At 38.1% G+C, this 60,948-nt stretch overlaps 1 long non-coding RNA gene across 1 annotated transcript; it reads left to right on the top strand.

Moving 5' to 3' along the window:
• Positions 1–15,931: 15,931 nt before the first annotated feature.
• On the top strand, positions 15,932–23,611 carry LOC127470174 (uncharacterized). The gene is made up of 3 exons (XR_007904193.1): positions 15,932–16,054; positions 22,070–22,183; positions 23,553–23,611. It is a non-coding gene; the product is annotated as an uncharacterized LOC127470174 (long non-coding RNA).
• Positions 23,612–60,948: the final 37,337 nt, after the last annotated feature.

Genomic DNA, 60,948 nt, shown 5'->3' with positions numbered 1-60,948 from the left:
TTCTAGACAGTAAAACCTTTATTTTAAATTTTCTGAATATTCAGTGTAAGAACATACTGTAACTGAAGTCTTAAGCTTTTTAATCTTTAATATCTTTTGAGGATCTTGGAGTGAAATTGGCTATATGACTTTTGCTTTTTATGATTGTTTAGATTTATATTTTTTCTGCTATGTTCATATCTCTTTAATAATATTTCTTTTCACAGTTTGCTTTAGTATCTATTGATTGAGAGACAAATAAATTTATTTATTAAATATTTGTTTAGAATTCATAAGTTTCTGAAACTTTTTCCCCTTGCTCTGAAACACACTGTGATTAGATACCACCTAAAGGAAAATAATTATTCTGAACATTAGAAATAAATCCCAACCTCATTTCCTTTTTGTTTTCCTTTCATTTCAGACAATGGGAAGTGAAAAAGTGCTCCATAGGTCAAAAATATACAATTTTAATCTCTGTTATTCCAAGAAGCAAGATAAATTGTTGCATTTTGAACTGTTGCCTTTGTGAGGACCACATACTTGTATAGTTTGATCAGAAGTTATCACAAATATCTCAAGCAGTTGCCTAAGCTCTTCCTATGCATGCTTGATGAGTCTCTGCCAAAATATTTCAGGCAGCAAATGAAATTGCTTCTCCTCTGAGAGCTCCTATTGCCTTTTTGCCTTGCTCAGCCTGAGAGCCCCAAAGGAATGGTTTGAATGGGGAGATTATAAATATCTCAGCCAAACAGACATAAAACCTACAGTGAAAAGGTAGTGGTAGAAGGAAGGAGGGAGATTGGAAGTTTTTTTGGGGAACCTGGTTTTTTTTATCTCCATAGGGAGTTTCCTGTTAGCAGGTGCCCTACTGGTCCCAGTTCACCTTAACTAAGGTTTCCATCTAGATTTCTTTTTCTAATCCACTTCATGTAAACTTCATCATCAATTTTACCTGACTCATAGTTCAAAATACTTTCAGCACTATAAAGATATTTTCTTTTAGTGACATGAAAATTGATTTCTGGTCAAACCAGATATTCTGAAATGCCCATCCAAAGCCCCTAAATGGAGAAGCCAATATTGTATCAGTAAAAGCTGGCAAATGTAGGGAAAAAAGATTTATTCATTCTGCTACCAGAACTATGTAAACAAAAACAAAACAATCTTTCAGGAGAGAACATGAAGAACTGGCAAGGAAACAAAAGTGTAATGGAGAAGATTTCTAGGCCACCCAACTGCCTAATTGCTGGCAGCATCTCTGGATTTTTACAGCATGCCTCTCTAACATAGTCCTTTGGAAAACAAATGTCATATAATGCAAACAGTTACAAATCTGAAGCATTTTGTATCCTGTAGACTTCAGCTTTTACCTACAGTGGGGTTTTTAAGACTCTTGTACTGCATGTTGAGCTAAATAGAGCAGTCTATCTTTTCATGACATATTAAAATTTAATGATGAGTGAACTGCAAGTCTAGTTTCATTTTCCAACTTGATCCAGAGGGCAGTGGTGGCATTATTTCCAGATTTCTAGGGACAATAATGAAATCCCTGGATTAATACCGCCTCGTACTTGCAGTGTCTATACCGTGCTGTTGTTGCTAAATAGATTTAACCATTCTCATGAGTATTGGGATCCCATCAGCAATGTCAGATATCTGATTCTTTAACAGTATTATTATGACTTGATCGGGTGGAACTAGGTTATTTTTGAGCGCTGCTAGCAATGTGTATTAAGATGAAATACAAGAATTAAAAAAGAAAGCAACAAAAAAACCCCCTCAAACCTGCAGGGACAATAAATAGGTTTTAGTCAGCTCCCTGAAGCTGTGGCCTCCTTACAGCTGGAAAAGACCTTTAGTTGTTCTAATACTGCATTTCCTATCGTAAACATACGTATAAAATATGTAGGTAGCCAAATGCCTCGTCATCTAGCTAGTGACGCGGATGAATGGATGAATGAGATTCCCACTGTCCACACCTACTCTCTGGCGAAACCACAGCCAAGGGAACGGACATGGCGGAATCAGCTGGGAAAGAAGATCCTATTGAGCTTGACTCTCGTCTGATGCTGTGTAGAATAAGTGGGAGGCCAGGCGCTGGCTTGGCGATGCAGGGCGATCAGCCTGCCAACGTCCCGGCCATCAGTGAAATGCCACTACTCTGATTGTTTTTTCACTTACCTGCTGATGTGGGGGGTGAGCCCCGAGGGGGGCTCTTGCTTCTGGCACCAAGTGCCCAGCTTGCCAGGCGGGACCCACTCCAGGGACAGCGGCAGGTGGGGAGTTTGACTGGGGCGGTGCACCTGTCCAAGCATAACACAGGCGTCCTAAAGTGAGCTCAGGGAAGACGGAAACCTCCTACAGAGCAGAAGGGCAAAAGCTTGCTTGATCTTGATTTTCAGTACGAATACAGGCCATGAAAGCGGGGCCTCATGATCCTTCTGGCTTTTTGGGTTTTAAGCAGGAGATGTCAGAAAAGTTACCACAGGGATAACTGGCTTGTGGCGGCCAAGTGTTCATAGCAATGTCTCTTTTTGGTGCGACAAAATGTGTACAAAATAGTACAGATGTATGTAGTTATGAGAGTATTTAAGGTTTATTTATGTTTCCTTGTTTTGAATCTTTGCAGTCTTTCTGGGTTTAGAAAAGCATGTTGAAAGTACATTTCTTTATTAGGAAAAGTCTTTTCTTTCCAGATCTGAAAAAAGCATTACTCGATTTTTCCTTTAATCACTACTCTTCCATGATGCATTGTTGATGCTGTTAATAGTTTTTCTCCGTATTAAACTTTGTTATCACAGTATTACTGGGGGAGTAATTGCAATCCATTTAGCACAAGCAAAAAAAAAAAAAATTAGGTGAGTTACTGCTGTCTCCAGTGACTAGTGTTAATTAACTCTGGCTTCATCTGCACTATAAAAATGAGCACTTTTTAAATGGTTGTGAAATAATCTTCTGACTCAACTATATTTATAAAATGTATTTCCATTTTTAATCCAAGAAACTATCCAACAGTTTGAACATTTTACAGATCATACCAGTTAAGAAAAAAAATGTATTAGTCAAATATGTTACATGTAATTCTGTTTACAAGAAAATATCAAAATTTTGTTTCATGGACACAGGAAGATCAAATGACTTCAGATTTTTTAGGGGGTTTAGTTTGTCTTCTTTTACTTGTATCTTTAAGCCTGTCCCAGATAACAGCCTTTGCTCCATATGGGCTTTTCCACTGAGCCTCACTGCAATCCTAATTCTGTCACTAACAGAATTTGTCCCCAGTGCCTCTAAGGGTGTTTCTTTTTAGCTCATCCTCGTCCATTCCTACACACAGAGATCAGTAAAACTTTGGCATCCATGTAAGTTAGATTCCTGAGGGGATTTGCATATTTCTGTATTTTGCATTAGAAAGCTGTGTCAGTCATTACCTGTTTGCCCAAGTATGTTTCTTGCCTTTTCCCAAACATCTGACCATCAGGTCAGTAGCTACATAAGCCATAACAATGTTTAATCCAAACTGTAATGATATATTATTGTTTTCTCTGTTCATTGACAGGTAAGACCACATTTATTGGAGCTTATAAAAGCATATATAAATCTTTTTAGATGTCTAGTTTCTGTGCATAGCATATGTAGGTCTGAGTTTGCAAAATTATTGTCATCTAGTCCCCATCCAGTGCCAAGTAGTTCAGCACAGGAAAAAAAAATCTCTTGTAATGAAGGAAAAAAGAAAGTAGTAAAGTTAATGCAGACTGCTCTACCACAGAGTGTATCCTGCTAGTGTGAACTGACTTGTATAACACTTTTAGATAGAAGACACAAAACCAAACAACTAGCAATGGACAATCTGTGGTGAACATCCCAATATATTGACAGGCTGAGCTCTGGCAGATTCCATGATCTCCAGAGTATCAAAGAGATTTTAGGGCACAAGCTAAGTCCAGAAGGAGGAAAGTTTGGTACTTTGGCTGATGGTACTGTCTATATTTTCCTGTGCCTGATTGTCTAATCACATTATTCACTCAAGGTCATGGCATGGTAATCAGTGCGTGTTTCAGAGAAGGAACTCTGAACTCACTGTCTCAGGTGACTAAAATTGTCATTTCACTCTGTCCACACATATTGATTAGTTATTCTCACCAACGTCAATTACGAATAGTACTGCTGTGGTCGTTGCCAGATAAAAATATCCTAGGGTATCCTCAGCCTTTAGCCTATTAATCCAAGGCCTTACCCAGTTCAGATACAACATGGTTGCCCAGACGTCTCATGTGTATATTCAATTAGATCAAATGTGTATCAGTGGATGGTGACATGCACCAAACCTGTGAACTGCACTGCTATGTGTGTTGCTCATTCCTTTGTGATGCTGCAGTGGTACCCTTTAGTGATTTTAAACCTTTAGAATGCAAGGGAGAAAAAAGGCTTGCAGTAAGTACTGTTGATTTGCCAATTGCTACTCATTGTGCTAAATTTTTAGCATCTGTGGGTAGCTTGCATAGAGTGGGTAGCTGTGTTCTGTCTCATTCAAAAACAGAAACCAGAAAATATTACACTGCTACCGTTCAGTACTTGTATAATCTTGGATTGCTATGACATTGCCACACATAATACAGCACAATGGCAACAGAAAGCAAGAAGCATTCTGGCCTGTGAGAGTGTTGGTGTAAATACGTAATGAAGCTTTCTGTTGTGTACAATGATAATAGCATAGCAATGGAAAGAGATCTTTATGCAATAGCAGTTTTGATTTATTTACTGGGATTTATATAAGGCATTCTTCATTATTCTCTCCTCCTGCACAAATAATTACATACAAATTCCTCATGCTAATATATCAGAGCCGTTATCTATTGTAAGACCTTTTGTACTTGTCCAAACCATTTAGCCACTGAATAGGATAAAGCTTTTTTAACTGAAAAACTCCTTGTGATCCCAAACTTTTTGAGTTGCTGACTTTTGGACCCTTTTTAGTCAGACAAGGGGATAATTTCATTCAGACTTTTTGCATGAGAAGTACTGTCTTTTCATGTGAAAACTACTGGTGGGTATCCTGGAAGTTGCATATCTTGTGGTGGACTTGCTGCAGCAGGAAAGAGATATTTTCCTTTGGTACTGAAGTTTGGGCCAATGTGAGAATAATTTTAGCCACACCACCCAAACCAGCAGCAATCCAGTGAGCAAACATCACTTGCAGCATAAATGTCGTACTGAAGGCTCCATGGATGACCTGAACATGCTGAGAGACAGATGCAGTTTTTTCCTGCAGGATGTTGAGAACTGACCTGATTCTCTGGGCTCAGACATGCCGGAGCAGTACCACAAGTCCTCCTTCCTGACTTCTGGCAGCTCTGCATCTGTTGCCTCTCTCTGCTATCCATAAGTCAGTGACATGCAGACTGATTCCTATGAGGTTCTTATGGCATGAAAGAACCACAGTTATACTTCAAGGTTACCTTTGAGAGTTCAGAATTGCAATGTGGACAAGTTTGGTGAAGACTATAGGACATGGTATAGATGGAGTTCGCTGTTAAGGGACCTGTAAGGTTAAAACTATATATTGGAATAGAAACCATCTAAGTTTTCCATCAGCTGAAGATAGAGGGGCTTGAGAGCATGTTAAGTCTCCACAGGGAGTAAAAAGGTTGAAATAATTTGAATTGGGAGCTCTCCCCCTCCCTAACCAGTTACAATCTTAAGCAATTTAAGGCTCAATAGAGCAATAGAAATGCTTTGCATTGGCCTCCAAAACAAACTGTAAGCTGGTGCAACTTGAGAAGCTCTGCTGTGAGTATATTCCCTGGTTGCTGCAGCAAATGATTATATGAGTACTTTGGTCCCAGAATGGGAGTTTCAAATTCAGTAAGAGTCCTTTCCATACCCAGACCACCAAAAATCTGTGAGTGATAAAGTCAATAAGACAAGGAGAAAAACTGCGCAACGCACTCCCACCTCCATTCTAAAATTATTTTTCCCCTGAACATCCCTTTCTCCTTTGGTCATTTTGATCACTGAACTGAAAATTCATTATTTGCTAATATGATTTAATGATTTGATAAAATTCTGTTTAACAGCAAGGAGAAAGTTGTCATATCAGCTGTCTTATGCATGGGACTTCAGGGGTGCTATGATACTGGGGAATGGCTTATTTATCTCTGTTGCAGACAGACTATATCTTTACAGAAACAATTCTTATGTTAGACTGAGAAAAGAAACTGATGCTTTAAGATATCTTCTTGATTCATTCAACATAAGTTATCCAAAAAAATAAACTTACTCAGAAGCATGGTACAAAAAGGGAGAAAAAGAAGGTAATGACTGGTGATAAAGATACTCCGCAGCCAAAGCTTTTGGAAACATCTGGCTGGACTTTTGTGGTGGCCTGGAATTCTCTGAAGAGCTCTGAACCTCATAGGTCTGAACCTCTGGTCTCTTGAACCGCAAAGGAGAAAACTGCATGGTTTCAACAGGAGCTGTTATGACAATTTCACTCCATCACTCTTTGTGAGTCTTTAGATAGATAGCCTAATAAAAAAATGCAGATAGCAAAAGACATTAGAAAGAATTGTCCCTTAAAAGCTGTAAAATGCTAATATATATATTTTCAGCCTCCATAAGCAGTCTGTATATTATGCAATTTAGTATGTATCTTTGAGTGATATTAAAAATAGAATTGTGATCATATGACAAACCAGTTGCTATAGTAACTACATTTTTGCTGTAGAACAGGAAAGTAATAATGTGTAAAATGTGTAAATTACCAATGTGCAAGAGCAACTGATGTGTCTTCGCTCTGCTATTCTGCTTTAAAATGAATCTTTCTATGAATATCTCATTCATGTATTCTCATGACACTCCTGTTGCTGGCTCCATCTCTTACATTGGCCACCCTTGTCGAACTTAAGCGAGATGTGACATTTTAGCCAAAAGAAAAAGAAGCAGAAGAAACACACATAATGGACTTGATCCAAAGGAAAAAGGGTTATACTGATTTCAATAGACTTTGCCTTGGGCCTTATGCAAACAAAGGTGATTTATGAGGGATAGCAGAAAAAGGCAGAGTTCACTCATTTCTTTGTGGCTGTTACCAACCAACCAAATTCTACTGCTGAAATCTGAAGAGATGTTGCACACTGGGGAGAGGTAGGATCAAGCACTAACATGTTGGAGATTCCCATAGCAGGCTGAGAATATCTCAGCTAATGTGGAACCAGTTTTTGAGACCTCCTTCTCCTTCACCCCAGATTCCAAGCTTCTAGATTTACATGCATGTCAGATGTTGTTTTGCCATTTAAATTTCTTAGGATAGATAAGATAAGTGTTACTAAAATTTAAGAGCAGGTGAAACACTTGAATTAAAGTCTTGGCTTAGCTGAAGTCAATGGCAAAACTCTCATTGACAGTATTTCACCTTTTCTGTTTAGTGTCACACTGAAGAGGGCAGTGACCTACTGCCCTGCAGGAGGTTACAACCCCCCCAAAATGCAACAGAGATATTTATTTTGGACTCCAGAGAAAGTAACAGTGTTTGTAGCAGCGCTGGCTACAGATCAGATGTATTCCCATCCAGGGGGAATTATACAGTTAACCAGTAAATCTTTTGGATCACTCGCTTTAATTATACTAGGTGACAGTGATACTTTATTTTATTGAGCTTTCTAGTTTTGCTGTAGTACACATTTTAAAGTTACTTGAACCTGAAGTCATTCTAATTTTAAGGTTTCAAGGCACTGTGTTTTTTTCTTGTTGCAACCACAGTGTACATGTAATTATAATCTGCCTTGTAACAGCACCTGCCTAGGTGGAGCAGTTAGTTATTTACTAACACTCCAAGAGGAACTCCAGATTGAAGGAGATCACCTGTGTTTCTGAGCTTATGGGTAGCCCACTACTAAAATATGCCTCCAGATTTACTGTGTCTGAGCTTCATGATACAGCCCACCTCCTGTTCTGTACAACAAGACAAAGGCTTTTTTTCTAATGAGACAAGACCCATTTTTTATGCAAATGCATGATCAAAAATAGAAAGTGTTAGTTTAAAATCAGAAATTATTTTTTATCTTAAGTCGTCAGCAGGAGTTTCTACCTTTCCCTTGGAATATTTGACAAGCAGAGCTACTTCTGTCTTAAATTCTGCTGTAAAATTATATTATGGGACTCCAACCAAGAATGCTTGTATTGTAGCCTTTAGGAAAAAGCTTTTTATAAAGTAGTGCTCTGAAATCTATATATGGAAAACAACAGACTTTGTACCAGACTTGTATTTGTGAAATATTGTTTTTAATAGTTTTATGTGACACCAAACTGACATTTTCCTTTTTTTATGTCATTGCTGCAGTATCAGCTCTGTCATTTAGTGTCAGATTTTTGTATCTATACCAATAAATTGTGAAACAAGAATTTTACTGGAGATTCCTTTTCTTTGGAGTGGAGACTTTCAACTTTTGGCATATATCAGAAATTGTCAGTTGGAAATGATATCTTGGTATCTACAATGCTGTTCTTGCTTTTATGGACTTGGTGCTCACACGGACTCTTACAACACACTGTAGAGGTAGCCAGAACTATCTGAAGTGGCCCAGGCTCCAGAAAAAATGTATGACTCTATTCTGTACATGATAATACGCTGTAAAGCTTCATTTAGTCCTACATTAATCTTGCTTGGGTATTTCTATGCTATCCCACAATATATTCTTGCTTTTTTATCTGTAGCGTGGTGGAGGCAAATGTGGTGATAGAGAATCCAGCCCAAATAAGAGTGGTAGAGTGAGGTGTCTGACTACAGTACCTAAAATGTGTTGCAGTGGTATTTCCAAAGAGAAAACCACTGAATCATTTTCCTTAAAAATGCCTCTGAGTAGAGTATTTGTGTTCAAACATTTATTTGGAATGCTTTTTCTTTGAAACTTGAGATCTTCGGGTGCAGATTTGGGGTTTTCTAAACAAAGGAAAATCATTCATTTTCTCTTGTTTTTGTTTAAACAACCACAAAAGAGATTGACCTAAAGGAATTATTTTATGAGAAGAAATGAAAGGAAAATATACATCAGTGATTAACAAAATAAACATTTTATTAATTATTTGTAGTAGGAAATAGTTAGGAAATTTAAGTTCTCCAAAATGGTGGTCAGATTCGTTATTGTTTGTATTCCCACATTATTGTCATTTCCTCAAAGACTTCTTTTCCACTAACAATAAAAGATTCAGCAATACATTCCTTTGCCTTTTTTAAGGAGCATGGTAAAGTGTTTTCTGGTATATGTCTTCCTACACTTCCTTGGTATTGAAGTTATAGCTTCTATTAGTGAATCACCTTTAACTTGATGAGATCTTGTGGAGTCAGAATTGAGTCATTTAAACCTGTTGTCCTTCCAGCGCTATGATCATTACTGATGGTTATGAAATAAGTCTCATAATTAAGAACTGCTCAGGAATTCACTGACAAAATAATTTTGCCAGGAAAAGATTCATTGACCTTGAAATTATAAAGGTATGAACTGGTTTCTTCAGAAAAGATTTCTTGGGTTCAGTTCTGGGATTCCTGAGCAAAACAAAGACCTTGTTGGCTACTCTTAAGTGGTTTGCTTCCCTCCTGGAGTTGTGTCCTCTTTTGTATGAGGGACCACGATTTTCCTCAGCGGTTAGGGTATGCCTTTTTAATCCCTGGACTGTTGTAAGTACATTCGGATTTTTCTTTTAGTCCTCTTTACCATTCCTTCCTCAAAACCACTGATTTTGCACTATCATGAATTCATATGAACATGGAAGGAAGGAGATGCCAATGGAGAAAATTTTTCTAAGATTGGAAGAGGAGTCCAAAACTTTTTGATCTCAAGGTTCAATCAACTGCATTAGGCTTGCAGGTATGAGACACTATTTTTCAAACGGGGAATAGAAAGCCCGCAGATGAACCCATTTTGTTATAAAACCCTTCACATGTAGCTTACATATGGTAACTTAAGTTATGCAAAGCTTTAGAAATCTATAGGAATATTCAGGGAATAGTTCACAACTGAATGGAGATAAAGACAGCAGAATCTAGCATTCAATTGGCAAATATTCTGAACAGAAGCCAGAAGTCCATTTACATATAAATATATAATTTATAATGTGGAAGTGCTTCAAGGCCTTGCATGCAAATGCTTTGGATTTTTCTGTGGGAAAAAAAAGGAAAAAAATTCTTTTCATCCCCTTGTCTTTTGTTTCAATTAAATGGTGTTTCATTGTTGCATGCATTAAAATAAATTAAGAGGGCAACCTTTTCTCTCTTTGAATACAACTGGCATATAAATGACACTTCCTGCATGACATAAAAACCTCAGATAATTGTTTTATAATTAATTTAACTAAATTAATTTAACAGATAAAAAATTGCATGATTTTATTATAAATGTGTCCAATTCATTTAGAGAAAATAAACATAGCATAGTTTTTAACTCCAACCTCTTTCTTCAAAATACTGTTCCTCTTGAACAGAGTAAATGTTGGGTTTTTTTAGCTACTACTGTATTTTTTTCTCCTTACTGTTTCTGAGTGTCAGTGCATTCTGGATGTTGGGTGAATCAAAAGAGATAAACATAAAAATATCAGATCTGAGAAAATGCTTTTGAAAATATTTTCAGTATTTTTAATTTTGTAACTAGAAATTCATTTCTTGTTTATGTTCAGCTGTTCTTTAGTGTATTTATTTTGCTGGTAATAATAATGACAAAAAATTTGTCTGAGGAAAACAAATTCCATCTTTGGAGCAAGAGCTTCTGATCACAGGAATTTGTTTTTCAGACTATGGAAATGAGTAACAAATGTGGAGACATTTTACAATAAATTGTGTTGCAGTCATTTATTGAAAAACAAAAGTCATTCAGCAAATATTTTGACGAATGATTACACAAGAAAACCGTTTTGCTGATGGATCAATCCCAACAGCTTCCTGCCATTTCTACAATTCAAAAATAAAAGTTCTTCTTATGCATATAGGTCTCTTGAATGCATAGATAAAGAAATAGCAGATTTTAGAAGAATGGACACTAAGAAGAAGAAGAGTATTTATGCAGATTAAGTAGCTGGGGGGCTATAAGGTATTTTCTGTTTTACTAGAAAATGTGCCTTTTATGATAACTGTTTGACAGTAAATGTAGGTATCTAGGCAGGAACCTCGAGAAATACGTTTTCCTGATACAGATTGTGAAAGCTGACAATACTGAGATAAATGGAACCTAGAATCATAGAATCATAGAACATCCTAAATTAGAAGGGACCCATCAGGATTATGAAGTCCAACTCCTGACCCTGTGCAGGAACCCCAAGAGTCACACCATATGCCTCAGAGCATTGTCCAAATGCTTCTTGAACTCTATCAGGCTTGGTGCTGTGATCACACCCCTGGGGAGCCTGTTCCAGTGCTCAACCACTCTCTGGGTGAATATCCTTTTCCTGATATCCAACCTAAACCTCCCTTGCCTCAGCTTCATGCCATTTCCTTGAATCCTGTCACTGGTCACGAGAGTGAAGAGATTAGTACCTGCCCCTCCACTTCCCTTCATAAGGACATTGAAGACTAAAATGAGATTTCCCCTCAGTCTCCTCTTCTCCAGGCTGCACAGATCAAGTGACCTCAGTCACTCCATACGGCTTCCCTTCCAGACCCCTCACCATCCTCATGGCCTTCCTTTGGATGCTCTGTAATACCTTAGTGTCCTTTTTATATCATGGTGCCCAAAACTGCACATAATACTCAAGGTGAGACATTCACCTCCTTTGACCAGCTGGAAATACTGTGCCTGATGCACCCCAGAACAGGGTTGGCCCTCCTGGCTGCCAGGGCACACTGTTGATTCACCTGAAAATGTGAAACCTGAACCTGAAATCTGAAACTTTTGACCTGAAACATGGTTAGAGTGAACTTGGGCTTGGAGTGTGGCAATCCATAGGAGTGGATGGAAAATTGCTCAAGGAAAATTAAAAAATAAAATAAAAAATAATGGTAGGGCAAGGCTCTAAATGCTAACAATGTGATAATCTGTTCAGAAAGAATAGAGCTCACAAAATAGCACATTTGGAATAAATATGTCTTTGAGAATGTTAATAAACACCTTATTTTTCATGTGGAATAATAGTAAAGGTGGTAATCAGCACACTTAGATTCAGAATGGATAAACAACTTATTGAATAGAGGGAGTGTTGCCAGTAACCTTAGGGTTATGCCATTAAAGGAGACTTCAGCCACAGCTGAAGGATCTGGACTAACATGAGTGGTTTGCCTGAGGCAGCTCTTTCTGGACATGGTAGCTGCCCTAATGCCACAAAATCACTGGGCCAACAAGAAGTTCTGAATTAGTGTGAGTAAGGAGAGCTCTACAAAAATTATGGTCTCAGACAGTAATATTCTATCCTAATCAGCAGTGATTTCTTTTTAAATTGAATGAAATCTAAATAAAAATAGGTGCTTAAGTAAAGTTAGTTTACTGTTTGAGACATTTAAGAACCCAGTTAGTGGATTCACCTGGATTTAAAGGTTTTTGAATAGGTGTCTTGAATATGAATGAGCTCTGGGATATTTGAAGGAGAGGAATGTAGAAAATATATCAGGTCCAAATACATTGAAAGCAAAAGAGGCTCAAAACAAGACAGACTGAGAGAGTTGGGGTTGTTCAGCCTGGAGAAGTCTCTATGGAGACCTTACAGCAGCCTTCCAGTACCTGAAGGGGGCTACAGGAAACCTGTAGAGGGACTTTTTTCAAGGGCATATAGTGAGAGGATAAGGAAGAATGGCTTGAAACTGAGAGAGAGTAGGTTTAGAATAGATATTAGGAAGAAATTCTTTAGTGTGAAGGTGGTGAGGCACTGGCACAGGTTGCCCAGAGTTGTGAATGCCCCATCACTGGAAGTGTTCAAGATCAGGTTAGATGGGGCTCTGAGCAACCTGGTCTAGTAAAGATGTCCCTACCCATGGCAGGGGAGTTGGAACAAGATTTGAGGCTCCTTCCAACCCAGACCATTCTATGTTTCTATGATTCTACTCCTGCAGAGATTTTGGATAGACACAAGAGGAAAATATTTCAGAACGAGAACAATCAACCATTGGAATAATCTCCCCAGGGAAGTGGTGGGTTCCCCAACACTGGACACTTTGATATTCAGATGGACACGGTGCTGGGCCATGTGGTCTAAGTTATGTGTTTGCCAAGAAAGTTTGGACCAGCTGATTCTTGAGGTCCTTTCAAACCTAATATTCTATGATTCTATGAAATAGCAGGAAGTTATTGGCAGTAAAGCTAACAAAAGAGCAATAGAAGAAGCCATACTTCTGTGCAGGGGTAGAGGTTAAGATTTAACTGTGGATCACAATCAAAATGATTTTATTTTTTTTAAAGTTTTTGCCAAGGGCAAAGATATTGAATAATGATTCAATAATAAGTAATTATTGAATCATTATTCAATAATAACTAATATTTCAAGTTTCAAGATTCAATAAGAATTAATCAAGATATCCAAGAAAAAAGAAGATAATCTGAAATCTCCACATCTGAGATAGAATCAAAGTCTGAGAAGTTTAGTTTCATCAAGTGTCAGGAGGAAACATGCACTTAATCATCAATGTCCCATGAAACAAAAATAGTTTGATAGCTCTTACTTTCATAAATTATTTTAAAAGGTAGAGACCATGAATGAAGAATAGGAAGTGTAAACCTATATTAAGAAAGGAGAAAAAGTGATCTGGGCAATTACATATTCATTAGTTTTACCTGAACAGTGCATAAGTTTTACCTGAACAGTGCATATAATTTGGAATAAATTTGGGAAGAAAGTATAAACAAAGATATGAAGCTAATTGTTCCAAAATGCAACTTTTGTTTCCAGAACTAACTTGATATTATTCAGTAAAATAAGTGGCTAACTTCACTAGGAAGTAAGGTAGGTCAAATCTCCTTGGACTTCAGTAGGGCAACTAATGTAGTGTTTCACTGGAATTTACTAATTGCTCTAGGGAGAGTGGGGATTAGCAGGGAACTTGCAAAACAGGTAAAGAGCTGAATGAGGGCAAGATAGCCATGCAATGGCTTGTGCTTAAAGGGAATCGTCAGTCTGGAAGGAGGTACTCTGAAGTCTTGAGGGGATCATTAGGGACTGATTAAGGACACCAAATCAATTTTCATGACTATCATGGGCAAGAGTGTGAGTTTAGAGCTAAAGCACAGTAGCTATTTCTCTCAACACACTTGTTCCTCAATAGCCCCTGATAAATAGGAGACAGCTCCTCTCTTTCACTAAAGGTAGGAGGATGCATGTGGGCAGTTGCTGTACAGTAAATGATGTGTTCTGGTTTTCCCTTTGGTAACTAGTTCATCTGCTCATGTCTTTCCTTAATAGCTTTAGTAATGACAAGGGCATAAAAAGTGGCAGTGTGGTAATGAGACAAAATTGGAGGTTTTGTCAATATGGAGAGGATCGAAGCATAATGCAGGAAGATGTGTTACCTAGAGGACTGAAATAGTAGAAAAGAACTGTAATTTATTAGCAAAATGTGCAAGTGCAACCACTCATAGGGGCAACTGGAAAGAACTCTGATAAGCTCAATGGTAGGAAATGGGAGAGGAGTAGAGGGACAAAGGTATTCTCATCAGTTTCAGGATATATCTAAGACATCCAAGGGATGCTTCCAAGAAGGTGGAAGGCCCTGCCTTTAGATATGTCACCTGAGCCTCATGTCTCAGCCTAAAGACATAATATGACCATACAGAGACGGATTTGCAGTTCTGATCCCCTATATTAAGGCAGGTGAATTCAAACTGGAATAATGGTTGTTGGGGGAAAGGAAGGATTGCTTTTACAAGAAGAAATTTGAAGACTTAGGTGTGTTTGCCTCATAGGGTAAAAGAACTGGGAAGGAACATGTTACTGTCCAGATGGGGAATGAAAAAACAGGGGAAAGGTCTGTTTGGGAATATAACAAAACTGGATAAAGGCAATACTTATGAGCAGATCAGGCCATACATGAAGGTAGAACTGGCAATGAAAAGTTACCAGATAATTGCAGAATAAAGTCTTGAAATTTCATGGCACATGAGTCCTCATGTAAATATAGGAATAAAACAAAAATTTTAAGAAGTTTTACTTTTAAAAGGTTGTTCAATTATTTTAATTTTTTTAGAGATTTAAAAATCACTTTATACAGTGTAGTTCTCAGTCTTAGAAGTTGGTAAGACCTGACAAGTCAGTAAGACGCCTTAAAGACTTGCAGAGGGTTTTTTAGCACTGACTAAATGAAAAGGAGAGAATGGTTTGGGTTGGTAATCCCAAAGTCTTGAGCAGAGTGAGTATCTGAGGATCTTTTTTGTTGTTGTGTTACGTCCAATCTCAGCCCTGATGTCCATTTTTGTTACTGAAACACTTGGCAATGACCTGTAGTTGGTTGTGTGCTAAAGTGCTGTGCTTAGGGTGGAAGGGCTAAAGGACATGCTGAAGCAGTTTCCAGAATTAAGACCGCAGAGATGTCTGGGCTGCTATTTTAGTTTCGCTTAACTAATTTTGTGATAATTTTGTTCTGTTCTATCATTTTAAAATGCATAGCAGAATATTTTAATGCTGTATTTTTATACGGTGCATTTGAAATGACTTTTTGTTGTTCTTTGCAGAATTCAGAATAAAAGTCAGGAAGATATAAGCCCATAAATTCCCTAAGACTATAGCTCTTTTCAATTGCTGGCAGCACTAGTAAATCTATTCTCTTAATTATGAGCAGATTAAGTATGTCAGACCTCTATCTTCAAGTGATATTATACATACATACATACATATATATATATATATATATATATATATATAAAATTGCTGTGCAATTAGTGTTGGTAAACCTTTGTCCACTTCAGGTGTATTGTTTAATGGAAGTTATTGTTCTGAATTTTTAATGCTTCTAGCCTTACAACTAGTGAAAGCCACATGGACTCCCAGCCATAGCCAGAAGTAAAAATCTCAGTAACTGAAGTGATATAGGAGTAGATCCACAGTCTACTGAAACAGATCAGTAACTTGTTATCTTTAGTGTTTGGAAATACGCTTCTTTCATCTCAAGGTTAGTGCCAAAAAATCCTTGATGATTTCATCTGAAATTTACACAACTGCAATGAGAAATTAAAACTGAGATTTTACGAAAAACAAGAATGCAATGCATTTCATGGTTACTAACCATGAAATACCAATGTGATCTCATGGACACTTCAAGACTTCAGTGGGAGTCACCTGTGCTGAAAGGCAGGTGCAGTGGAGAAGAGTGCATGTAGATAAATAGTTGGAGACTTCAAGGTGTCTCAATGCACCATAGAATGCAATAATAAGTTTCAGAAACTGGAACACTGACATATGAAGATTTAAAAAACCCAAACCATCTGAAACACTGGAAAGTACATGTAAACAAAAAGTCACATTGCATAGGGGTTGAAAATGTGGCTTTCCGCAGAAAGAAACAATAAGATTAAAACATGCAGTGGTCCCTGGGTAAAAGTATATAGTGACCTTACATACGAATCAGTGTGAAGGTGGAAAACTGCCTCAGCATCTTAGGGAAGTGTGGCATAGACCAAGAGGTTATGGGACAGCGGGAACTGCAAGAGAAACACAATTTACAGTAAGTCATTTGACAGAATAAAATATTTGTAAGTGATAGGTTGAATTCGGTTTGTGATGTAGGAAATTGTTTATTTGGAAAGATCCTTTAGCTGGAACATGTTGCTTGTCAGTGAAAACTGAAGTTAAAAATGTGCAGTTGTAAAATTTCAGGGGGTTTCTCTAACTGATTTCTTTTTCAGATGTCTAAGTTGGCATTGAGGGTATTGAATTTAGTTATCAAAATTGTGCCTAAATTTTCAATGGCACATAGAGCACCACTTCTGGAATAAACACCTAAACTACTACTAAATTACAGCTACTCAGGGCAGTAAGGATGCAGTGGACATCAGAAAAGACACCAAACAGAAAGAAGGTGGGTGCCTTTCAAAGTCACTAGAGAAATCTTCCAGGCCTGTCACATCAAGAGGGGCCCTTGGAGGATAGCTGAGCTGAAGAGCTTTTGGAACAAGAAAAGGTGGGAGGTGACAAGCAGCAGATCTTGGCTTGGTGTGAAGCCATATAGAGCAGGACAGAAATTGCAGCAGGCTGGGCAAGGAGCTCTGGAGTAGCACGAGTGCATTGCAAAGATACCAGGCACTGCAGAGGACTGTTTTCCCCTACCCTTTGAACAAAGACTCCCATCTCCCAGGCCCCCTAAACCTCTGCTCACACTGTGTAGAAATAGGGTAGCTGTGCTGTCATCCCTCTGCAAGAAGCACTGCACTGAGCAGCCTATGGGGATGCTTACCAGCTAGAAGTGGGTGAAATTTAACGACCCCAAGTTTTTCTGACAGAGAGAGTATTTACATTCATTGCCTTTAACACATGCAACTATTTTAAGCTTCAATGTGAATAAAGCTATTTTTTACTAAGTGCCATTGTTTGCCATTGTTCTGTGTACCTCATCCCATGTAGTGCGTAAAAATGCTCTCAGTGGAAATACCTGGATCAAAACCAATGAGGAAGCTACATGCATACTCCAAACACCTGCATATCACAAAAATTTAACAGTGCCAGAACCAAATAGTTCTGGTTTATCTCAGAAGAATGTTTGCAGCTAATCCTCTCTTGTGGACATAGATAAACATACTGCAGCTAATACATACTTATCATAATTCAGCGGAGACATTTCAGAGTGCACCACTTAACTGCTTTTCAATTTCTTTTCCTGTTTTGTCATTACCATTGTTGAGAGTTTTTTTGTTTGGGTTTTGTTGTTGTTGTTTTTTGTTTTGTTTTGTTGCGGGTTTTTTTTTCAAATAATTTTGAAAGAAATATGAGGATTGTTTGGTCCTGTCTTGGAACTACACCACAGTGTACTTCAACTTTCTCTTCTTCTCACTGCTACTTCTCTTTGCATACAAATCTACAGAGCTGTGGGAGAAGTTCACACAGAGCACCTAGCAGTATTGCAGGTTTTTTAGACCCTGTGGCAGTGCTAGAGTCACTTTGAGGGTTGAAATTGAAATTGCAGGTATATGATCTATATTTATTCTTCTGTGGAACAGCTGGGTTTTTTATTCAGATTTCAATTCTCATTTCCTAAGTATTAGGCTTTCATTCAAATCAATTAAATATTATTTGTTCTTTGCTTTTCTTTTAGATATAATATCAAGTTCAAATCCAGAGTTGGTATAGATCAAGGTATATTTACCAATGGACCAGTACTTTCTTGTCTTTGTGTTCCTGCTGTAACTTCAAACATGCTTTTCTTCAATTCTCCCCCTTAAGATGGTATTCTTCTCCTGCATGTCTCTCCTGAATTTCTGCTCTACAGACTTCAGCTTATCCTATATTGTTTGACTCTCTCCTCATGCATCTTGTGTCCCAGACTTTTCACTTGATCAGTCATATGGTTGTACTGTCTCTGATGTGAAGATTTTGCTGTGAGCAACAGATATTTTATCTCCTGCATCTTCCTCATAAGCATATCGTGAGAGGGTTAATACCAACCTCCACGTAGGGAAGTAGGACAGAAGGCTGAATTTTGATGCCATTCTCCTAATGGGCCAAGTAGTTCAATTGTAGAAGTGGATAAAAGAGAATGTGTTTGCCAACAGGTTTAGCCTACTTGAGTTTCCTCATCATCTGGAGACTTCTCTGAGACATCATCGTCCTCTTATGATTCCACGGTGTCTCTACCCCGTCATTGAACAAGCTGTTACATGCAGTACAGAGGCTTTTCCTTGTCTGTGTTTTCTTTGAGACTATGCTGAAGTTGCAAATTTGGGAAAGACAAAAGCAATTAAAAAAGGGCATTGGTTGTTCAGTGTAGCGAACTTCTGATCTAAGGAAACAAAGAGTTATTGATTCCACTTCCATAATGTGGAGCTCTCTGGTCTGGTCTGTCTCCACTGAATGGTTTATCTCACATGCTTCGGGATGGGTGCAGACTGAATGTTATTAATCTTTGGTTCAATCTTCTGAACTAAGAGCATCTAGGGGTCTGTGGGCTGATAGACTAGATAGTCCTTGACACCATGCAAATTTTACTGCCATGCAGCAGGGGTTTAAAGTTGTAGCAGGATAGAGTTTCCTTTAATTTCCTTCACCAAAGGTCCTGAGAATGTAGCTTGCAGGAAAAGAGGGAGAGTATTAATTTGCCACAATACTTCAATCATATCCAAAAGAACTGTAGTTCACTCTTTCGCAGCCCAAATCTTTCCCTGTTCATGCATACCAGAAATTGGTTGTCTGCCTCTGTACAAACTCCTTCTAGCGATTGACCTGACCTTTGGAGATTTCCTCAGGTGCCTCCATCTTCAAACTTTTCTGCACAACCTAACCCAATGAGTGCTGCATGTGAGGCCAGGAATTAAATGCAAAGTTTAATGTATTCTCCTTTGAAAGATGTACATTTGAGAGTATAGCAATGTACCTTTGTTGTGGTTTAGGAATGGATTCCTTACACCAAATAAATGCTAATATTTTGTTCCCAGGGTGGTTTGATAGCCATTATTCTTTTGGTGTGGGGACAGAAAGCATATCAGGGTGGAGCACAGTTATCAACTGAACAAGCCGATTTTACCAACTACGAATGATATAATAGGATAATCACATACTCTGATAAGATCAATATATACCTGGTTGTCTGAAAATTGAGAGTGGTTAAGCATCTCAGTGTTCTAGGATACTACAGCCTCTCTTGGTTTTCTGGTACTCTCATTCATTGACTCAGTCTTCCTTTTGCCTTTTGATTTGCAATCCTGGTAAAAATCCTTTGTGAACAGAGATTATATTTTTCTACAATGGTTGGCAAGTGATCCCATTCAGAGTTGGAATTCTACTAAATAAGAATGAAACTATATTTTAGATGCTGGTGGGTATTCCTTCTCACAGATAGGCATACCATGTGATATATGAGAGAGGGCATGTATATATGATTTTACATATTAAGTGGGTTTGAATCATTCATAGGCTTTAGGGAAGTGCCTGTAAACCTATTTCACTACCATGGTAGCCCCAGAGCAAATGCAATGCTAATACTCCTGCTTAGAGATTTTAAATAGTTTGTAAGCTGCTGTAAAAAATGTGTTGTCAAACTCTGCAACTAATTTACTTCCAGTCTATAAAACAAGGAAAGGAAACATCTGTTTAAATAGAAATATAATGGCAGTGGGGATTATACTTTTCTTGTATCTGTTGTTATTCATTGTGTTCAATTGGTTTAAACATATAAAAATGAATGTCACTGATTAATAAGTAGTAATATTTATTAGAGCTTGAAACCCTGTACAAGCCTGTATAGATGAACATTTTTGTGACACTGCTGGCATTTCTGAAACAAATTAAGCAGATGTGGGAACATTCCAGACATTGCTGAAGACATAGTTCACTCCACATGGATGAAGTTATGGCAGAGTTAACACAGATGACTGGAGCTATCAACACAACATCTTTGTCCATAAATTTTCTGCAGAAAGGGTTAACATGTTGCAAAAGGCATATCCTGTATGGGAATTTTCGTATTCCTCTGTGTGATTCATTTATTTATATGTGCTCTGTGTCTGTGTCTCAGATTATTCAGCCCCTAGTACGCCAGAAAAAACGCTTTAGAAAGGTCAGCCCTGCTTGCAGGGAGCCAGTCTCGCCATCCTCCGAACTTGGAAAATGCAGAAACTGTTTCTTGCATGTGCTTTATAACACCCATGAAGAAAATACACTAGAACAGATTTCAGTGGAGTGTGAAAAGCACTAAAGGGTTTTACCCTGACCATTGTTTACTATGAAATGCAAGTCTGGTGCTTTAGCAAAGCACGGGCTTAGAGGTTGTACCTTGTGTGCTCTATTCTACTTGGTTTATATGGGGCTTTTTCATTTAGAAGCTAAGACAAACCCAAGTTATGCTGTTGCTTACAGAAAGGAAACAAATAATTTGATATGAATGTTTTGACATAAGTGAGCTGAACAAAAATACTGGGTGCATATTCTATTGATCATTTCTTACTCTAGAGCCTGTGGCACTCTATTTCTGAGCCTTGAGGACCCTGGAAGAAAACTGGTCAAGGTACAAGTGGGTTTTTTGTAAGTTTATATGTAGAATGTAGAGCACATAGAATATGTAGGAATAAAACAGTGTACAGGAGCTGTTTATTGATTCAAACACTTCAGCAGTATTTGTAAGAGCATCCAGAAGAACGTTCAGGAACAAATGCAGTGGAACAAAAAACAGGTAACCCTCTACACTGGAATGCAAGGAAAAAGGAGTGTAACATGTAAGGCTGGGATCCTCCAGAGACACAGTCAGTCATAGCTCAGGGTAGCGTCTCTCCAATAACTGTACAATAGTGTGTGTACATTTCATGTGGTAATTATTAGAAAGACAAGTAAATCCAGATGCATTCATGGTTTTAGTATCCACATAGAAAAGCATAAGTGATCATGGTTCCTTTTAATTTGTCTTGGGTAGCTGGAGAGGGCAATTAGAGCTCTGTAAAATTGCATAAATGGATCAAAATTTCAGTATTTAATTTCTAATTTCCTTAGCCAATTTTTGTCTTTAACCAATATTTTCTCTTCATCAAAACAAAACAAACAAAAAAATCTCTTAATCAAAACAATGCAAACAAAAAAATCTCTTCATGAAACCATTCCTAAGACTTGATTTGTGAAGTGTTATTTCTCTTCCGTGGTGACTGCTAGAACAAAACCAGTGGTGGAGCACATCTAGTGAACCATGAAGTAAACAATGAGTATATGCTAATGGTAAACTCTCAGTGAAATATCAGGACACTAAGTTTAAGACCTAAATCTGTGCAAGGCACAGTTAGGGGCCTAATTAACATTTTCATGAAAAATAAAAACTAGCTAAGAGGTACAATTGAATCTTTGAAAACTTGGATTTTCTGAATGAGGACTCAAGTGGCATTTCGTGGGGTTAAAATGAATTTTCTTAGGTCAGGATCTCTTTTGCGCTAAGCAGAAAAAGACAGCCTAACAGACCTTTAAAACATGGATTATGTATTTTGTTTTTATTTTTTAGATCTTTGTATGCCTTTTAATCACTCTTCTGGAAAGTCCAAGTATGGTGCTATATTGTGAACCTCATAACATCCAGCAGCTACCCTAGTTCAGTGGGTGAAATTCAAGGTTAAAGGTATTTACGTCAAAATAAAGTATATTTTTAAGCTAAATGAAGACAATAAGATGAAAAAAAGGAACTTTGTTGTTGTTTTAAACAGTCTGTTGTTTCCTTGAAGACTCATCAACCAATGCAATTTTAAAATATTGTCTTATCAACTGGAAAAGGACAAACAAATGCATCCTTTTAAATATGTCCTCTTCACATGAGTAATGAAATGAAAAATGAAGTTCAGCATATGCAATGCCTTATCAGGACACGAATGAGCCTTTTTTTAATGTCTCTGAAAGGCAACCTTCACTTTTACAAGAACAAATAATGGAAGAGCTTAAAAATCCTGCATGCAGGCTATTTGTAACACTTGAACAATGTCAATCAGAAAGATTTGAACCAGCGGGAAATGATTCCATTGGTTTTCTAGCTTTGATCACAAGAGGGAGTATTCGCAAGTAATCTTTTCTTGTAAAAACAAAAATGCTGCTTAACAGTGCAAGCAGTGGGTTTGGGCAATTAACTGTTTTCTGCAATGCACTAACAACATCCGTATCAAACTTCAACAGGTGCAATTTTTTTTCTTAACTGTTTGTGGAAGTGTACATGATGAGACCTTCAGAAATTTCATACAGGTTGTATACCAGTCATGGTGAAGTTTTTTAGAGGAAGAAATTACAGTCTAATACTGAGAGACAGATGACCATGGCATAAATCCTTTTCAGTGTGTCAAAGGAACAAATGAATCTTTCTTCTACTTGTATCTTTCTACCCAAAAGATGCTGGTCTTTCCATAAAGGAAGTTTGAATTTCTATTAGTTATAATCTTTAATTATATTTTTTCAGAAGATAGAATGTCAAGGAAAGGAACATATGGAGTGCAAAAATAAAATAAGGCAGTTTTGGACTAGTGTGATTTAAAGGTCACAGTTTAATGCTATCTGCAAGTTCATAACAGCAACAAAAAAGTCCTCATTCATTACCACTGACATGGCTTGCAGCTGTGTTTGGTGCTGATCAGTTATCTTACTCCAAATAAAGGGAAGACAACCTCACTGGTAGAATTAAAAATAAAGAAAAAGTAAAACTGGCATAGTTTGTTACAAGTTCTAACCAAACATCTTGAAACCGAGCCATGAATTAGTGATGGTTCATAACTTTTGGACAAATTAAGAATAATTTTTGCCTGTCTTTGACCTATAAGCAGAATTTGACCCAGAGAGGGCAATACTGCTGATGCAGTGGGAGTACAATGACACTGAAGGGGAAGGAGAGGGGAGCCCATGTTGTTGTAGGAATAGAGAATTGCTTGAGGTTTCAAAGGAAAATGGTAACAGGCTTCATAATTCCCAAACTGCTGGGTTAACCTTTTCCTCATTTAAAAATGTTACAGGACTGTTTGGAAATCAGAGGAACATGGAGCAAGGGAAGAAGGATTTGCTTTAAAGCCACAGTATCAGGTAGAGTTATGTTCTATATAAATGTGATTTTTTTGAAGACTGCTAGATCAATAGCAAATTTCCATGAAATCAAACGTGGAAAATTGTTCCACCAAAAAAAAACCCTTTTATTTATATTTAACCATTCCACCACAGCATCTGCAATCCAAAGGAAGGGGCTTTGTTCAAACCCCTCAGAGACAGTTTTTCTGGCCTTCTGTGAGAGCAATTAATCAGTTTTCTGTAAGGAGAGCTGCTCTTTGTGGTCAACATGTACTTTTCCTGACCGCACAGAGGTGTTTTGATGATGGTTGGCAGAGCAGTGTGTCAGAAACTTGCTTACTGACATTAGTGATGGGTGGTAACATATCCGAGCCAGTGGCAAGGTCTGAGTGGCCAAATTATGAAGGAATGGAAAATGCCAAGCCAACGCTCAGAGGTGTGAGCAAAGATGGTGCCTCTCTGCCCTTCCCCTCCAAACCACCACGCACACCTGTCAGCTCTGCAAAGCGTCTGCAAAGCCTGTGATTTCAAGGAGAGTGTGCGGCAGCAGGCAGGGAAGAGGAGAGGAGGAGGCATCAGCTGACCATGGCCACACACACGCCCCTGGTCCTTGCAGTGGGAAGGAGGCATTGCTGCTCTCTAACAAAGAGAAACTGAAATGAGTTTTAATAGCTCTGATTTGCTCATCTTCGTGCGTAGGTTTCATTCCCTACTCCATATCAGTAGCCATTCTTCTTAATGCCTGGAATAAGCACCAAAATAGCTGTGCTGGAGCAACCTCTACCTACTCTGTCCCTCTGACCTACTCCGTCCCTCTGATGGTACCATGTCTTGGAAGAGGGGTGATGGGATGACATCCATTCATGCAAGTGGAAGTGTCCATGTCTTGGGGCAACTTGGAACTGAACCTATTTCATAGCCCCAAGAGTCAGGATACAGTGAATATTTTGGCTTTAACTACACTGGAGAAGCTTTCATGCAATGAGTTAAGAGGGTTTCTACAAAATCATAATTTTTTTTTCCCAGCTGTTACTTGATTTTCTCCAGTTCCCATGCCTGATTTCTAAACTGCTTCCTCTTTTAAAGTTACATGTTCCCTTCGTCCCAGGGTTGCCCTTAAAAACAGGAGCACAGAGAATATCCTTTCAGCTTGATGTGCATTGCAAAGCAGGGCTCTCTCTTTCCATTCTTAAACACGAAGGGTGGTACGAGTAGCAATGCTGACAGTGTACATTTGCAGATGCCACCATATGGGTCTTGAAAAACTAGTTGCACCGATGATTCCCTGCACATGTAGGAGACAGTTTGCATTGTTGGCATCATCCCTGCACAGAAACAAGCACAGCTTAGCAAAGCTAAGCAGATGGCACTAGATCTGGTGCCAGGGAAGCACTGAATTAAAGGTTATACCCACCAGGTTTGATGTGATGCCAGTTTGAATTGGTACAGAAGCTTCGGCCCACCTGCTTATTGGCCCCGTGACATCTGGCATCTTTTTTTTTTTCTTTTTCCCCTTGGACTAAGCTAAATGCAGCAAGGAAAAATGTCATTTTAAAAGCTAGTTACCAATAAATGGGATTAAAATTCTCTAAGAAAAAAAGAAAGCCTTACAAATACATTGTGTTTAACACTGTTATATTAGAGATCTTGGGACAGCTTTGTGAAGATTATGATAGAAAATACTGGTCTGGGCAAACCCACATTTTACAGAACCTCTTAATGGTCAGGGAGGCACAGTAATGAACAGGCGTAGCTGTTAGGAGTTTATGACTGCACATAACAGCTCACTGTCTCAGACTGTCACCACACATATGTTGTCACTCAGAGCAGGAGAGATATTTTATGCTATGCCACCTGAGTGTGGCTGGTGTAGGTGACTAACAAATAGCAATGCACCCTGCTAAACTTATTGTCTACTCCACTTGGGTTTCTCCCTCACTCGTTTGTGTCGTCACTATTCATGTCCTTTCTTTTTTTTTTCCTCCACAGGTTCGCATGCTGTATACACAAATATGCCGCCATGGGGACTGTGCTTGTTGCAGAGACTAAAACTGTTTATATATCTTCTCCATTAGGGATTTAATCCCTGCTCCCTTGGTGTGAAATGAAAGCATGCAGCTGTATGGCACTCTGGAGATGATTACCAATAGAGCTAAGCCTGAGTTTATACACACCATGAGCCAGATTAATCAACAACTTATTGAATCAAAATTGAATCCATACAGCATTGTTTTTGACTTTTTTCTTTCTTTCCTTTTTATTTTTTTTTTAAGAGTGTCTCAGTCTGCCTGAATAATTTTGGTAGAGAATTGTCAGAAAATCATTGAGCCAGATTTATTAAAGATCTGAAAAATAGTGACAGGCATTGTGTGATTTCTAAGGCTCCATCACAGAATGGCAGGGAGGTCGATGTGCTTATAAACCGTAGACATACATTTTGAAATCATCAGTGCTGGTTTGGAGTCTTCATTATAAAAAGAAAGAAAAAAATTATCAACTTTGGAACTTGCCTTGAATTTTCCTGACTTCTGTATAGGCAGTACCAATGTTTAGAAAAAAAGTAATGAAAAACTGATAGGAATGGATAAATAAGGCAACATATAACTGAAGAGATAAATGTATTGGGGAGCCAGTTAAAAAGCAATTGTATTTCACAGCAGAAGACCATTGGTCTCCTCCACACAGTAACAAGAAAAGCACTGTATGCCTGGAAATCTTTAGCTTGAGAATAATTTTTTATAAAAAACAAACTAATATGAAACATCCAAATTTTCCAGTGCTGACCTTTGGGTTAGAAAGTATTTGCAAAGGACCTGATCCAAAGTCCACTGAAGTTAGTGGAAACACTTTGTTGGCACCTGTCTTTTTTTGACCTTGTTGCTGGTATCTCTGCCTCTCATTTTCTCCAGCGCAGGCAACTGCATGGTGCTCTCCAATGCAAAAGGCTGCAATGCAAGTCCTTTTCTAGCACAGATATGTGTTGAGTTTCAAGTTGGCCACTGGCTTTTTAAACTGTCCCACAACATAGCTTTGGGTTCTGCCTTGTCTATAGATTTCCAGGGTCAGAATTTTATGGCTTTCAGCTCTAACCTTCTATATTTGCTGCTTATAGAAATCAGATTCATTGAAGTAAGTGAAGACACAAGAGCTGGATCTTTTCTGGCAAGGTATCAATAAGGATCAAAGACTTGGGGGTAGCTTCCTTCTCCAGCTGCCTCTGAAGCAGCCTTGTCTGTGAACAACTCTATGACTCTCCAGATCTTCAGATTTTCAGAGATAAAGGTGTGCAATGTCAGCTCTGTTGGTTTTGAGGATGAGTGAGGAGAGCCAGGCTGGCCTGCCTTTTTGTGTCTCACTTTACATGTTGCCAAAGCAATATTTGGGTTATTTACTTGGGTTTTGAAGAATGTCAACACTGAAATAAAAACAATGGGCAAGGCTTTGAACCCTTATTCACAACAGATCCTCCTCCTTGTCTTCTCTGATCTTGGGAAATTTATCATTCAGTCCAGTAGCAATACCAATTGAAAAGTGGTTTGTTTGTTGTTGGCTATTTTTTTTTAATGATTTGACAAATGTTCTATTTACATAACAGATTGGTAAATAGTTTGGAGACAAATTGCTTTTTCTGTCTTGTCAGATTTCCTCATCTAATGCTGCTTTCTCAGAATATTGTCTAATAAAATTTTTCCCAAACATTTTCAAATTATAAGCAATATCTCATTTTACCCATGGACAGCAACGCTGAATTAAAAATGACATTCCTGAAGAAAAAGGTTATAAACATAGAAGTTTATTACATATCTGTAATCATACACAATAAGGATAGAAATTTCACTAATGATTTGCCTGAATTTAGTCTATTTTCTTTTTTTATGGTTTATTACTACTGCAGTTTAGATTTTCCATCTGGCACAATCATTTCCATCACTGTCACTCTCTTCACCATCTTTGAACTCTTCCCTACTTTTAGTGTCTTCACTACTCTCATCTTCTTTGAATTCAAACCATCATTGGCTTCTGTTATGGAGTTTGAAATACAGTATTTCGTAAATCATTCAGTGACAACTTCTGGATTTATCTGATCCCATGCTGTTTTAATCCATATAAAAAGCAGTGCTGCACTAGGACTTCTTTATCTTCCCTGTAGGACTTACAGCAGGATCCCATGCCAAGAGCCATAAGGGCTACAAACATTCTTTAAAGGGCTTGCTCTCTACTACATCAGGCACCTGCAGTTGTGACATTCCTCCTGGTGCAACTGCAAGAGCTGCATTCTTTCCTCCAATTATATTCTTCATTGCTGGTGTTAGATAGCCTTTGAATGTACCTAGGATATAGGACAAGCATTCTCCTTTTGCATACCAGCACACCTGGTCTCCTGTTCCAAATGATGTTCAGCCAATCCTTCATTAAGTCTGTAGACATCCATCCTTGGTTTTGACACCTAACAATTATTCCAGTAGGCAGCTGGTCCTTCAGCATTGTTTTCCGCTTCAAGATCACATACGGTGGCAATTTTATGCCATCTGCTAACACTGCCAGCATTACTGTAATGCACATTTCTTCATTCCCCAAAGTTTTGATGATGATGGATTTTGTACCTATTTCTTCAATGACGTAATTGAATGGCTCATGAAAGGAAATTGGTGTCTCATCTGCATTTCCCATTTGGTTCAGCAGGTAATCGTGACCTTTATGCAATCCACGCATTGCTGGAGTGCAGTGACTTTTTTGGTGAAGTCGGAAGGCAGATCATGGTAAAACAAATTCTTCTTCTTAGGAAAAAACATTATGACACATCATCTTTATGCACCAACCATTACTGATTTTGAACTTTTGCCATGCAATTTGTCATGCTTGTGCTATTTCATGAGGTTTTCGTGTAATCATTTCTGGTGCAACAAGAGTTCTATCCTTTTTTTTTTTAGAGCACATGTTCTGCAACTTGTCTTTCTACATAAGCAGAAGGGCTGGAGTAGATGACCTCCAAAGATCCCTTTAAACCTGAGATATTCTGTGTTTCTGGGATTCTGTGATAGCTCATGGAAGTGTCCTTTTCAGGCACTAATTTCTACATTGAGTTAGTGCATAACAGTTTCTGTTTTCATTATTTCCATCTTGTCCCATATGCCTAAGCAACATTATATTTCCTCTTGAGCTCACAATTGTTAGTTAGTACCCAGAGTACCACCAGGAATTTTAAATTTGCACTGTAATCCTTCTTATACTTTTTGGTATGCTCCTTCTTGCACTTGTCCCTTTGATCTTCAGATGTTTTACTATTTCTCAATTTACCTAAAACTATTAAAAAATCACACTGGAATTCTCTAATCCACCCCGCATCTATTCTTTAGTGACCAAAAAATCTGACATTAAACAACTGTGTTGTCTTCCTCAAACTTTGGGCTGCTTTGGGCAGGTTTGTGCACATAACTGAGGGACCTTTGATGACGCACAGTCATGGTATCGTAATAATGCAAAAGAAAGACAACCTCCAGTGTGTAAGTTAACTTTCTGGACAAAACCCTCTAATCTTTCTTTTGTGTAAAGGGAGTGTTGTGGGGTTTTTTTGTTGCTCAGGTCACAGTCAGTCAGAAGTTCTTGGTAGTCAGGAAATCATCAACACAGACTATGTATCCACTCAAGAACAACTATTTTTTTTATTAAAACCAGTTAAATGAGGTCTGCATAGCACATGACTTGTGAAATCATCTTTTTGGCCAACTAGTCCTGCAGACACAGCGTGTGCACTCTGGCATGGGCAGAGGTTTGCTGAGCAATGACCCTCAACTATGGCCAAGGCGGAGGCCCCATCGATACCAACATGCCTTTGGTGTGCTGGCCAGTCATCCAGTTAGTGTTTGTGCAACTAGAGAGAGATAATAGGTCTCAGTATTTCCTTGCTGTAGATTATATGATAGTTATACTGGCCCTTTACATAGGCATTTAACTTGAGTAATTTACAATAAACACTGCATACACAAATCGTGTAATGCCAGATGATAAGTAAAATGCTGCTCATAACAACCCAAATACAACATATTTTCAATGCATAAGTGAACCTATCCAGAAATAACATTTTAATAATTGTAGCGTTCTGACTTGAAACTTTTTACTGTATTTTCATATTGTGAAATACATAAAAGGAATGCAATGGATTTATCTGCATTAACAAAAAAAAATCCAAGAAATGAACTCCTTGTCTTTGTATACAATTTCTTGTAACTAACTAATAGCATAGTTTAAAAATAACAACAAAATTAATTGGTAGCATCCTACTCTTCTACTGCTTTAATCCGTAACAGTAAGCATTGAACACTTTTTTTTTCATCCAGGGACTAATTCTGGATAATAAATTGTGTGTTGCTGTGAAGTGCCTCATAGCAATGGAATGTGTTTAACTTCTTTAATTAAGTTTCAACCGGATCTATATTTAAAAGAACGTTGTTCCTTCATTATTTTGGCGATTTGGATTTAACTTCACAAGTTACAGAGTAAAACTGTTTTATAGACTTTCTTTATTATTTGAATGGTAGACATATAAAAGTGAACAAAAAAAAGGTCGTTTGTATTTGAAAGTTTTATTGCTTCAGTTATAGATAGTACATATGAGTTTAAAAAGACTGTGGCCTGTAATAGTTCCGCTATATATTTCTGGGTTTGCTCTTTAAATTAAAAAAGTGTGGAGGCATGAAAAACAGATACTTTCAACCCATTTTCCTCCAGAGTGAGAAAAATATGTGTTTGTTTTGGGGTGCTGGGAAGATTCTATATAGGCATGGAGCATCCTGAAAAGATTCTCTACTTTCTAAGCAATTTCTTTGGACTTGGCATAGACCATATTGCAGTTCACAGGCTCAGGTCTGAATTTTAGAGGTGAGTATTTGACACCTAAGGAGACATAGGGTTTTTCGTTGTAAAATCTGCTCCACAATGTAGAGCCTCAAAACAAGGCTGACAGATTCACCTGTTGCTTGTTGCTTTCTGAGAGAAATCTTGAAGCTGGAGGCCACTGAATGGCTGCAGATCTGATCCATCCTGAGTACTTCTGCAGTATAAGAATGCAATGTGCTGTGAAGAGGGAAATGACTGGAAACCTTCATTTGGCAGTTCTACATAATCTGGCTGCTTATAATTTTATTCATATAGCTGTACAAGTAGGGTTTACGTTTTTGTGTTCGTTCTTTCATCAGATATTATCTGTATTTTCATAATAATAAAATAAACCTAGGACAGCTTGCAAACTCCTTTGTGGGTGTTCAGATTCCTCTTCTTGATTAGCTTCTTTTTCGTTTGTATTAATATAATCTCTTTTCTGTGGGATGATTTGCTAGTTTTCCCCTGGTTATTTCTTAAAATGTTAACACTTATTTCTTCTTTTCTAATTTGACTCTGCAGTAGGATTATTTAATTTTCAATTTTATTTAATTTTCAATTTTATTTCAAGAAACAGTAATGCAGTGCTGAAAATAAGTATATGTGTTAAGGGTATCAACTAGAGTAAATGTTAGATTATCAGCAGAACTTCAGGCTTCTTGTTTAATGTGGCTTTGCACTGGTACAACATGTACATATGTCATTTTTAAGTACTGGCACAAGTTGACAACCTATAAAGTATCCAGGTACACAACCTGTTTGGGTTTTGCTGGATTTTCTTGTAAAAATGGGATTTTACCTGTAAAATCACCCTAGTTTTCATACAACTGACATTGTCATACTCAAGTCTGACTCCTGCCAAAAATCAAAGGGATCGTAATTTTAAAGTTCAGGCTTCAAAGTTCATATTGGCTCCACTGATGTCAGTGATGGTGTCTCCAAGGGCAGCCTTTGTCTTTGCATTTGATGAGGTTTTAATGCAATTACAGCCTGTTCTGAATTTTTAGAACAAGGATATTTTAGTGGGAGAGACATATGGGGAAAGAACTTAAAGAGTTCTATCTTAAATACACCAGGTGAATAATCAGAAGATAATGCCACAATGCAACATACAGGAAAGCAAATCAATGAATCAGTCTGTGTTAAAAAATCAGTGTCCCTTCCAGAATGGTCATACTGTGGTATGACATCCACTGTGGTAAGCTTCTTCTTTGAATATATACAAACAATCCCCAAGGAGGACCAGCACATCTCTTTGAGATAATTTAAAGCAAACAAATAGCTCTTTGAGAAATCACAGGGGAAAATGTTGAAATTAAAAAAAATTTAAATAAAAAGACAGCTACGTTTTGTAAGAAAGTCATTAAAAGAAAGACCTACGATAATTTTTCCTCACATCTTACAGTTCAAAAAGAAACATAATATTGTCTTCAACAAAGAATGCCTACAGCTAAGAAGAAATTATTCTGCTGCATCCATCTCAGTACTTGAAGGGAAGAAGCAGCCCCTGTGATATGTAGTAATGAAGTCCAACCACAGAGCTGTGAATATGGGACAAGGGCCAGTCTTCATATAATGAGTCTCAAGATTATTTAGGCAGGAATATGGAACACTTACTCATAGAATCAATAGGTCATTACGGTAGCAAAGGCAGACAAAGAAAATAATTTGGGGAGAGGTATTTTTTTATTATTATGTCTTCCGTACTGGGAAATTTTATTTAGAGGAGGGATTGGCATTTATTACCTTGCCCTGGATGAAATTACTTCAAAGTGGTGAGTTTTGTTGAAGAATTGAATTAGGACAAAATTTCCTTGGTGGTATGTGATTATGGACATTTAGGGAAAAGAAGATTTTGTAATATTCAGATAAATATACAATAATGGTAATACTGCAAAACCTCCATTGATAGAAATATTTCAGCTCTCTCATTTAGACCATATATAGCTTCTTTCCTTCTCTAAATATACTTGTGATATAATAGCTGGAAAAGATTACTTTTCAAAGACATGTGGAGGAATGTCTTTCAAAAGTTGTTTCAGTTTCCAGTGTAGCATTTTGTTCAAAAAACCTGAAGGAAAATTGTCAGCAGTGATGGTTTCTCCTTGGAATCCTCAGTCAATGAGTGAGAATGGATATGCCATTTGAACTGTACTGATACTTAGCTTACATGCTGCTTATTAAATAAATGCCATACAATGCCTACAAAGGGTTACAAAATTAGAAAGAGAAATTATATGATGAATGTTTTAGGAAAAAAAAATTGTTCTTTCTTTTTGTGTGTGTGTGAAAAGATGCAAACAGAATTATATGGTTAATTATTCAAATAGCTTTAATAAGGTTAGCAGTTCTAAATTCGGAGGAAATGCCTACAGTATTTCAACAGCAAGATTAAGAAGCATCCATCAAATACGAAACTGGCTGTAAGTATAATTAGCTCCTACTTTAATTTGACATTAAATTGGTTCAAAGGACCCAGGATTCAGCCTGTAGTGAGCAATGGCAACTTTTCCTTGGTTCTTTGCGTGACAGACTAAACACCAAGCAGAAGTGACCACCACAAAATGTTTTTGTTCTAACTACAGGTAAGAGATAATTAAGCAGTGACTGCTGTTATCAGAGTTTTCCATGCAAAAGATTCAGCATGCTCTAAAAAGGTATCTGTCGTGTGACTACAATGTCGCTAAGTTATGACAAGGAAATATCTGTGATGTGACAGTGGCATCGTGCAACTGTCAATATAAAGTAAGTGCGATGGGATTGCTCTGTGCTCTGAAGCAACTGTCATGTAATGGGGGCTGTGACTAGGCTGTAATAGCAGTGTGTCTGCAACGTGCCAGCAGAGTGACTGATAGGTAACTCCTGGAAGAGATGGCTCACAAGTAAAATTGGCTCTAATAGTTTTGAAGTGCTGTGGACCCCATTTGCAGTGACAGCACTGCCCATCAACTTTGGTGAGCTTTTAGTCAGTATCTCATGAGACACCAAGCCAGCTTATTGCTGTGTGTCTGGCAGCCTTAAAGTCATCCTGAATAAAATATTATGATACCTGATCAGATTTGCACTGCTGTAAGGGAGCTGACTCTAGGTATAGCCTCATGAACAAATGCTCCCCAAGCCAAAGGTGGGCAGCCCTCTCAGGTGGCCAAAACACAGGATCACACTGGGCTCCCTGGATGTCATGGCAAGAAGTCTTACCCCCAGGAATCCCTGGGATGCTGTTATCCTTTGGTAAGCAGAACAGAGACCTCACTCTCAGCACGGTCCCCACTCTCTGTGAATGCTTTGGACCTCTCTGTCTGTGAGGTTATGGCCTCTCTGCTGGTCAGCCCCCCCAGCTCCCTGGAATTAGACCTCAGCAATAAATGTTATGGGCACTTGGCAAGTAAGGAGAGAGAATATTGCAAATTAATTAAGAAAAAGGAAGAATTATTATATTCATATCACAGATGGAGATATTGATGTTCAGATTAATTGATTTGCCCTGAAGCTGTGCAGCATGTCATTAGCAGCCTTGTGATTACAGTAGTGTTGGCTGAAAAATGATTTCTGTGGATAGTCTTCAGCTTTCCAGTATATCAAAGGAGAAACCTGATTCTCTAAAGGATAAATATATTTTTTGCAAAATGTAAGCTGTTAGAGACTTTCTATTACTTTTAGCTTTTTGAAATTCTATGTCTCCTCCCCTCCCTCAGATTTCATTATCTTTTAGTTTGCCTCAAATAAGATTTGGAACATTACAACTAAAATGAGATTAAAACAAAACAAAAACACGAAACCAAAAAATCCACCAAACTAAAAAAACAATTAAACAAAAAGAAAATGAAAAAAGAAAAAAAAAACAAAAACAACAAAAAACCCAGAAGAAAAGTTAAGAATGTTTTTAATTTTCTTTTATCTTTTGAAAGTGCAATGGCCATCTTTGCTTTGAAAAAAATTCCAGACAGAAAATTAAAAGCTGCTTTAGAATGCCAAGTCTGCCTTATTTAAGATAAAGGTATGGACAATTTTACATCAGTGACACTGAAGAAAAAGTCAGTGATGCTATGAGAGGCCAGATAACTAATTTGAATCCCCCTCTTGATAGTTATCGTTTAAGATATACTCAGCAAACTTATTCTTGTCTTATAATGTAGTCATCATAAGAAAAGTAAAATAATCTATATTAAAGGTAACAGTCATTAGCCCAAAATAATATTATAATGTGAATTATGAACTATATCCTGTGTATCACTTGACTCAGATTTGGCCAATATCTCAAGTGAATACTTCTGCTAAATTTACATACTTCTATATTAAGTGTCTGACGATGTGTTTTCAGGTCTAGTTTTTGCTGATTTCTGTGCTATGTTCTGGCTATATTCTGGTTTGCCTAATACTCACTCAGTGGACCCAAACAGCTCTGTCAGAGTGCGGTTTGTAGCTTAGCAGGTATTTTAGAAAATGTGTTAATTTGAAGAACATTCTCTGCTTGGGAGATTGTGAGAAGTGGACTTTGGACCCAGCAGACTGTAAAGGCTAGGGAGGAACTGTTACAGTCTGTTGTGCTAATCCCTTTTACAGCCTTTTGGGTCAATAATCTGAGCACTAATGTTTCCTTAGATCTATTGTGTCAGTCCAGCTGCCTTGCATTCCTATTAAATTTATGTGCTTAATATCTTCAGGAGATTTTAGTGGGGGAAAAAATGATGTGCAATTTAAGCTGAAATTCAAAGAAATAATGTAGTCAGATTGCTGTCCCCTTGCATTCCCACCTTCAAGAATCCTAAATATGTTATTTCGTGTAATGGATCATTGGTATGTATGTCATTGTATTCAGGTCACAAATCAAACCAACTGTGTTGGAAAGGAATGCAAACATCACTCAAGTGAAGAATAATATTTCATACTAAACAAAGGAGGACAGGAATAGAAGTTTATCCTATCTGAGAATGGTTCTGTTTCTGCATACCAATGCCTTCTATCAGCAGAAACACCTGCAGCCACCATAAGGTCCACCTTTCATAGGGAACATTTTCATCTTTTCCCTTTTTCTTTAATATAAAGGAGCAAAATAAGTATACTGATGTGCAATTAATTGTAAAGGCTTTCTGCTGAAAAGATTTGCTTGTGGTTCAGCAGTGTAATCATCTGTTGGGCATTTGCTATAAATCATGGGTGTCTGCTGTTGTCTCCACTAATTAGTACACTAACTTATTATTAAGTCCCTTAAACATTATACGAGATCTGGGCTGTGCACAGAATTACCAGAGGAATGAGAACACTTGAAGTTTTATTGCACAGCTACAAAGCATACAGTAAATATCTGGGTGGTGGGCAGTTGTAATGCATAAGACGAGATGGAATATATATCCTTTAGTAATTGCTCTACCCATCCATAATTATAAAACCCCTTTATTTTTCAGCCTTTAGTGTGTCTGTTCATTCACTCAGGCACTAAATAAAGGTCTCAAACACAATAATTCAAAGCAACTGGTACAGTAGTAAGTGAAGTTTTAAACAACAGTAGACAAGTTGATTAGAGCCTTTGGAGATGCATGCCCTGAATAAAGGTTAACCTTTGTGAACTTTGAATACAAAGCTTTCAGATGAATTTTATATGAAATCTGGTGACAAAGAAAAGCACTATTCAGCAAAGGCTGATTAATTGAGTTACACTTCATTGTAAACCCCTGACAATGATGGAAAATAAATTTAGCAATGCACTTTGTAGCCATACATGTTGACGGGATCTCACTAAAAAGCAAGAACAGACCACAAAAAGGCCCTGTTGAATACCTCTGAAGATAGTCTGGTGAGTGAAATGTAAAGCCAGGATTTACAAATATTACGTAAGTGAACACTGTTACTGCATTCAGGCTGAAAAATCCTGTTCAAATCCAATAAGTGGTTTAAGATGTGTAAATAGAGGTTTCTGCAGGGAGTCAGGCATTAGAAGCCACCTGGAGCATGTGGTAAAGATTGTATCCATCAATACAGCAGCTGGGCTGAAATTATAAAGAGAGCTGCTTTCCATCATGCTTGTTTTAGTGCATACATTTCTCCTGTCACTAGCACCCCAGGAAAACTACTAACTACAAAAATGAATGGTACCCATTACCCGATATTCATACTTGTGACAACAGAGACAACAATCACAACACAACAGTAAGCAAAAAAACTGATATCCAAATTATTTTTAAGTTGTTGCAGTGGAAAGACCTTGAGAACCAGTTGGTAATATTTTAATAACACTGTAGTTAGAGGAATGAAGCAGGCATCTGGCATTCAATCCAAAGTTTCCTTCTGCTCCACACATTCCATCAAACCATGCACCAATCAGTTTAAACAAATCAAGATCAGTAAAAAATTGTTCCAAGAAGGGGAATCTTAAGCAAGGTTCAATTGTGTGCCAGCACCAAGGAAAATGTGACAGTAAATTTCATTGTGATTATTTAAGAATAGCACAGATTTACCATAACTGTGTTCCCCATGCATAAAGAGTGCTTTTTAACCCCACATTAGTGTTGGACTGACTGTAGAGGCAAAGTAGGTAGCTTTTTGTCCGAGATAGTATCTCAGGGCATCAAAAAATCATCTGTGGCTTCCTTCCCAAACTGTCAAGAGTCATGGATGAAAGAAAGGTGGTCTTTAAAGTACAAAAAGCTACCATGAAAACAATGCGCAAGTGTCACTCCAAAACAAGCAAGGAAAGTGTTAAATTGCTCATTGTAAAGTCAGTGGTAAAAAATAATAATAAAAAAACAGCAAGCTGTATTGCAGGTGTAGGGACAGACTGTGCCACTAAGCCAAAGCCCAGGTTGTGAGTGGTGTGGAGTAGCATTGTTCCTCAGCAATTAAAATGAACATGCTCGCCATGCAAAACTGCAATGTGTTCCTCCCTCTGCAAGTTGTGCCCTCCTTCTGCCTGTGCTTCTGCTCCCTGACACCACCAGCCACAGCAGCGAACCACAACTCACTTGTGTTCCAGGGAATCTGGGGGACTGCAAGCATCACTGGCATCTCATTGCAAATAAGGGCATTAACAGTGTTCCCTGAATGATTTCTGTCCTTCTTCTCACACATCAGTTCAAGCATCAGGAACTGCCAGTCCTGTATTCAGGTTATTATCTTATTCCCTGTGGATTTTGAGGGAATACATTAATACTGATTCTGAATGTTCAGCAAGAAGCAGGTTGTGCAGCTGGATGGATGAGGTCTGCATGGGAACCACTACACATTCCATCTCATCCATCCAGCTGCACAGGGTCAGGCAGTGGGGCATCAGTCCTCCATTCCAGATCTCTCAGGTGAGCAGCAGCTGTCTAGGGAGAGGGGACCACATCAATTTCTTACCTTTATTTCTTGTCTGACTTCTGGATATTTATGTTTCTCTTTAATTGTTTATTAAGGGAACAGCAAGTCTACTTTCAAACTTTGCCAGAGTATAGCTTTTCTATAAAATAATACTACATTACATATGAGGAGAGCCGATAACAGCCCAAGACTTTCACTCTTTGCTTTGCAGCTTACATCCTCAGTAGCCAGCCTGATTTAAATGTGTTTAATGAGGATGCCACAACCTTGCTCTGTATGATTAGTGGACCAAACCAGCTGACATGTTTTAGGAATTCTCCAACACACTCGAGTTAACATCAGTGATAGGGATCTCAGGCCGTAAGTTGCTACTTCAATAATCCCCTCCCACATCGTCCATGTGTACATAGATTTACTGTTTAACCTCCTCTGAGCTCCCTCCAAGCCTGATGCCTTTGTTTGATGACTCTCACTCACCCCAACAGCAGTGATACAGCTTTCAATACCCCGTTATTTTCTAGAACTTCTTTCTGAAGTACTGGTGGAGGAGGGGTGGAAAGAGGGTTTTTTTTTCCCTCTATCCTTGCCTCCAATCTGTAGATCCTTTCACTCAGTATAAATCTGTATCTCTTTCTGCTGCCATGGTGATTCAATGAGTTTGAGATTATTTTGCTAAATCTGCCTCTCCCAAGAGACGGTGGTTTGATTCTCGGTGTTCTTAGACAGGTCAAGAATCACATTAGCTCAGGGCAAAATTGCTTACAGTACAAGGAGGTGAGTTTCAAGATCTTGGCAGAGCAGCAGAAAAGACTCGCTCTTGATTCTTGTGATAGACGTTGCGATGCTGCCAAATAAAAGCAGTTTTTGCTGTAAGAAAACTCACAGTGGTATTGCTGCAGCAAGGGACAAATCGGGATGCAAACAGTTCACCCATGGTGTAGGACTAGGAAGAATAAGGCACGATAGCATCAGGCACAATAAAGGACGAGATGGCAGGTGAATGACATGCTTATTTCTCATCTTTGAAGCCATTTAATTTGAGACGAATTGTCGTGCGATAGCTACTCAGTAGCCCAAAGGCAGAAGCACATTTATGCTTTGCATATCCGTGACTTGTGTTGCACAAACAGCAGTATAAAGGGCCACTGTTCTTGGTTTGCATGTGCACACGATTAGGTCCATTCACAAATCCACTTTATTCTGCCCTGTTATTTATGTATACACCAGTTAGCTACACAATGCAGCACATGGCTCTTTCTGAGTAGGCAGTCTGAAAGTCTTAACCTTCTTATCTTGAAACAGAACTGTGTAAAAAGCAGAATTTTTAACCACATGGCAAAGATGATTTGAAAATAAATGTTCTATTTTGAAATGCAAATGATTAGAAAACTACAACAAGTCGAATCATCTTCCCAAAAATTATTACAGGGGGCTGCAGAACTTATGTTATATTACATCTAATACTGGAAATATTCTATAAATATTTTCAAGATGATGGCTTATTCCTTTTTAAGTAAGATACACCAAGTGGAAGATTCCACAGAACTGACTCTTTGTTTCTCACCATTAAAAGTTCAGTAAAAATTGTTTTACTGATACATAACTTGAAATGTTCTCAATATGCAAACTTCACATTGTGGCTTATTTGTGTTTTAGTATCTTACACATCAAGTGTGTGTTTTATCTAAAAACTTCAAAGCACTTTGCAGGCAATAGATTATGATACAGTCCAGTGGTAATTATTATCTTATCAATTTTATGAAGAGTTCTAAGAATCCAGATCATATCAACTGATTTCTAAACCTCTTCTCAATCTCTAAACATATAACAAATCTTGGCTTATTTTGAAGTTCATTTGAGTGGTTTTATTCATGACAGAGGTTTTCTGTATCTTTAGCAGTACCTTTAAATTGTGCCACCAGTTCAGCATAAATCCAGGAAACCCCTTGCAACAACCAGGGTACATAAAAAAGTGTTCATCTGATCAGCTGCTCATCTTTGCTTATATTGTCATACTTGTGTGCTACTGTGGAAAGAATATTTTGAAGTAGGTTGCATTTCAGTTTATAGCAATAGTTAGTCTACCACATCAGGATGCTTACAAGCTTTTTCTTCTGTGATCATGAACTTTAACTTCTTCTGTATGAGTGCAGAATATTACAAGGAATTTTATTTCTTAATGTTTGTGTAGTACCCTGACTTGTTCCACATGACTTCTTTCTTCATGCTTTATTTTTAGCTGGCAGCCTTGTAAATGCAGACTTGCCAGTAAGTAATGGTCAAGTTCAATCTCAAAAAAAGCAAGGCTTTTAAAAGATAAATATGTTGTCTAAGTATTTCAGAGAAAACAACATTCTCAGATGAAGCAATGTCAGATTTTCTGGTTTCTGTGATTTAGAAGAACATGAGAAGGAAAAAAATCAGTTTAACTGTTTCCATGGAAGTTTGCAATTTTGTTAAAACAGTTAAAGTCATTAATTTGTGAGTCATTCAGAGCTGCAAACCACATTTACCAATATATGACAGTTCATATCTGAACTCTCAAAGGTAATGGTGCTGTAGGTTGTTTGTCTTGGAAAGACATTTTTTTGGTCATAATTTTTACTATGTACATATGTTTTTACAGGAATTTTTGTCTATTTCTGCTATTCTGAAGTAAAGCTAAAGGAGAAAAACTGACACTGCTGTCTAGCCCTGAGAAAGTTATTAAGGGATTAGATTCCCTTGTCTAGGAGTATGAACCAACTTTCACATTGCAGCCCGGACTGGGGTGGAGTGTCTTGCTGCAGAGAGGGACCGTCATGGGTCCAATCTTCTGCTGCCCAGCACTAACATGGTTGATCCCCTTTATGATACAGTTTGACAAGGGGAAAACCATGATTGCATTTCACAGTGGAAAAGACAGTTCAGAGATCCATAAAAAGTGCTCGATGGCTCAAGCTTGCAAACAGGGAGGACCCCGAGCAACCAGGTCCAGATTAGATTCACAGTCCCAAAATCCATAAAACTTGCCAAAGCAAGGGGAGGGGGAAGGTGGTAAAATATGAAAAAAAAAAACCACTTTAAACTAAAACTGAAGATTTGCATCTAGAATTTTTACTGTACCTAAAAGTCAGCTTCTACCCTGCAAATTATAGTAATTTTAAATACCAAACTATGTGGGAAAAAGATTATCAGAGAGAAACTTTATTTTCCAGCATATGAATAGCCTTTTGGCTGAAAATTGAATGCAATTCAATGCAACCATTTCCTTTCCTCATCCACTTTGAACTGTTCTCTTTCCTCCCTCACTTGCTCAAGTGCCTAGATTAAGCTACATGTGAGCAATTGATGGATGACTCAGAATCTTGGCCAGAAATAAATCTTTTCTATGTCTTCTTGTCATTGTTTCCCTGTGTGTCCACTTTAGGAAGCCATTTGGTGAGCAAGAAAGGAAAAAAAAGAAAATCTTCCTCAATCTGTAGACTTCCCTCTTAGAAAAGCCCTCTTCTCTTACCCTGCTGCAATAAGATTGACCTGAATTTTTATTATTCTTTGATAAAAAGTTGAAGACGAAAAAGTATAGCCTACTCTATCACAGAGGGGAATTTGTATAAAATTTGCTGTGCCTGAATCAGTTCCAAAGTTGTTATCTCTGGATTGAGGTCCCATCTGAGCTGAACACAGTGCTTATAAAGCCAGAAACACAGGAGCTGAATTATCCTGAACTGTAGCATCAAGAGTCCACCATCACCACATCTGCAAAGTAGCACTAGACACCTGTACCTTTACCTTTTCACGAAAAGGTTCTTCAAGGATGTGAGTCATCAACTTGATGTGCATTTTGACTCAAGAGACACTTCATAACCGAAAGACTGATTCTACTCAGAAAGAAAAATTTGTGAGTCTTCTTACTAACTTCAGTAACAGCTGGATTTGGATTTTTTTTTCAGTATTTGTGTTCAACTTGTTTCAGTGTGAGCATAACCAGTGCAGATATGTGTCTGATAAAATCCGTATTAGCTGGGAGGATGGGTATTTTTATGCATCAGGGATTCTGTTTGTGGGGGGGTTTTTTGCCTGTCATGCCTGTTAACTTCCAGTAAAAAGTTCAAATTCAGTTTGGACACATGTTGAAAGTCAACAGAGATATTTGAATTGTGCTTAGGCTGATGCAATCTGATTTTTGAAAGCTGATATTTTTTCTTACTCTATGTTGCCAGGCCAGAAAGAGTCACTAAGAGTGGACTTCGTGTGAGAATCATTCTAACATTAAAAAGTCAGTTTGCTGGATCATGCTTTGTCTATTGCAGGATTTTGCAGAAGTTTACAACTCACTAGAAATGCAATTCTACCTGATTTTATATGAATGTTTTAACTGAACAAACATCCTCTCTACAACTCTAAGCTCAAGATCTTTCTCAGGTATATGGTTTGCTTTGTTAGTGCAAATTTTCCTTTCTCCCTGGACTCCCTAGTCACTCCTAAATAATACAGACCATAGTACATTCCAATTTTTCCAACAATATTTCCTTTTTTGCATTTATCTGTTTTTATTTTTAGCATTCACAGTGAATTGGCAAAAGTTACAGCTGACATTAACACTTCCTATAATGAGGAAGGCGATCCCGGGGGGGAAAAAGGTGGAACTAGAACTGACTGATTTCAGTTAAGGTTGTGTATTTGATCCATACACTTTAGTTCTGTATTAAAGTGACAGCTTAATTGGCGGTTGTGGTTAAATCTAATTAAATCTAATAAGGACGATGAGCCTTTTTAGGTTGTCGTGTAGATACCAGCAAGTTACATCTGTATGTTACTGTATTATGTTTTAGATATCTTGAAGCAGAGGAAATATAAACATGTCTTTACTGTGCATGTAGGAAAACAATGCCCTAAAACATTACAAACATGATTTTTAAATAATATTTATAAATTATATTTTATTAGCCTAAATATCAACTTCCAATTTTCAAACAGAGCTTGACCAATTTTACATATTTTGAATAAAAACTAGTACAAACAGATGAGGAAGATGTACTTAAAATTCTTTAATTAGAACAATGTTTGTGTCTGTCACGGAAGATTCTGTCAGGGTTACTCCCTGAAAAACTGTGTTTTCTGTCTGTAGCACTGCATTCATCGAGGTTACCCCTGTATTTACATTGGTTTTCTCTTTGCTTATTTATCTTGGAAAGATGTAGACTTTCTTCACTGATGATAAGTACTGCAAAGTGCTTGTTGCTATCTATTGCTGAATTTCATTCTTCCTCCATCTAATCTGATCCCTTTGTTCACTTGCGTATTCACAGGGTAAAAATGCCTCAAGGAGGACAAAGTCAGCTGAAAAAAACATATGGGATATGTTCCAAGAGAGCAATACTTTATAATTTAAAATTAGCTCAAAACAACAGGGAGTTATGTGAAATATTTTGTGACGTTTAGGTGGAAAATCCTTGCCATACATGTTTCCTGTTCTTCAATACTTATTATCTGTAATAACACTGTAATTTATCTCCTTCCTTGTAGAAGAAAAAAATTAATAAATAAAATGAATGTATATGCATATATTTGTGTATATGTGTATGTGTATCAAAACATTAATATCTACATAACTATGTAAAGAATCAAATTCTGTTCTCATCTCTACAACACATCCCCAAGTGATCATGAAGGAGGTATACTTAGCAGAGCTTCTGCACTAATTTGCCTTTTAAGGGGTTTGATCTGAGACATATTTTTCATGCATGCTCAAAACTCATCGGTCCGACTGACATCAACGATAGTTTTGTTCTGAGTGTACAAAGAGAAGATAATGCCAACTAATCAAAAAAAGTGGTCTCACGGGTCTCAGATTGGGTACCCAGCATCAGTAGACACTTTAGAATTACTATCTATGCCTCATGTCCCCAGCTGAAACATAAAGAGTAGCCTCTACGTCATTTCACAAGGTTATTACGAGGATAAGTGTGATTACACAAGATTTGGATAACGTTGTGATGAGCACTGGAGAAATATTAATCATTCTGATTTTAGAAGATTGTTTGAATAGTATGCATCAGGGGGCTGCAAATGGGACAGGAGGAAGAAAAATTGCTAGTTGTTCATTAACTGAGGAAGCATGATCTACTTTCTGCCCTAAGTGAAATCAGGATGCCATGCAAAAATGGTTTGTGATGAGGTTATCAGAGACTTTATTACTAAACTTACTTACAGAAAATGCATTTTCTAACTTTTAAGTCCTGACTGTCCAAGCAAAATTATGGTCTTTGACTGGTTTTTAAAATATTTCACTTGTATTAGAGACAGGCAATTAAAGTGCAATTTCACTTTTGCAACCTTGTGATCTGTACATAAGTCATCAAACACTGTTATAAGTATTTTGTCACCTACACTTGATAGTTTTGTTCAGCATTAGCTCTGCCTATTTTATTTGCTAAGATATTCCAGTCAAGCGTTTCTTGCCTCACATATTAGCACACGTCACCATCTGTTCTTGAAGTTTATTCCTTCTTTTTGAAGATGAAAGAAAGGTTTATTTCCCAAAGTTTGCTTCTCTTTCCTAAGTATCAAGGTTCTTGATAGGAACTCAGTCTCCCTGCAAATCTTTCCTTACTATCCTGGACCATCACCACTATGGTGCTGCCTCTCCCATCACCCTTCTTGATGCACTTAATGTTCCCCTGCTGCTCTGATCAGTGACTCCACATGCACACCACCTATTTTGTAGTTTATGGAGACTTTGAGAAATGAATAGTATGCCCTGGTGAAACTGCTTGGCTTATTTTCTTTCTAGGATCGAATAAAAGGCCACCCAGCTATATATTAAAGCACACAGAAAGTGGTTTCTCTTGGCAGAACATTTCATGCAAATGAGCTAGGGGGAAACAAAATCCTTTATAGCTTTATTGTTAGCTGGAGACTCATCTGATGTGACTACAGTCCTATTCCAGCCTAGGGTGCTTTCCCTGACCCTGTTTTACCAGCTCTGTACTTGGAATTCTGATGGACAGCAACTGGTGCATGCTGCAGACTGTAGTTCTGTGAGTGTGTTTAGTAATGAGCACACCACCACAGAAGAAAATTGGGCCAGAAATCGTAGTCTGGCGGCAAGGAGATTTCCCTTTCATTAAACTAACAGCAGAAGCTCTACTGAGATTTTCTCTGCAAGCTGTCACTCTTGGATGTTTCTATAGACTTTCCAAACTGCTAAGTTGCAGTAAATAGCAAATAAAATAATTTGGCCCAGTTACCATTTGGATCTATGAAGTTTTACATCTCAGAAAGCTCCTAACAATCAGACAAGCTCAACAGATTTTTAAAGAAGTGTAATCAAAAGCCTGGAGGATGTGTTAGAAGTATGAGTTCTGCCTGACTCTGATAGTGCAGAGGAAGCCAACTGACAGTGCATTATAAAGAATATATGTCTCTGCAGCAATGCCTTTCATGGAAGAGCACTTGATACTTTCTGGTGATGAGCAAAGGGATTGAACAGTGTGGGTTTAGTATGGCAGTCATGCACTCCCAGCTATGTGAACTGAACTCAGAGAGGTAACGGACAGCTGAAATTTTTTACTGACATTTGATGGTTGCTGCTACCTAAAGATCAGTAATTTTTGGACCTTTGTAGCTAATTTGTTGGTTTTTTTCTGTAACAGGTCAGTCATTAGAACAGGTGAATCATTTGCTAATAAGTTGTGTTTTTCAGAGATAAACGTTTGTCATTGGATATTTGTAGTTTTTTACATTTCATTTTTGTTAAGCACGGTATGAAGCAGTAATATGGACTTGTACTGTACAGGATGAGCTTATTCCAGGGATGATTTTGCATGAGTCAATGCTGATCCTGTTTTAAAGCATGTTTTAAAACTGCTCAATTGGACTTACCATCAGAGAAGACACAGTTGCTGTATGACAAGGGTGCCTTTGCTGTGTTGCATGTATAGTTCCAAATTCACAGCTTGCTCTTTGGATCATCCAGAAAGACAGAGGGAGAGAAAATGCTGGGTATATAGACTGTGATTGGTTATTTTAACTCAATATAAAACATAAGAATACAAGACTTCTGACAGCTTTAAAGCTCAGCAATCTCCAATATGTTGATTCTGCTATTCTATACATTTAATTTTCTTTTTAAAATGTATCATATTTCTCCAAGCAGTGATTTGCTTTTCAAATTATCATTGCCTAGCTAAGACTTGTGTACCAGGTGCCATGTAAAAGCATGTTAAAAGTAGATAAAAGCAATTTATCCTGCCCTCTAATTAGAGATGTCTTGTCTTTACCACTGACAATAGCAGTATGCAGCTGTGGCAGAGGAGAGATAATAGCACCAGAGCAGGGAGAAATTAAAGATAGGTTATCATATGTTGGCTGATGTAGAGTGTCATCTCTCCATTGCATAGCTAAGATGGTCCTTAGGAAGAATACTAACTTAGCTCTTGGCCTGACTCAAGCAGATTTATTTTAGTTATTAAATCCAAGGTAAGATTTTATTATAATGAGGCGAAGGGGGCAGAATAATAATAATGTCTCCATTAAATACACAGAAAGCAAATGTTAGTCGTTGTGATTACTGTATCAATAAATACATACACACCACCTTCCAGGATGTGCTGGATCTTTATGAGGGTGGGACTAAGATTCATTTTGCCCTGCATAGAGTTCCCTTTCAGATGAAGTGAATGAGTGTCAGGGGGGTCATATAGCTGGATGATGACCCAATGGCATGTCTCCTGGATGATATAAAGGGTACCTTTAGTTCAGCAAGAGGCTCAAAATGAATGGGAAAAGGGTGGCATAAGCCTGTACAGATATTCTCATTTTTATATCCTGGTACCTCAATATGCTGTGTACAGGGATTTTGCACTGGAAAGATGATGTGGTAAAAAGAAATCTCCATCAGGATTAGGACTGAGTAGTGTCTCAAAAAACTGTAAAGGGGTTTGATAGGAGGGACCCAGCAGGGAGAAACTGAGTGAGAGTGGAACTGGATAGAGGATCTGTTTTGGATTTAGAAAATAAATTTCTCCACCTCGATACTACTGGGGTAAAACTCCTAAGTCCTTCCCACAAAACCATGGTCTCCAAACTGTTCAAGAGGTAAAGAAGTTGTTCCTTGTCTTCAGCAAAATGCTAACATGTGAGTCATCATCTGTGCACTTTGTCCAGGTGAGAAAAGATCTAAGACTGAGGAAAAAACTCATTTCTGGGGTAAAATGTCATGATGGGGAGAGGCTGCACTCATGGCCATGATGGTGAATTAGATCATGGCCCGGAAATGGGCTGGATCATGTTGCAATCACCTACACTCACACAATCACTGCCTTATGTCTACGCTTCAGAGTTAACTCCTGATCAGATCTGGACTGAATGACATGGAACATTGTATTGAACAAGCCTTTCATGTCCTAGGTCCTGATTGCAAGAGATAGATATCACACAGCTTCCCAGTGTTCTAGATATATGTGCAGACATAATAAAACTGAAAGAATGCACTTTACCTCCAATAAGTTTTGAGACACCAAGTTGGGTGAGAGTGTTGATCTGCTGGAGGGTAAAAAGGTTCTACAGAGGGATCTGGACAGGGTGGATCCATGGGATAAGGCCAGTTGTATGAGGTTCAACAAGGCAAAGTGCTGAGTCCTGCAGCTGGGTCTCAACAACCTCTTACAGTGCTACAGGTTTGGGAATGAGAGGCTGGAAAACTGCCTGGCAGAAAAGGCCTCATGAGAACTGGTCAACAGACAGCTGAACATGAGCCAGCAGTGTGCCCAGGTGGCCAAGAAGGCCAATGGTATCCTGACTTGTATCAGGAATAGTGTGGTCAGCAGGACCAGGGCAGTGATTGTCCCCCTACACTCGGCACCGGTGAGGCCATACCTTGAGTGCTGTGTCCAGCTCTGGGCCCAAAACTTCTAGACAGTACAACAAAGCTGGTGAAGGGGCTGGAGCGCAAGTCTGATGAGGACATGCTGAGGGAACTGGGGTAATTTAGCCTGGAAAGGGGGAGACTCAGTGGAGTCCTTACTGTTCTCTAGAACTACCTGAAAAGAGGTTGTAACAAGGTATGGGTCAGGCTCATCTCCCAGGTAAAAAGCAGTAGGATGAGAGCAAATGGTTTCAAGTTGCACCAGGAGAAGTTTAGATTAGACATTAGGAAAAACTACTTCACTGAAAGGTGGTCAGACATTGAAACAGTCTACACAGGGAAGTAGTGGATTCGCTATCCCTGGAAGTGTTGAAAAGGCATGTGGATATGACACTTGAGGACATGGTTTAGTGGTGAACACAGTGATATTAGGCTAGCAATTGGACTTGATGATCCTAGAGGTCTTTTCTAGTCTTAATTATTTTATGATTCTATATTGAGGCACAAAAAGAAAATCAGTTTTAGCGTATAGCATTCAGAATCAAAAATGACTTCTGCAAATCTAAACATTTCCAGAGTGAGTAATGTTTGCATTGACATTAAATAAGTTAGGGAAAAAAAAAATTTGTTTGGAACATAATATGCATAAAATCATGAGTCTCCCTCTATTGCTCTTGAAGTGTAATGCCTGAGTACAGTGCTTATCACTCACCTCATGCTGTGGTATTTCAGGTACTCCACACAGACATTTTTTCAACTCTGACCTGTTTAGCTTCTAATTTAACAGAAAAGAGATCAAGATATACCCTTCTATTTCTCTTGCTATATCAGATACAGACATAAATTAAGGTTTGTTGACTTGTTTAGTTCTCCTAACACGTTAGTAATGGCACTTGCAGTACTTGTAATTTTCTTCAAAGATCTAATGACTAATATTTTAGTGCTATTGAGCAGAGTTGGAGGGGAAAGTGTGGCCATAAATCAGTTTAACTGATTTGATATATACTAGATGTTTCTCCAGATTTTTCACCTGAGTAGATCCTATGCAGGATTCACAGAGATCAGACTCATTCTATATTAAATAAAATGCTGATGTTACCTCTGAGTGTAAGCAATTCCTTTATAGAGATAATGCCTCTGAAGAAGACTGGAAATAAATCTAGTATACATGCTCTCATCTGTGGTACTCACAGCAGCAGAGAATGATCTCCTCAGATTAAATCTGAGCTTTGTTTTCTGTTTTTAGAGAACATGAATTTAAGCACTGAAATCACTGATTTCATCCATTCTTACATCAGCAGTGTAATGCAGAGAGTAGGTTCAAAGGTCTCAAAATTGTATTTATGTGGTATCTAAAGTATTGCAAAATTTCACCCTGTAATTTTATATTTATATCCTGTGGTTCTAAGCTTTTCAAATCCTTTTCTGACTTTATAAAAATAATTTTACATGTTGTCTAGTGGGATTACAGTGTGTACTGCAGAACCACTAGGCTTTCAATTAATGGCCTCATACTGCTTGTTCTTACTGGGGAATTGTTTAGTTTCTCCGGGACCACAGCAAATAGCAGTTAGGTCACTGATACTGGTATACCTGTTAGGTTACATTACTTAATAGACATAATTTTTTTTTTGACTGCTGTTATTTCCTTTTGTTTGCTGAGTAAATCTCTGTTTGTAAGAGTTTATGATGCTGGCAGCATCAGGAATAAAAATTCTTACATGTGTCTAAGTCACTGAAACTGTGACTTGTGTGACCCTCTGAGATATCATGTATTCCATAGGATCTCTGCCTCCTAAAATTTGTTGAGCATATGACGTAATTGCAGGTCATCCTCTCACACAACCAATTTAATGACTGCTGGTGTCACCATGTTTCCTCTTGCAGCCAACACACCTCTACAATGCAGGTCAAATGCTGCAGTAGCAGGGGAAGAAGAAGAAAAGAGTTGGGGGATGTATCATGTGAAGTGAATGGCAATACATAGAGTTGTCTTTAGTGTGGACGGATGGGAAGCCTCCATGCCTCTAATCTGGGAGGGCTGACATTACATGAAGCTGATGGAAAATGGATGAGTGAGCTCACAGGACAGTGACCAGAGGTAGGGAGCTTACATGGAAGTCCATCTGTAGAGCAAACAAGTGGAGGTGGAGGAGAGGAAAATAGAGCTGTGATGGAGTGGTGGCACAATGGTAGACCAAAGGTAAAAAATGAGAGCCAAGGAAGAAAGGGAGAAAAGTATTTAATCAACTCACTGGCTGAGAAAGGGAAACTAGGTCTATTTTCTTAGGCTGGGACAAATGAACCTTGGTGCACAACAAGGACAACGATAACTTTATGCCACTTCAACAATTCTTTAAAACGGTGTGTTTCTCAAATATGAACTGGCTTCTAAAGATGTCAGCAGATGTTCGTCTGAGTCTGTATCCTTCTGTTCACATCAAACTTGCCAAAGAAACACAGTAGGCAAGTGCCTACAGTAAATGACTACTGAAGCAGTAAAATACCCATGACCTTCCTGATTGTGCTTCTAGACCTGCCATGGATGCTGCCACCCTGGAAGAACCTGGGTGTCTGGGGCTGTGGTGACTACTGAAGGTGAGTGGATTCTCCTGCTAGTATCAGTCCCTACCCCTACCTTCCCTTGTTCTTAGTAGCGGCAGGAATGACAAATTTTCTTCCACATTGGCCCTACTCTGCTGCTTCCAATCCTAGGATTCTTGGTTCCTTGCAGCCCCAAGGATCATTTGAGGAGTGAAAACCAACTTTTCATACTCTCTAAAAAGACATAATCCAGTTTCTACCCTTTTCTATGCTTCTTACATTGACTGTGAGAAGATGCTACTTAGTCTGGGAGAAGAATATCCTGTGAGCAGAGAAACTGCCTTTGCAATTACTTCATGTCCCTGAAGTGTCACAAACAGAAGGAGCTGAGCTAGTTCAAAGGGGCTATCATCAACAAGGTCCAGAGTTTTGTATTTGTTAGCAATTTCTTTTCTCCTGTCTAGAAGTCAAAAGCAGATCATTTTGGATGTGAGAGAAGATGTCACTGCCCGTATCATGTATATATTTACACTTTTAATGTATATATTTGGTCTGGCAATGAGGAATCCAAACTGGTGACTCCAGCTCCAGCCTTGGTTTGTATTGTTACTTTGCATTAATCTCTGAAGTCTGGGCTTTTAGAATAGAGTGTGTGCAAACTACAGACATCTTTGTGGGGCTAATTTGGCATACAAATGGGGTAACAGCTGACCAGGAATATATTGGATCTGGTTGTCTTTGTGCACAAGTAGATATTTTGTACTTACGATTCAACTGCACACTTGCCAGATATAAGGCTTCATTTTCTGTAAGTGGGAGGCATGACTTTCAGAACAGAATGTTTAATACCATGGATTAAAAGTAGTGAGAAAATAAGGTAGCAACTAATTTTCTGCAATGGTGGGCTTTGAGGTTAAACAATTCTATTCACAAAATGTTTTAGATTTTGTACAGAAGTGTAAATTTTAGAGAGCAAAGCTATATATTTATAATTGGTGAAATGTAGTATTTTTGTGCACAGAATATTTTATTGAGCTCTCTAATGGACTAGGTAAATGGATTGCCTCATAAAAAGTTTACTAAGGCAATAAAAAGATCAAAGACATTTTTCACATTGCATCTCCAAACATCTAAACCACCAAAGTTTAAGAGTTGTAATGTGACCTTCCAGCCTTGAAAAACTTGCTACAATGACTAATTGTTCTGCTTTGCACTTTCAAAAGGTGATGACTGTATAGAAGTTGAGATCTAAAGAAGAATAGGAGTGAAGCATGTGTGTGAGAGACAGGCAGAAAACCAATTCTGTAAACAGCCTAAGGCAGAAAGTTATAATCACAGGCTGTAATTAAGGCCTAATGAAAGAAGAATGAGCATGACATAAACAAAAGGCAGAAAAGTTGATTATAGAAGGAGGGTGGAGAACATAACAATGAAAGGCAATGTCCTAATACAAATAGAATAAAAAGCACATATAGAAAAAGAAGAAGTGGAATCTTGTGAAGAAAGCAAGATATGTGTGCAACTCATTTACATTGCAGGAGCTGTAATCAGTACTTGCTTGGGATCACATATGTATTTTGCTCCTGATTGCATCATCCAGGAGACAAACAGGCATGCCAATTGCTAGCAAATACAGCTTTTATCACGTAGACCAAAGCATGATTTTGTCCTCCTCAGTATTGTTATGTGTTCATATAAAGTGAGTGTATGAGCTGGCATTACACACAGTGAAGACTAGGACTGAGCAGCCATATAGAGAAACAGAGTTTTGGGCTGGCACATCTCAGACAGACATCATCAGCTTTCCTCTGCCATGACTTTGGAGAGAAGCCACCTACATCAGGATGCTTCATCACCAGTCCACCTACCTGGTACACACTGGGCATGCACAGGACACTGACACAGGCTGTGGAGCTCCTGAGAAGTCTCTCACAAGAGACAAAGTTGATGGGCTGGGTCTCGCTGGCAGAAGGGAGCAGATCACTGCACAACAATGACGTGATAACACTGCAGCTGGAGCCCTGAGCACAGAAGGGCTTCTTGTCAGGCTCTGTTTTTTCTCCACAGCAAACAATCAGATTGCAGCAAGGGCACAGAAGGATGTTAAAGCTGCTCCTGGACAGCAGGGGAAAATGGAAACTGTTTTTCTTGAGGCTCTCAGGAGGAGAATTGTATCACCCAAAGTTTGGTCCACAGTTCTCAGAGCTGTTAAATGCTGGCCATTTTCTGCAAGCTCTGAACCTTCTCGGCTCCCCAGGGTTTCAGTGAGAGCCAAGAATACTCAGTACTTCTTTACACAAAGCACCCTGAAAAGTCAGGCTCCTAGATGAAGTGCCTCTCGGGCAGTCATAGGTGTTCTTTCTGTCTGCTCAAGCATGCTTGTGTGTTCAACAAATCATACATAATAATGTCAAATTATTAATAACTTGTGAAATTTCTGGAGTGCTTTGGGAATATTTTCCTAATGTTTTATGCAAAGTACTCTGCTTATTTCTTTGAGAGCTTTTATTTGCTTATTGAAGCACTGATCACTTCCAGGACAAAATTAACCTATTTAATATAAAAAAATCTATTCGTTTGTGCAATTGGAGTTGTAATTTTTTTCAAAAAATTGAGTGTATTTCTTTTTACTGGAGGAAAGACCACACAGGCTTTAACCAAGTGAAAACAGCTGTGTACAATCTCTGGTACTCGCTTTGCAGGATCACATCTGTGTGGTCAGCATGTGCTGCAATACTGTGAGCAGATTATTTATAGATCAACTGTTTAGATGTGGTGATCTGTCTGAAAATGTCAGTAGCTGCTCTGTTTGTTCACTTGATCATTGCATTATATTAGGTCTTATTGTTAAAAAAAGAGTTTGAAATGCAGATATGGGTTTTGTTTATTCTCTGTCTCCCAGTGTTCACTAAATATTTGACCAGAATGTTTTCCAAATTTCCAGTCCTACTCTGGGAATGACATGAAGGATGCATACTCTGTTTTGCTTGTGAAATTCAGTATACCAGAAGGTCTGTATAATGCCTGTTTCCTACTTTATTTCTATTTAGACTGTGTCAGGAGTTCTGTGTTGCAGTCTCTGTGTTCCTGCAGAGGATAATGCTTAGCATGTGTATCCAAGGTGAGTTTCCATTGTAGTCTATCAGATTGCATCAGACTTTCAAACAAATTCAGTTCTGGGACTGAGTATTTCCAGAGCTTTGGCTGCCTCCTCTTTTCTAATGAGAATACCTCATGTACTTTATTAGATAACTGCCTTGAGAAATATATAATTTTGCAGGATCTCATTCTTTAATAGGCATTATACTGCTGAGGTTGTGCGATAAAAAGTTTTAAACGGATAATGGATAGCACAGTCTTGTGAAATTGCCCCTGAAAAAGCATTATTTTCTCAGGTCCATTCAGTGGAGAAATATTGAATGTAAAGACATCTGGTTTTCTGTCCTCATTTTACAACATCAAGAAAAGGCCAAGTGGAAGAGTTGCACCAATACTACAGTTTGCAAACGTATGTGGTCACTGTGTTGTTTCCCACACTGTGATTCGAAGGCAAGCACATGGAAGAGTGTCAGAGATAGGTGAAGATGGGTGAAGACACAGGTCAAACACGCATAGAAGTACTGAGAAGTAGCTTTAACTTTTCTTCATTAATTGAAAGACTAGTATAACATGAGGATGAAATTATGAAGGTATCCTAGCAACCGTATTTTCGTAACAGTCATGGCCTGTAATATTGCAGTGAATGCCAGACACATTTTATTAATTCAAGAGAGTGAGAGCAGATAATTTTAATTAATAAAACATAGAGGCAAACTCCTAATGCAGGAACTTGATAAACCTCTTATTATGGGCACCATCACTAGAGTTCTGTAGAGCTTTTAAGGTTTCCTAAATCTGAAATTATGAACTAGTCCTAGACATGTTAAGGTGATTCTAATGCTATCCTTATTTTGTAATGTAAGCATGTTTGTACCAGGACCTCCTGCCCTTGCTACTAATAAGATTATAAAAATGAACAACAGGGGGAAATGTTTCCTGTTCAGGGGAGATTTCAGTGACACCTGACTGTTGCCTCCTGAGCATTTCCCAGCCCCACTCCCAGCAAGTGAGGTGACAGGGCAGGGCACAGGCTGACTGGGAGCAGGCAGGCAGCACAGAGCTAGGGATGTGTGCTGCTCTGCCAGCAGCAAACATGGGTGTTGCACAGTGGCAGCCAAATTTTTTCCTGGGCCAAGCAGCTGTCATTTAAAGAGCAACAAATGTTTTGTTGTAGAGCAGATGGAATGGAGAGCTGACCCTTTAATTTATTTGCATGTATGTGTGTATAAAGACAAGATTCATACAAAAATCAAAAGTAAAAAAGAAAAAACAACAAAAATCAAAAGAAACACTTAATATACCCAGGTTATTCCATGTGCACAATGGCAGAAAAAATAAACTGAGTGAGTCTTTCAGCTGGTGTAATTCAGGTTAGCTTTAGAAAACTTATGTTGCTACAGTGGATTTCTGCCAACTTCTACCAGCTGATGATCTGGCTGATTATGTCTGTTAATTTGTTTGTAACGTCCAAAATGCCTTCTTAGATATTTTAGCTCTGGAGATGATTTGCTGAATTCCACATGCTCTCAGATGATTATGAATTTTTATGCTCTGAGTGAGCCAGGTCAAACCACTGATGCTGGCTTTCCCTGTCAGTGTGTTCCATCAAGATGTTTCTATTTGCGGTTCAGCCAGAGTGTCTGGGCATGCAAGTGCCAGCCAAATTTGGAGTAGGCACATCCCTCAGGTCTCTGAAAAACATCTTCTCGGCATGAAACTCATCATTGTGTTCTGTTGTGAGTCCCTTAGATCTATATATCATCACAGACAAGGGGACTATTTCTATGGGAGAGCAGGTTTGGAGGGATCCCAGACCAATGCCAAGGCCACATCTTTTCCACAAATTGCCAGGCACTGTTATCATCATTACTTATTTAAAAACAGGACGAAAGTGGCACCACTTTGTGGACCAGATCACCAGGTCATTGGCTGGCTGTGGACTACAGTCAGGGAGCCACTGTTGCAAACTTATTTATGAACCAGTGGAAAGCTGGGGAATTGCCTGCAGGGTATGTTTTCTGTATTGGATTCTCTCTGAATTTTGCATGTTTTGTAAATACTTACCAAAGATCATTTAATTGTCAGAGGTGCAAATGGGTCACTGTGTTTGCAAGGGCTTTGTGAGTGAGGCAGATATATGGAGACGTCCCACATAACAGTCCTGAGGTTCAACATGTATCATATACACATCTTTGAGAGCCTGTAGAAAGCATCACAACAACACACGAGGAATCCTTGCAATGGTCAGAAATGCCCATCTCAGTCTATGCACAGTTTTTGTGCTAGTTGACATGCTATTTCCACTGTCACAGGATATCAAATTCAAGAGGTTTTTGTGGGGATTTTTTTGCACAAAACATCCATGATAGCTTTTTCAGTATGCTGCATGAATGCTGGAGGCAGCCTTCCCACACTGATGAAAGAATACTGGTGCAAACGTTCTCACAAGTCTATATTTAAGTGAGGATTCACAGCACTTCTTCTTTTGCTTTCCCCAAGTATTTCCTCAACATAACATACTTCACATAGAAACACACAAAACGGAGGATTTAAACCCAGTCTAAAGGTGAGGTTCTGCCACATGCAGTAGGTGAGATGAGACTTCATAAAAGGCATGAAGCTCCTACAGTGCAAGGCTACAACAGAAGGCATAAAGCTCTTTTACATTGTGCAAGGCAAGGGCTGTTGATCAGATTAGACTCAAAATGGTATCCTGTGAAACTGGACATGCTATAATTGGTGTTACGGATTTCTGGTTAATTAAAGAAGCCAAAGCAACACTTACTTAAGTTAAAATAAATATTATCTGTATGAAGATTGCTCATTCTCAATGTAGAAGGCCTAACTATGACAGTTTTCACAGACAAGATCTACAAACACATAGAAATTTGAAGTACTTTTAAGGCAAATCATGGAAAACCTACTCCAGTTAACAATTTGCCTTCACATCATTGTAGTTTGATGCTACCTGCTTTCCTGATTTTCTTTTTCTATTCTTTGCTATAATGAAAAATGAATTATCATATGCATTTTAGGAGCTGAACCATGTATTTTGAGAATTCGTTTATATTTAGATTTCTGTACATTTTGGGACACAGCTTTTGTTTTAGCTGAACCCGATTATGGTTTAAAATATTTAGCTCATAAGCCATTTTGTCCAACTTTTTTTTTTTAATTAATTTCTATCATGTCTGTAGGAAAATTCTAGAGCAAAACTATGTTTTCTACACTGGTTTGAGCTTCATGGAATCCGGTCTGCATGCTTGGACTGTTGGCTGAGGCAATGGCTATGCCGTTGGAGATGATGGCTGAGGACGTGTGGAGGATGAGTTTCTTCCAGGGAATGGAATAGGGCCAGGGATGACCCTGGGAAATTAGAGCCATCGGTATAACTTCATGTCTTAGAAAAAGTGCCCATGACTACATAGAAGACAATTCAAGGACTGTTTGCTACATTTTTCATTTTTAAAGACTGCAGTCATTTTATTTGAATCAATTCTCTTAAAGTATATTGGATTTCATTAAATTTTTTTTGGCTTTTGTGTGTGTGTGGTGTTTTCTTTCAGAATTTTCTCAGGGGGAAGGAAGAAACACTGGGGAGAATAGCTAATTTGTCTTTCTCTTTCTAAAGTAGACTTTTGGAGCCCTTGGCCACAACTCAAATGTAATTGTTAAAAATTTGCTGTTGTCCAGTAATATTTGTATTCTATACAATATAATATAAGATATACCTTCTCAAACTGCTGTTCCAACTAAGTAACTTTGCAGTTAGTTTTTATTGTCAGAAGGTTTCCAGTCTTCTGGAAATGGTGTGGATGAAACCTGAACTCTCCTTCTCCCCCTAGCATTTGTGATACCTTAGTTTGTTAAAGAATCTAATTTATTATTTATTTTTATTATGTACAAATAAAGCAATATTTTATTTGGAAATTAATTATAATAGAAATATGTAACACTTATGCTTAATGCTTACAAGGTTGTGTTTTGTGGTGGTTAAATTGTTTCCTAAACATAATTGTTAATGCTCTATCAAACGACCAAATGTTTTTGTGAGGCCGAACATCCTTATCTCCAAATATGAAAGATTTTATAAGTCAGTTTTATTTTGTTGATTTGCAAAATGTAAAAAGGCTATTAACACTTTAAAAATGTGAATGGAATAATAATGTTGATCTGTTTACAATACATTTCATCACTAAGTGCTAAACAGAGAAAGAAAATAAGTTAGAGAAAAGATTGTGCACATTTTAACAAGTACAGATTATTCCTTCTTATTTTATCAAATCTGTTTTTTAAATTTCCCCATATTTTGGTATTTATTAACATAACTTAAATGTCTAACAGGTCCATTCCCAAAGAACTGTATGTATTTTGAGGTGAAATTCTAGCCAATGCCAATTTCTGTTAACACTGTAATCAGTTAAGATGCTGTATATGCTGAGAGACACTGTCTCCTGGAAAACTAGTCTTAACAGAAAAAGAAAATTACTAGAAATAAAACCAAAAGCACTGAGACTGAAATATTTGGTCACAACTGTGAAGGCATCAGCTGAGTCGAAACGCAGAAGCTGATCTGCCCTCTGCACTTTAGCACAGTGCTCTATAGAATTTTGATCTTTACAGCTCCTTTAGAGGGATCCTTGGCACTCAGAGGTGGTTGAAGAGCTGATGGGTTAATTCCTGCCACAAAGCTGTGAATTAAGCAGTTTTCCTTCAGAAGTCTTCCTGGGTTTGCTGGAGAACTGATCCATGCAGCCCCTTTTGACCAAAGCTTCGTGTAAACATGACCTTAGTTGAATACTTTTGTGGATGGCAGTGGTTTTTCACCTCTGTCTGTCCCCACTTTGAAGACAGTTTCAGACAACAGTGTGAACAGAGAGACATGGGAACTCTGTGAGATGGATGCACTCAGAAACAGGTGCTTGCCATATCGACTATATTTATTTTCCACTGAAACATGAAAAAATGCAATGTGAAATGAAATTTTGTCACTAGCAGGGAGCGAAGCATTTTGCCATTGAATGGCTGCAGTATAAGGGAGATGGCCTTCTCCTGGAATGAGTGGTGTGTCACCAGCCCCAGGAAGCACAAGCTGAGACCCCTGTTGCTGCCTTGAGCCATCACCCAGAGAGTCCATACCAGAGCTGCTACTGACTGCTCTAGTGCCAATAAAGGTCCCCCTGAAACCAACAAATATTGGTGATAAAGTAATCAGGAAACAAGACATAATCTCTCATGTCTGTCTGGCATAGGTTTTATGCTTATTTCTTCTAAAGAGTCACTTGGTTTGTTTGGACACTGGAAGTGTAATAATTATGACATGAAACCTTGACAACCTTGTATAACTCAGATGCTGGCAGATATCCCTTTGTAAATTGCCCAAATCATGAGACCTTGAAATTAATTTATATTTGAGCTGTAACTGCTGTGTAACATGATACAGTTTGGCTGGCAGATGAGGATGGTACTGGTGTCCCTCTAAGTAGCAACTGAATACACAGAGAAAGCCCAAGCTGGATTGTCATAATTTCATTGTTCGTGAGACCTACAAGGGTCTCCACTATTTAGTGTTGCTTTTAAAGACATAAGCTATATGCCTTAGAGGTATACTTCTCCCTCCCTCCTTCCACGGTCTTCCTTTTTGATCTAGGGCATGTTTCTGGGTGGCTGGGATTATCTTCCCTTCATTTAATTCTTTACAATTTTTAAGTTTTGCAAAGTTTTATGTTAAAAGGAAAAGGAAAAAAAAGACAGAACAAAACTGGAAATGACTGATCAGCTTCCAAAATGATCTGGCAGCTGGTAAGTCTTTTATTTTTTCCCTTCACACTTTTCTATAATCTTTGCTTTAGGTATAGTATTAATAATAAAAATAATAGTAACAGGAAAACAACTCTGGACCTTTTGATTGTATTCAACTTTTTTCAATGCTCACTGGCACTATAAACATTTTTTGACTTCTGCCTTGGGAATAAACCTTCTAGGATATAACATCTTTGTATTCTATATTTGAACCTACACCATATTATAAAACTTTTCAGAAGGCACTGAGGTTTGGCAGATTGACTGATGTCTTTTTTCAGCTGTTTATGATATTGAAGTCTCTAGTGTGCTATCTTGATGCTCACTGGGGGAATAAACATTTGAGAGTCCCTTTTTTTCCCCAATACTAAGACAATATGTTGCTAATGCAAAGAATACTGATTAAGGTTCCCAAAGAGTTTGGGCACCCAAATCCCATGAAAAGTAATTCACCTTAAAAAACTTCTGTTATTCTCTCCCAGTTTGTGATTTGTGACAGAATTCCGATAGACTGAATTAAAAAAATGCAAATTTCTGAAACAATCTTGGAAGAATTTTTGAAACTATGAACATGTTTAATACTCATGTTTAATGTTCCACAATGTCCTATGTGATGTTAAATACAGCAGTGGAACAACTTGCTTTAGCCCAAAATATCAGCAATGGGTTTCTACTATCTGTGGATTTTGATGTAAATCTTATCTTAAACTTTAATTTTTGAGTCTGTTGCAGTGCAAAAAGAGGCATGGGTGAGTTTCCTGATGAGCCCCAGTGGGTCTTGGTTAAGACTTCAGTGAAGTCCTTGAGAGACATATCTGTCTCAAAGGTCTGAGAACTTTTGCTTATGAATTCACAAAACATAAGAATTTGTATTGTCGGTGACATGATTTCTCTATTTGGTGCTAGTACCTCTTCAAATTTATCTGCCTCTGCAATCTCTGCCAAAACTCCTCTCCAGCAATAAAACAAGGAATTTGTTTACTTGGAATGCTTAGTTTCACACTGCAACCCAGAGGGTTCTTTGTCACAGTGAGAGTGGCCCATTGTCCTTGTGTTTTTTTCTCTGATGACATGAAACATGAACAGGAAAAATGAGAAGAGAGAGGTAAAGAATAGGACACAATCTACAGGAATTATAAGTGCAATTGCAGGTATTCTTAGAAGAAGAAAGATCAGTACCAGCCTCATTGTTGGCAAAGAGACACATACCAATCATCAGACATAAAACCTGGTTCCAACAACACAATAAAATCTCTGCCAGTTTAAAGAGAGAAAAGTATTGCGTTAAAAAAATCAAAGAGAGATACAGCAGCAAAGTATAATTTGCCAAGTGCTCTGCTGCTGCGCAGTGGAGTTTTGGTTTGTTTTGCAGGAATTTATATTGGTACAAGTTTTGAGTACCACTTAGTCAAGTGAGCTGCCTCCTCACTTGCTTATGTATACATATATCAGGCATCAAAATCACGATAATAATCACAAGTTCTTGCTTTGCCCAAAACAGTGCTAAAAGAAGTATTTCGGGAGTCACGGTTACGATTCTAGAATAACTGATTTTGGCTCAATGGCTTAATGTAAATAAATGTTAGTAATTGTGTCACCCTGTTAATTAAATTAACTTTTTATTATATTCTAAGATACTCCTATCCCCCAAATCATCAGAAACTCTAGCAAGTCCTAGCTATTTCTGGTGCGTTGTTCCAGAGGACAGGAACTTTCTCTTTAAGACAACTTCTCTCTCAGAGAGAACTCAGACAACTGATTTTCTCTTTAAGACAACTATATCTGTCTGCCAAATAGATAACTTCAGCAATTCCTCAAGAAAAAACTAAGTAACCTTTGGAACATGAAAAATTATATAGAGATGCCAAGTATTATTA

Source organism: Manacus candei, unplaced genomic scaffold (genome assembly GCF_025592945.1).
Source record: "Manacus candei isolate 608988 ecotype Guabito, Panama unplaced genomic scaffold, ASM2559294v1 h1tg000019l, whole genome shotgun sequence".
NCBI lineage: Eukaryota > Metazoa > Chordata > Aves > Passeriformes > Pipridae > Manacus > Manacus candei.
Note: the sequence above shows the minus strand (reverse complement) of the source record. Positions and strands in the feature narration are given on the sequence as shown.